This window comes from Pelmatolapia mariae, linkage group LG3_W (genome assembly GCF_036321145.2).
Source record: "Pelmatolapia mariae isolate MD_Pm_ZW linkage group LG3_W, Pm_UMD_F_2, whole genome shotgun sequence".
Taxonomy (NCBI): domain Eukaryota; kingdom Metazoa; phylum Chordata; class Actinopteri; order Cichliformes; family Cichlidae; genus Pelmatolapia; species Pelmatolapia mariae.
Genome location: NC_086229.1, coordinates 48,508,778 through 48,579,149, shown reverse-complemented (window position 1 = coordinate 48,579,149; position 70,372 = coordinate 48,508,778). Strand labels below are relative to the sequence as shown.

Here is a 70,372-nt window from a genome sequence, read left to right as displayed (position 1 = left end):
ACTTAAACACGATTACTTTTTCTACAGTGCTTGTATGCCTCTTGCAAAACTATGCACTTTTCACCATAAGACACAATAACTCACGAATATCTAAGACCAGCCATGAAATGTCCGTCGCTTCATTACAATCATTTGTCCCCGCTGCTGCCCTCAGATCCAGTCTTCTGTACTGGGGGGGGGATAAAAACTGCTTTTTTGGTGGTTCATAAAAATATCTCAAAAAGCGATGTTAGTGAGGGGACCAGAAACACTGGGTTGCAGAGCAGTTGGTAAGGACTTGTATATTTCTGGAGAGTCTGCAAAAGCTGTCTTGCTCGTGCTCCTGATTGGATATGTGGAGCCCGGCTCCGATATCTCACTGGTGGCAGCTAAAGGTAGGCACGCCTTGGAGGCGGAGTTGGTCTCGGGCGCGATCTTTCAAACGAGCCTCACGGCATTTCAGGCAACCTCAGGCTGGAAACAACATCCGGTCACTCGCGGTCAAAATCCACGCAGAGCTGGTGTTTCGCAGGGATCAGGTTAACACATCTGGCTTAAATCAGAGTCTAAAAATATAAAGAAAAACAAAAAGAGTTTTAAAACACGCAAACTAGCAAAATATCAAAGGAGCATAAAATGATACCTAATGAGGAAATGATAGGTGATGTAGAGATGTAATGTATAAGCTTTCACGGGAGTTAAACTTGAGCTTCTATATATTTTTAAAGTGTATTGTACGTGGGACAGGCTCCAGCAACCTGAAAAAGGATAAGTGGAAGCAAATGGATGGATGGTGTATTGTACGTGTTACAAACCATTGTTATATATTTTTTCTTAAATGAAAGGATTGAGAGAATGGTCAAAAGGAAAATGCAAAAATGTAGTTAGACAGGAAGATTAACACTTACCGATTGATATGCACATAGGGAAAGCAACGGCAGTTGTTGATGATCCCTGGTTCGCAGTTGTTGCGCGCTCGTTTCCCGCAGGCTCTTCTGCACTTCGGGCGTCGCGATGAGGCTCAAAACACCCCAGTCAGACGAAGTAAAGGTGATCCAAGGTGTTAGCGGGCCAAAACTTTCACCTGCTTTTAGTTGATAGAAATAGATTTCGCTCTCTGTGAGTTTGAAGGCATAACCCCAAAATCCGCCGGAGCTGTGACGAATTCTGTCTACATTGGGTTAGCGGGTGCTGGCTGAACCCTATTCGTGTGAGTTGCGCTGGAGCCGCGGAAGCGCTGTAGCTGGTTACAGGGGTCTGAGCGAGCAGGGTCAGGTTGGCAGGTCTGGCGTCCATGTTGTTTTAAGAAAAAGAGAGAAAAGTCTTTTTTCCTCTTTTTGCTTTTCTGGGAGAATAAGAAGAGTTACATTTAGGCCTAAATGTTAAATTATTTAACCTGAGTGAGAGCCAGCTGTCCATGCTTCCGAAGTCAGTTGGCTTGTGAGAGACCGAAGCAAGTCTTAACCTCTGCGGGAGATCATAAAAATCCAAGCCGAGCGCTATAGGCTAGCCAGGGTGCGAATGAGAGCGAGCAAGTTAACCTATCGCTGAACAGGTAAATCCAAGCCGAGCGCTATTGGCTAGCCGGGGTGCGAATGAGAGCCGCCCCTTTGTTATGTGATTGGCAGCGGGGCAGTAAGGTTTACCTGGGGAGGCGGAGTTGGTCTCAGGCGCAAATTTTGAACGAAGGGAAAGAATCATTTGGGGTACTGAGACAGAACGAGCAACAAGGGAAAAACTGTGCTCTGGCTGCAGTTCGGTGAGAGTAAGAGCGAGGTAGAACTTAGACTCTGCGCTGAATTTTAGAGGGAGCTAGTGAGAGGGCTGGTTTTTTGAAGAAAAAAGACTAAGGGTTTTTTTTTCAGGATTTTTCCCAGTTATCGAATATAAGGGTTAGGGTATACGAGGGGTTGCCTACAAGTTATTCTAGGGTTTTTTGCAGGGAACGAACAAGTAGGGAAAAAACTGAGCTCTGGCTGAAGTTCCGTGAGAGTAAGAGCGACAGGAGGACTTAGACTCTGCGTGGATTTTTAATGAGAGGGCAGGGGTTTTTTTTTTTTGAAGAAAAAGACTAAGGGTTTTTTCAGGATTTCCCCTGTTATCGAATATAAGGGTTAGGGTATATGAGGGGGTCCCTACAAGTTATTCTGGGGTTTTTTGGATAGAAATACGGAGGATTTTTTGAGGAGTTTCTCCCTGCTTATTTCCTAAGGATCGGGGATTGGGAGCGGGGAGAGAGTTTTAGCAAGTAATTGTACGGGGTTTTTTTGCGCTGCGTTTTTTGGAGAAAAAGAGTTTTTTAAGAAAGTTTTTTATGTTGGGAGCAGCGGTGCGTTTGGAGTGGGAGCAACGGGGAATACCAGAGTTTTTTGCGATTCTGAGTTTGATTCTAAATCTCCTTGTTCGGATTAAACAAATGCATATAAAATGAAATAAAGTGTTCCCCAAAGGCATGCACCCTGTATTTCTGGCCATACTGAACGTTACAAAAGCACAAGTTTAACTAAGCACATTTATACTGGTTTAACATGTTTTCACACACACACAAAAGCACGGTCCCAGAGACACAGGCCCGATGCAGAGTCAGGCGCGCGCACAAGCGCGCCTAGACACACAGGCGCGGGCGCGCGCCCTGTGCACTCATGCGCTGACCCACCACCAGAGGGCGTTTTTTAAGAATAAAAAAAGTAAAAAAACTTTTTTAATAGCTTAAAAATAAAAGAATGCTATTTGATATAAAAAAATCTTTCTAAATAATCAATTAGTTCTTATTGGGGGAAGAAAAAGCAAGGAGCTATGAAATAGCATATTTTTTATGAAAATCATATTTTTATGAATATCATATTTTTATGAATATCATATTTTTATGAATATCATATTTTTATGAATATCATATTTTTAATTACTTCCGTTATTACTTCCGGAGCTCATGAATAATTCATTAGAACCTATCACTCAAAAAGCTCATGAATAATTTTGACATAAGGGGTATAATATCCCTCTCTACGCTCTGTTGTTCCATGCGGCAGCGTTACGGTTGCCATGGTTACAGGGTGACGCTCTCTCTCTCTGCGTGTTTCCTGGGTGAGAGAGCGCTTTTTTGTTGTTGTTGTTGTGCTAAGCTAAAAGGCAGAATGCGACAGGCATGGCCCTAAAGAATGTAGCCTCATGGGCAGTGTAGTCCGTGCTGCAGGGAGAATGGACTGCCATACACGTTATGTGTCTGTGAGCGAGGGAGGGAGAGAAAGGAAAAGTCCGAGCTGTCACGGAGCAGAAACGGGAGCTGGAAGCATGTAAATATAATAATAACCACTGCAGCCAAGAAGAGTGCCTGACGAGCCCAGCTGTAAGTAAGCTATTAAGACTCTACTGTACACTGTTCCTGTTTTCCTCCGAAACAATAAGTTCCGTTGGAGCAGACTTTCAACGCCTCTCTCTGTCTCTCGCTAGCAAAGTTGACCCAGACAACAAAGTAAAGCTAGTTTTCAGCTACGAGCCCGACACGGAACCCGCCGTATTAGCCAGAGGTCCCTTTACTACGGTTCGGAGCCGCGGACCTTCAGTAACAGTAATAAATCACAGCAATAGTACATTCACGTAGTTGTAAACAGCATGATAATATATTAAGTAATCCAAAGTATTCAGAATACGTTACCCTCATTGAGTAACGTAACGGAATACGTTACAGAATACATTTTGGGGCATGTATTCGGTATTCTGTAATGGAATACATTTTAAAAGTAACCTTCCCAACACTGTATATACCATAATAATCTGACAATACATATAATATTGGCCATATTATATCTACATTACCACAGTGAGATTATTTTAGTCTCATGAACAACATTAGCTGATTGTTATTTACTAACTAATCTTGAAATGACTGTTCAGTACAGAAATGAAGCCCAACTATCATGTTTTACTGTCCTGTGGTCTCAGCCTCAGATACTCAACTAATCAAAGTGATGTCATGACAAAAATGAAGGACCAACAAAACATTTTTTCTCCTTCATTTCTGTCACACACTGCTGTATGAAACGTTTCTCGCGGTTAGTATCATGGTTGCTAGGCAACCTGAACAGCGCGACAAAGGCTAGACCGTCCCATTTCACAAGCCTCTCACTTCCGCACTTCTCGTACTTATAGTACGCACCGTACGTAGTACGCGTAGTGCGTGTAGTGCGCGTACAGACCCTGAATTGGGACACAGCCACAGACTTGACACTGAACTAAAAGAACATGGAGACAGGAATGCCATAAGACACAACTGACTGGTGAACAAGATAATAATAATAATAATAATAATAATAATAATAATGATAATAATAATAATAATAATACAAAAATCAAAACACTGCGTTACCAACCCAGGACCATGACAGTAGATTGTTAGTTTGTATTGAACTATTAGCAAAATGTTATTAGCCTCAAGAAATTCAAAGATGACATTTTCTTAGATAAAATAGTCTTGAATGTTCACATTTGGTTAGACTTGTTGGAACTGAAGGTATGAATTTAGATGTGTCATGCGCCTTTAACTTGGTTTGAACTGAAGTCCGGAAGCTAAACAGTCAGCAGCTGTTCTTTGTGTCCTTCACATTCAAAACAAAACAAAATAAAAGTAAATAAATAAAGTAATAATAATAATACTGATAATAATAATAATAATAATAATAATAATAATAATAATAATAATGGACTTTGTAGGCAAACATTCTTCGTATCACACTTCTTTAGACTTGAGTAACTGTCTGTATTTGTGTGTTTTTAAAAAACTGATGCCAGTAAAGTTTGTTTTATTCATTGGGCCTTTGATAAAAAGATTTAGACAAAGGAAATTAGAACCAATTGAAGCAACATGAAGCATCAGGATGTAAGAAAGAAGTTTAAATATTTACACTAGTGGTGTCAATAGATTAAAAAAAATAACTAATTAATCTCGCAATTTATTGTAATTAATTGTGATTAATCGCAATTACTTGATCAATAGCCTGGCTGCAATTACACTTTTTCAACTTTATATTTAAGCTTGTAACAGACATTTATGCAATATAATGAAGTAAATGCAGAATAAACACAAAGTAAGCTTAAATTCAAAGAGAATTTGAATAGTTTTCTTTAACCTTTTAACAGTTTCTCCTGTGAAATACAACTTTTTAAAAAAACCTATATACTAATAGGTAAGTATACACTATTATATAATATATAGACTACACACCATCAATTAAAGCTAGAAGCTGGCATAGTATTAGGTTTTATTTTTTATTTTATTTGAAATATGTATATAGTTAAATGTGAAATGACTAAAATTCAATCTATGAAACTTTGGGAGTGAAAACTGAATTATTTTCATGCTGATCAACAGCAAAAGACATATTTGGAGATGAAGTATCGGAATTTGGAGCAGAACCACGCCTTCAAACACACTCCTTCCGGTTCTCATCTATATAGGTTCATTCTCGTTTATGTGCCCCACCCTCCCCGTTTCAATTCCTTATCTTTTCACTTCTATTTAGTACATGAAGTACATCGCCTCTGTCAGTGCACCCCAGGGTGGCTGTGGCTACAATGTAGCTTGCCATCACCAGTGTGTGAATGTGTATGTGAATGGGTGGATGACTGGATGTGTAAAGCGCTTTGGGGTCCTTAGGGACTAGGAAAGCGCTATACAAGAACAGGCCAGTTATTTAGTACATGGGAATCTGCCAGGCTCGGGAGCTGTCGCCAGTCCCCTTTGAGGCCTCCCTCAAACCACAGCTCAATTCATCTCTAAGCATTCACCTTTACCTACAAAAACAACAACTCTACACTTCTCACAGTCTGTCAGCGCAGACCTTGACAGAATGGCCAAGTCAGTCACCTGATCTTAACCCAATTAAGATGACCAAGATCAGCTACTGGTTTCCTTAAATTTCTCTGTCAATTCAATATTGATGAACATGTGTTATTGATCCTCTCTGCTCCTCATGGAAACTAACGCTGCTATTGTTGTTCTTGACGATGTAAGCATGCCCAATGTCTCCATAAGGTATATGTCATAAATAGCAAAAAAGGACCCAGTAGTAATCAGGCTGACTTCTGCACAACACAACTGATGGTCCCAACCCAGTTATGAAAGCAAGAAATTCCAGAAATGACCCCTGACAAGGCACACCTGTGAAGTGAAAAAAACATTTCAGGTGACGTGTCTGTGAAGGTTCTCAGTCATCCAGGCCATCGTAGTCTAAGGAGCTTGGAAAGAAAAAGCGTCTGGACTTCTTTAAGTTGCTTGAAGACGTTTCACCTCTCATCCGAGAAGCTTCTTCAGTTCTAGGGTCAAATGGTGGAGAGTCTCAGATTTAAGCCCTGTGGGAGTATCCCCCTCAAAGAAGGACAAAAGGACCCCCTGAGGATCCTTTACCTAATCACAGGAGCCAAGGTGTGAAAACGGGTGTGGGTCACAATCAGCCAGGGTTTCGGGTGAGCTTATTGTGAAACCTAGCCCCACCCTATCATGTGATTTCCTGAGGTCAGATGGCCCTCCTCTGTTCAAAGATGTCTTTGAACGACACCAACTGTCTGCCATCTATAATCCAGTTTTGAGATCCCTTCCCAGACGCTTTAACACCCACTTACACCCTGGGCCATCTGACCCCAGGAAATCACATGATAGGGTTTCTTTTCAAGCTCCTTAGACCACTTCAGGTGACTACATCATAAAGAGAAGGTGTGTCCGGACCTTTGACTGGAAGTAAGATATAACACAGACACACACACACACACACACACACATTATGAAGATCTAGTCTGTAAACTTTCCTTCAGAATTTCTAAGCAGCATGAAAATAAAGCTGCAGACATAAAATCTGCTGTTGAGATTTACTAAACACAGTAAAAAACAAGTCCTCTTTATAGCGGTTGGATTATTTCTGTAAGTTGATGAAGCTGAAGTTGGAATTATGCAGTCCAGTCATTTATTTCATTGGTGCAGGTATTCACACAGCAAATGGGTTTTACACACTTTGTAAGCTGTGTGTAAAAAGAATAAACAATAATAAACAAAATTTACATTAACATTACAGATGAAACTGGTTCACTCATTTCTGTGTTAAACCAGCTAACTCAAATCTCTCCTGCTGTTACATCAACAATGTCATCTGGTGGTTACGAGTTTAGAGCAGAGTAAACTTGTGTCTGAAGCTTTATGTTTTGTGATGAATCTTTCTGATAGATGTGTGGACTGTAGGTTCCTGTTAGTAATGATGGGTTGTTACTATAAGAAGCTCAGCGTCTGTACTTCTGCTACAGGGTTCTGCGTCCTGGCTTTATTTCTGAAATAAATTAAAAGTATAACAAAAACAGCCAGCAGAGCTGCTGACACTCCCATTAAAATGAAGAAACCAATCATTCCCCCATTTTCTGCTGTTGAGTTTGTTGTTGGTCTCTGAGGTTGGAGCTGATCAGAAACTGCTGTAAATGACATGAAGATATTAACATTAAACATCAGAATTAAACTGATAACAGTTCAGTTCATAGTGTTAGTTAGAGATCATATAACAATAATCTCATAATAATAACTTTAATGTATAGAATACAACAGCTCTTAGTTTGTAAACTCTATTAAGGCTACTTCATGGACTATGTAAAAGACAGAGGTAGCCACGATGACATGACATCATCTATTGTTTAGTGAAGGCCTGAAGCATTGATCTGAGTGTTTTTACCGTCGCCATCCTGATTTTTCTCAGATTCGGACATGAGGAGCGAGAGGCAAATCTGACTGAGAAACTGTATAATTCTCCTTACCAGGTTTAGCCTGCTATGTTAAGACGAACAGGCAAAAAATTTTAGGAGATTAACTTGTGAAACAAAGTTTGAGGTTAGAGTAGCTGACTGATAATCTGCAGGTTTCACCTTTCAGATGATGACATTTCTTTGACTGAGATGTTTTCATACATCATCCTAGACATAAACATCATAAACAAATTGACTGTAAACCACTTAATAAAAAAGTTTAACTAAATCAGGTTACCAGTGACGTTGAGTCGACATCTTCCAACACTGAAGCCATAATCAGTGTTCACCTCACACAGGTACAGACCCGAGTCATCAGTCCTGAGTCTGGACAGTTGAAGTCTGATTCGTCCTTCTCTGAGGGCGTCTTTGTCACTCTGGACTCGTCCTGAAAACTTTTCATCCTGAGACTCTGACACCTCAACACCTTCATGAACATGATACAGGACTGAGGATTTATCACTGATGAAGAGTTCACAGAGTATAAAAAGAGTTTTGGTGGATCTGTCAGGTTTGGTGATGAACGTCCACTCCAGTGTGACGTTGTGGTTCTCCTCTGCCTGATAGGAGGTCTGTGTCACATTGACTACAAATGATCCTGTTGAGGAGACAGAGAGGGAAAGAGAGGAGCAGACACACTGAGAACGGGAACAAATCTGTTGTTGAGCTTTATTTGGAGTTCATAAAGTGAAGCTGTAAACTAACCAGAGACACATGAGGTGAGGATGATGAACAGCAGGATCCTGCAGATCATCTTCTCCCTGTGAGAGGAGACAGAGGTGAAGAGTCATCAACACCTGAGGTCAAAGGTCAAAAACATTCATAAAATATTTTATTGAACATAGATACTTCTGGAAAGGATTTCCACTTGATTAAATTGCTTTATTTTAGCACTTTCCAATTCTTTTATTACAACTAAATGTACTTGACTTGGACCAACTTAATTAGTTTCTGATGAATCAACTTATTTACTGCAATTGATTCCTACTTAATTTAATTAAGTTGAGCCAACACATGGAAATCACATTAGTCCAACAAAAATACTTAATGCTAACAGAAAGCCATTTATTAATGTGTGAATCATTGTGGGGTGGGCTACACCCTGGACAGGTCACCAGTCTATCGCAGAGAGACAGACAACGATTTGAACTCATATTCACACTTATGGGTAATTTAGAATGACTCCTGCATGTTTTTGGACTTTGCGAGGAAGCCAGAGTACCTGGAGAGAGCCCACACAGATTGGGGGAGAACATGCAAACTCCACACAGAAAAGGCCCGCTGATGGTGGATGTCAACTCAGGACCTTGCTTTCAGGCAACAGTGCTAACCACTAAGCCACCGAGCTGTCAAGCCATATTTTTTTTAAAAGTAGGAAAGCTATGACTAAAAGGGTTGATACAGAATTTAATTAATTTTTGTCCTTGACAGGTTAAACCCCAATAAATAGGAATAGCATACACATGGTGTTTGTATGCATTTCTGCCTCTTATAACCCCAGTGATTTTCCTGTTTTTGAAATCTCGTGTGAGCTTCTTCAGGCAACTAACCACTCTTGATAGAGTGTATTATCTCAACAAAAATAAATTAAGTTGTTGAATTTCATACCAATCCAACTTGATTTAATTACGTTCACCATAGAAACATGAAGCTGTTTAGTTCAAATCACAAGTTAAACTGTTGTAAATGTAACAACCACCCAATAAAAAATTTTTTCAATGCAAAACATCTGATCCTGTTCATGATCCTAATTATTATACTTATCGACCAAATCTACATGACTGTAACCTGTTTTTTTTTTGTTTTTTTAAAAAAATAGAAATAATAGGAATAAATGAAAAAACACTCACATGAAAGATGAAGATTCCATAGAGAAAGAGTCCATCTGTCAAGTTGGGATCAGCTTCTCATCTCTGCTGTGAGTTCTCACTTTCTTCTCTTACTAAAACTGACTATTACCCCTTCACGTTCACATTCAATCAAATATGAAATGTTCAGGGCGAACTATGGAAAAATGTTTGTGTTTAAATATTGCGCAATATTTTGTCAAAACAGAGTCATATGTTATTTTTTTTAAAGGACATGATCTTGGTGTAAGCAAAGGTTTGTTCTGTTTTCTTTCAACAAATTAGTCACTCTGTACTTTGACTTCAATATTAAAGTTTGAATAGATCACTCAAACTAAGGACTGCTACATAGGTAGTATATGTCAAAGTAACATCCACATGGATGGCATAACCCAAGGTTTCCTAGCAGAGCATTGCCCAAAGCATCCCACTGCTGCTGACTTTCTTTTCCATAGAGCATCCTGGTGCCAGGTGTTCCCTAGGTAAAAGATGCACATGCACCTGATCATTCACATCATGTGAAAGAAAACATGATTCATAAGACCAGGCTACCTTATTCCATTGTGCCATGGTTCAGTTCTGATGCTCATGTACCCACGCTTTTGGTGATGGACAGGGGTCAGCACAATCCCTTCGTTTCAGGGGCTCAAAAATAATTGGACTTCTGTCTGAAGTTTAGTCTTAGACAAGTGAAATTCATGCTTAAGCTGTTGTCTAAACATCAATTTGACAACAGCTTGTAGAAATCCAGAGTTACATTTTAGAAGTTCATTTATATTTTCTATATTTTTTTTCTCATTCCTACATCTAATGTTGTTTCCAGAAAAAAAAATTGTCTTTATGTTATTTACATTCCTGGTTTATAAAGATACCTTTCTGATATCTATCTGATATTTGTAGAGTTCACGTGAGATCTGTGGTCGCAGCAATGAACATGTTTCTGCTCTTTTGGTGTTTTAAAGTTGAATTCTGTAAGATGCTAACACATAAGTCCTTCTACCAATGACTGCAGGTGTGATCATGAAGGTGTGTGCAGAGCATAATCTTTAGTTTTTTTTAACCCTAATAATGTATGGACCTAGATTGGTTTCACAAACAGATGTAAATGTCTATTAATGGTTTACTAAAATGTTTATTACGTTTTACCAGCACGGAGCCTTTCTAACTCCCAGTCTCAAGGTGTGACGCAGTTGTGACTGAAACTAGACAAACACTGAATAATCTCTGTGAAGTGGTGTTTTCCAGGTCTAATATATTTATTTCCATAATTAGTTAATCCAAACTTTGGATTAAAACTGAAAATTTCTTGTAGAGTTTCATCTACTCAATAAAAACCAAAAACAAAATAAAAATGAAATTTCAGAGTACATGTGTCCATTTGCCATTTTCATAAGGTCAGACAGTCTGGAACACATGAAAAGATCCTGCCGATGTGACAAAAGGAGAAAGAGGTTTAGAAATGTTTTGAAGTGAAACAAACAGTGACATCTGCTGGAATAAAACGGGCTAAGAAACATAGTTACGTTTGTGATGTGACGTACGTGTTGTAACCTGTAGTGATGTTAACTGTTTGGTTGTGTTGAGAAAAGAGAGAATATGATTGCATCCTGCAAACCTCTGCTTTGCCACCTGATTGCATAGCTCGGTGCATTTCGAGGAAAATCTGGCGTTTCGGATTCCAGCTTGTTAGTCTGGTGACACAAACAGGCTGTCCTCCACACAGTCCTCATTTATAAAATGCTTTACAAACCCAAATATTATGATTAACAGGTGGATTTTCCCATTTCAGTGCAGCTAGAGCTAAACAATAAGAAACCACTTACTTCTTAACATAAAACTCATTGTTACAGTCAGGAACAGCACAAAGGTGACCCCCTTAGACTGATTTTTAGTTTTAGCGTCCTTATTTCCCCCCCCCCTGTTATTGGTCCTGTTACTAGTTAGCTAACATAAACTCATGTTAGTCTATTAGCCACAACTAGCCAAACTGGTGATGTCTCGTCCTTTACTGGCACAAGCTGGCACTAAACTTGGTTTTAAAACTTGAACTTCAGGCACTTATTTCTTAAATCTAGCTTCACAGACAGAGTTATATCTGTGTCAGTTATTTAAAGCATGGCTCAATGGTGTAAATTAGCCTGTGTAGCTTTTATGCCCCCTTTAAGACCCGTTTAAGAACCGTACTGTGTGTTTTTGGTGCGCAACCTGTACACTAGAACAGTAGCGGTTTTTGATACGGGCGACACGGGCGGTTGCCCGGGGCGGCATCGTGGTGGGGGGGCGGCATCACGGGCTTCGGCAAAAAAAAAATTAAAAAAGAAAAATGCTCGTACTCATGCTGCCAGCGCATATTGGGAATGTCGTAGCCACCGATCGGTTTTCTATCGCCCATTTGCTGGGAGTAAGGGCGCCCTCCGTTTGCGAGGTGCGCCTGCTGCTTGCAGCACAGGGAGGAGAGGGCGGGGCGGCGGGGGATTCTCTGGCTGGCTGGAGCGGCATCTAATAACCAACTCGCAAAATAAAAAAAATAAAAACAAAACAACAAACACGAAAACACCAGACATCATGATCCAGACTTATAATTTGCACCAATGTTTTTTCGAAATTCTATACGCGAAAAGTGAGCACGAGAGCCCTCAGTGCGCCTGCTCGCTGCTGAAGTCAAAGTAAACTTTATTGTCATCTCCGCTACATACAGTCCAGTATATAGAGAGACGAGACGACGAGGCTCCAGTTACAGCAGTGCAAGTAAACAAACAATAAATATAAGAAGAGTAAGAAAATAAACATACACTTTAGGACCAGGGGTAAAGGGATCAATAACAATTTTTAATTAATAATTTACAGTTTGATGATTTAAAGTCTCACACACAACCCGTCGAAAGGGGAGGGGGGCGGCTTCTTCCAAATAGAGCACATTTCATTCATAATATTGTAAATCCAAGCCCATTATGGATTCATGATTTGAATCCTGGGTTGTGTGAAATCCCAGAAATACACCTTAGACAAAGTGAATCTGTGAACTAAGGTGTAGGTCTATTAGGTTATGTTGTGGTGATCCTCGAGTTGGTGGATTTGTGTTTATACTGGAGTGCAAAATTAAAACCAATGTAAGATGGACAAGAAATGTTGAAAGCCATCAGGTCCTCAGTTTAGAAAAAATAGAAAAGAAGAGGAGGAGAAACGAGCAAAAGATACAGTTAAGCAGATGTGTCATTGGATAATGGCAGGTCATCCTGAAACAATCAGAATCACAATACTTTATTAATCCCTAAGGAAATAATGTGGATTACAGTTGCTCCAAGAAGAAATGGTAAAAATAGTAACAGTAACAGACTAAACTCCAAACAATACATTATGTTACAGATTTTAATATTAATTAGTCATTGTCAATTGTTGATTTGTCCTGTTCTCATTGTATGATGAATTATGATGGCTGTTTGGTAGCCGTTTGCATGTAATGCATACTCTCTCTCTCCATATGTGTGTGTGTTTCTCTGGTGAAATTCAGTATGGTTCGACAACTGTTTTATGTTAATGTACAATCCTTAATATGTTTTATGTGTGTGTGTGTGGGGGGGGGCGCGCGCCAGAGGGAGTGTTCACCCGGTGCGCCAAACAGGCTAGGACCGCCACTGCACTAGAGCAAGAGTAAGTCAATGCTCTCTGTAAAAAATGTACTTTATTTTACTTGGGGCAACAATACAATAATAGTAGGTGCTTTACTTCTTTAGAAATTAGCCACTAATGTTGTAAACTAAGGAAAAATATCACAATCTCGTTATGTTTACTTAATAGTAGGAGATACTAGGATTCATTTGCTGTTTATGCATCAGTATGACCATATGATACTCTTATACAGTGAAGTCCCACTTGGAAAAGGTCTTTCACAGCTCACACGCATGCTTCCTTTTGACTGCACTTGGTTTTTAAACTGTAATCATTATTAACAGTTAATGCTGCTTCCTGTCTTTGAGTTTATTCACTGAATAAAAAAATAAGGTGAGATAAAATATGCTTTATTTAACCCAAAAGCAGGGAAATTATTGTGTTATAACAGACAAATTATTAAAGCCCTTTATATTGAGAAACTGTAGAATTCCTCCAGCTTTCTTCTTGCCTCTCAGATTAATCTCTCTGTCCACTCAAAAAATTGGTCACACTATAGTCCAGGAAGTGTGAGTGCAGTGCCTTGTCCATGACTCACATCAAACCGCACTGCGGATTCTGTTCCCCACTTTTGTCCATATCATTGACCTCTGATAGCTGCTTAGCTCTCCAGTTAGCTTCAGCTCTGAAACCATGTTGTGTTCACTTCAAAGTAAACAGCATATGCACTGCCAGAGTGATCAGCTGGCAAAGAGTCTTGACTGCCAAGAGTGTGACAAAAAGAACCAGAAAAACAGGAAGCTTAAGAACACATGTGCCGGCAGCTGTTGCAGCAGTCTACCACAGAGCGCTGTGGGGACTTGACTGACAACTTTTTTTTTTACGTTTTTCATTTTGAGAATAAGACAACATTTCTAAAAGTCAAAATATTATTTCAAGAACAGAATCAAAATATCTACAGACAAGTTGTTTCAAATAAGGCTAGCATTAGTGCCGTTCATGGCTGCTGTACCCTCTACAATACGCCTTGTGCAATTTAACTGATGAAATCATACATCAAAGTCCCTTTTAATAACAAGTAAGTTATTTCTCTGTGCATATGAACACAATGTGGTAATAGATACAGAAAAGAAGGACTTTGAAGAGATGGTACAGAAAATTGCATCTGTTCTTTCTATCTTAAACCCCACAGCTGTTATCCCCATGATATACAATGATCTTCATTTGAGTATTTTTAAGTGAGAAAATACATCATACTGCATATGCGTTATATATGAGGAAATTAAACCCTAACTCACTACATCTAGAATTATTTGCTTCTGAAATATCATTTCTATCAACTCTTAGTTCAAAAGCTCAGTTAAGAAAATAAACAAATACTGAAAAAGATTTTTGAAAGCAAAGAATCAGCATTTTAACATCTGTGATTCTCTTTTTTTTGTCTTTTTTCATCTTCTAAGTGTAGTTTTCTCATAGTGAGCTTTTTTTTGCTGTTGTTTGTTTGTTAGTTTGTTTTTAACATTAGCACAACTGGAGCAGGTAAGAAAGTCGTTGTTGGTTTGACTCATTTGATCAGAGACAGAGTGGCAGTGTTTCATCATGTTGTTGATCTGTAATATACAACACACAACACCACAGTCAGACAAAATCAAATGCAGACAACTGTCAAAAATGTAGATGCAATAAAAGTTTGCCAACGTACCGTTTTAAACCATCATGAAGAAATGTTATTGAAAGTACAATGGTTCCTGCGTTTGCAATAATTAAAACTACAGCCAGAACAAACAGCACCGTTTCCTCCTGACTTGTCTTTCTTCCTGCCAGTTGTGGATCTAGAAAACAAAGGATTGTTTTTGAAAACAGTACATACAGTAACGAGTTCTCACCTTGCATGGTGTAACCTCTACTTTCTGTAACACATGCATGGCTTGTACTGTATGTGTCCCAAAACCCCCTGCATCATTTTCCTGAATTACCTTCAGCATCACCTGCACTCAAAAGCTTCATTTTGTCCACCTTTATTTTCCTCACGTTCATGTACAGAGACGCAAAACCTGAACAGAGAAACCTAAATTGTGTGACATATTGATTTATTCAGTGAAAAAATAAATTGTTATTGTTTTAAATGATGTGTTTTACAAAAAGAAAGAAATTATGAAGCATAACAAACTTGATTTGGTTTCTGACCATCTTCTTCATGGATGAGAAATTTTCCACACCAAAATAAATATTTGAATGTTACTTTAAGTTTTATCTTTATTACATTTCTATACTTTTTTCTATAACTTTTCCTGTCAGTGCAAATCAGTGTGGAGGTTATCACAACCGTAATGAAGTCTAGACATTTTTAACTTAAATAATTCCACAATTTACTATAAATTTATGACACTGAACTTTTTAGACAAATAAAAATAAAATTTATTGAAACACTCTCTGAATGCAGGTCCACAAATCTGATTTACCTTTTGGTGGTCCAAACATTGGAGGTTTAAGTGAGACATCACTGCTGTCTCCATCAGAGGTTTGACCCACACTCAAAACAAAATTTTCTAAGGAAAAAAATCTGAATTAATGTTGGTTCAACTGCATTGTAAATACAGCCCAGTCGTAAAGAGATAAAGGAGTCAACTTACCATTTGTCTCGAGCCTCCATCTCTTCAGACTGTCGTCGTAGTCGGCAGCCACGTCACACCTGTAGCTTCCAGAGTCTTCAGCTGTGACTCTGGACAGATGAAGTCTGACTCTTCCTCCTCTCAGAGCGTCTCTGTCAGTCTGAACTCGTCCTGCAAACTGCTCATCCTGAGACTCAGAGTCCTCCACTCCTCTGATCATTTTAAACAAAATCTTAGTGACGTCTGAGTGGAAAACACACATCATGTCAGCCAGAGACACGTCAGCTTGGAGCTGACTGTCCAATCTGATGGTGATGTTGTCGTCCTCCTTGGCCTCAAAGACAGTCGGAGTCCTTTTCAAAACAAACGTCCCTGTTGAGAAGACACCACCTCATTATTGTGTGTTCATTTATCATTTTTATTTATTTATTTATTTGAATTTACCAAAAGATAACTGTGTTTAAATGTGGACACTCACAGATAGAGGACGCCAGGCCGAGAAACAGAAGGATCCTGATCATCTTCTCTCTGTGAAAATGAATCACAGGAAGAACATTTTAATAAATATCTTTTTTTTAAAACAACAATAAAAATAAAAGTGAAATATTTCACATTTTTCACCAGCTTAAAAACCACTGAGTGATTTCTGTTAAGCTAAGCAGCACACGAATTAATGTACGTCTATGATCCAAACCATGATCATAATTCTGTGCATGTTTCAGCTACAAGATTTAAAATGGTCTGTTGACATCAGAGTGAAGTGTGTCTCCAATAACATATTCAGATGTTTTTAGGCTTAGTTTTCTACCTGTCTGTGTGTTTCTCCGTCTCTGGCAGCTGTCTCTACGAACCATGAGCTCCTCTCTACAAACATGGAAGAGCATGTAAAGTTTTCCTGTTGACTTTACTGGGTGCATTACACTTACTGACCTGTGAAATTTAAAAAGAAAAAAAATCAGTGTTATGGATTTTCATTTCATCAGACCTCACAGATAACAAAACTGAACATTAGGCAACGAAGATCGGTGCTCACCAGAAAATTAAATGAAGTAAATTCAGAAGGCCTCAAAGGGACATCAAGGTCACGTACTCACTGTCGGTTTAAATCTCCTTCCTGAAATTTCACAAAAATATTTTTAATCAACTTTTTAGACAGATTCAGATTTATTTTGATTTCTTTTCCTGATTTTTTTTTTTTAACAATTTGTTAAATGGTTAATATAGTTTTCTATATCCAGGGGTGCACATAAGTGGTCCGCAGGTGCGCATTCGCTGTCAAAATAAAAGGCACGCACCAGATAAGAAGTTGCAACGCGCACTCGCGTACATAAGATTTTCTGGAGGAGGACAGACATTTGTTTAGAACTCCTAAAGATGTCGAAGAAGCAAGCTCCTTTAAGCAATTACTCTGGTGTTCCTCCACCTCCAAAGTAATGTCAGAAGGAGTCCGAACCGCAAAAGAAGCGTGTATTCTCGGAAAAGTGGTTGCAGGAGGTGAGCTGGCTTCAAACAAATGATGAACGCACAGAGATGTGGTGCAGAATATGCCGTGAAAATCCCACTCTAGCGGACAAAAACAGTGCCTTTTATATGTACGCGAACGCGCGTTGCAACTTCCTATCTGGTGCGTGTCTTTTATTTTGACAGCTAATGCGCACCTGTGGACCACTTATATGCACCCCTGGATATACAAGCATGTTTACAAGCTATTTGTTTCAAAACATTCAGTTTTCTATTTTTTATGATAGAAAAAGCCACAAGCAACAGGTTTTTGACAACAACAACAACAAAATTATTATTATTATTATTATTATTATTATGAACTCTTATTGACACTGTAAACACCGCTATGCCGATGTTTACTTCATGTTGCGCACTTTCATAAAACTCGCTTTGGGTTTTCATGTTTTGTATCACATGAACCAACTAAAAGCTGTTTGTCTTTCTCTGTCCTTTTTCTATCAGATATTTATTTTGTTTTGTTTTTTATCCTGTTTCCAATCTGATGAAAATTAGCCCACGTAGCTGGTCACTTATTTAAACAGTGAGTGCAACAGAAAGTAAACAACAGGAGCACACACGTTCCCATGGGATGTTTTAACGTCTACTTACTTGTTTGTAAGAGAGCGATCGGCGATCTGTCCACAATTCTATGAACGCATCAATTCTATGAACTGATGATCAGCTGGAAGAACAAACAACACTCTGAATGTTCCGGATGAAGCAGAATACCACGAAGTGTTCAAACTGTTAATCCCAGTCACATCCTCTTTACACACTGTGATTAAACGTGTTCATTATCGGACATGTAACATTTTAGTCCTGCTACTTTACAAAGGCATTTTAAGAAAGAGATAAAAACGTAATAATAATAAATAAATATCAACTGCAGTACAAAACAAGGAAGAATGACACAGAAACACAGCAAAACATACTAAAAGATCAAGTTCATACTCCTGTTGTCTCTTCTTCTTCCCGTTGGTGGCTTTTTATTCACTTCAACGCCTCGATACTGCGTTTGGCTTCGGTTCTATAATAACACAACATAACATGTGTACAAGACTCCTCCTCCTATGACATCATGATATACTGGCCAGTCAGCATTCATCTGTTGGGGTTTTTTTCTTGTTGTTTATTGCCGTGTGTGTTTTAGTTTCATTTTCATTTTGACTTAAAGCACAATGACTCAGTGCCGTTGTCAGTAAAACTGGATCAGATCAGCTGACAAGCTGTTGCGCACTTTATTTAAGTGTCAGTGTCTCACTTGTTATTTAGTTTTAGGAGGTTTATTTGGATCATCACAGGCTAATAAAGTGTTTTTGGATCCAAAAACTGTTTAAAAACTTTGTAAGGAAATTATTTTCACATAAAGATTTATATTTATGTTATTTATAACTCCAACTGTCAGCAAAAACAAGAGTAAGGACATCGGGGGTTAAAGTGACAAAAGAAGCAAATGCGTAAACAATCTTTCTTTTCTTTCACTTGTTAACATGTGTCTGCAACACTGAGTTATTAAAGAAGAACCACATACTGCTCAAACATGTCCTGAAATGAACTCGACTCACTTTAAAAATGGCTTCTTTATTTATTTTAACTCTTAATACCAGAAGCCTGGAAACATCAGAATCAACTTTAAAAAAAAAAAAACAAAACAAAACATCAGGCAGAATTGGTGTCTAAATGTAATATGTTAGCTCTGAATTTCCAGAAATCAGCATGAGGATATGAGGTTGATGTTAATAAGGTTGAAAAAACATATTCTGAATCATTTCGACAAACACACAATCACATTGTATTTTAACCTGAACACTGTGACCATAAACTGCAGTGTTTCACCAACGTAAACATTAATAATACAGAGTTAAGTTTAGAAACAGATGTCGTCGTTAGACTACGATTAACTGAGTACCTACATAGGTAAACCCAGCATTTTGACTATGTATTGTGGTCTCATGACTTTTTCTTTTGTATCAGCTGCTGTACCACTTTATATTTAATGACATCACTTTGAAATAAATAAAATCTAATTTTGCTAAAAGACATTTTCCCTCCTCTCTATGTCTTTTGTCTTTTTCTTTTGTTCATCTTTAGAAGTATTGAGCACTCGCTGTTATACACTTATCGTCGAGGCTGTGTAGCAGGCAGAGTGGGATCCAAATGTGAGGCTCGGAAAGCAAGACAAAAAACCCAAATGCAGCGGTGTTAATGTAAACATAACATAAGGCAGGAGCAAAAAAAACAGACAACAAAAACCTGACTGGACCCACATGAGGAGGACCACACAGGTCCATCAAGACAATTTTCCCAAGAGCCAGACCATGCAATGAGAAACTGTGTGGATGGTTGGGAGGATTTCCAAGCGAAAGCCTCCCATCTCTTAAAAGAACACAGTCGCACAGCTAGGTTTGCAAAGCTGGACAAAACACATGACTTCTGGAACAATGCTTTTTGGACAAATAAGACCAAAGTGGGGATATTTGTCCGCAACTCATAGCCCCATGTTCAGAGAAAACCAAACCATCACAAACAAATCATACCAACTGCCTGTGCGGTGGTGAAAGGGAATGATTTGGGCTTGTTGTTCAGCCACTAGATCTGTGCACTCTGTAGTCACTGAGTCAGCCATGTACTCTGCTGCATAACAAAGTATTCTACAGTCAAATGTAAAGCCATCTGTCCGAAAGCTAAAACTTGGCTTAAACAGGGTGATGATCCCAAACACACCAGAAAAGAATCAAGAGGCTGCAGTGGCCCAATCAGACAAGACCTCGCCTGTATTTAACTGGTGTAGCGGGACCTCAAGCAAGCTGTACATACACAAATGTCTGCAAACCTCAATGAACTGAAGCAGCAGTGCAAAAAAGAGTAGGTTAAAAATCCAACAATGTGAGATACTGATAAAGTCATACAGAAATCAATCACTTAAAGTTAATTGAAAGGGGAAAAAATCCAGGAAGCAGTTTGGTGGAATAGAGACTTATATATGATTCATTTCCAACTACAGCATCAGTATTCTTGTCAAATAGATGGTCTTCTTTAATAAACAAGATAGATACATGTTCATTAAATTTTAATTATAGCTATTATGCCATTTTGTTCTCTTCCTATCTTGAGTTGTTCTTTGTTCCTTTATATGGATATTGAGCATTCTTTTATTCAATGTAATGATTGAATTTATTTTCCATTCAACTGGAAAATGGCCCAGTTTATTGATTTATTGTCTTAGGGCAGGAGGAAGATATTTTTATGTTGTTACATTTCATGTTTAAGAACTTCATTCTCTTCCACTTGTCCATACCAGGGTCATGAGGGTAGCTGGGTTAGGCCCTATTCAGTGTAATTCAATTTTATTTATATAGCACCAAATAACAGCAACAAGGTGCTTTATACTGTAAGGTAAAGAACCTACAAAAATACGAAGAAAAAACAAACAACCGCAAAATCAAATGACTCCCTATGGGTAAGCCTGTGGTGAGGCAAGATAAACCCTGGACAGGTTGCCAATCTTAGCAGGGCTGTTTAAAAGCTATGTTTAAGTTTCTTACATTTAAAATGATCATTTATGAAGAAAATTCAGTGTCTGTTATTGAGTAGTATTATGTTTTTTTAATTGTTCATTCAGAGAATAAAATCTAAATTTCAAGAATAACATGGACTTAGAGGAGCCCCATTGTTGACCTATTGTTATAATTCTCTGTAGGTTTATAATTGCACAGTCCACAAACAGAATCTTGCATAGAGCTCATAAAAAGTTGGACACAGCCCTGCACCACAGGCCTTGGAGTCCTGTCATACCGGTTTCTGATCATGTGTACTGTGGGTGCTGCTGCCACCTGTTTGTTATGTGACAGTGAATCCTGAAGCATTGGCAAGTTTCTTGGCATTGCCAGGCGTGACAAAATAAGAATGAACAATGAAGGTAGGGTTGGACCTCAAAGAGATACTTTGCGTTTTCTCGGGATCTCCAAAAATGGTTTCCTATCCCAGCATCCAACGGGTATCTGAGTGTCACATCTGATGTAGTGTTGTTGGATTTTAAACATATTGTTCAACAAACTGTGTCTGTTCAGAAGAAAAAAAAACACATGTAAAATAATATTTACATGTTATTCTTGAAATGTAGATTTTATTCTCAAAATCAACAATTAAAAAAAGATAATACTACTCAACAATCCAGCCCATCGCCTAAAATTATAGTGTAATTGCAGCGCTAGATGGGGGGGTTAAGATGAGTGTTTCTGTTCTGGGATCCTTTTAAAGTACTGCAAAGTCAGTGACAAAAGAGTGCATGCAGTATAATTTGAAACTTTCAATTGTTGACTTCATGATCTGCTTTACTTACATATATTTTAAAGAAAAAAAGTATGTAATGTATTTGGGAAATGGACACCATAACTCACTGGATCTATTATGATGTTTTGTTTTTTTTTTAATAATTTGTTTGACTTAGAGCTAAGAATCAGTGTTGTAACATCACATATGACTTTTCTATTTTTTCCTCGTTTGAAAGGAAATCTTACAGGTGCAAAGATTCCCTTTCTTTTACTTATATGTTTTATTTTTGTATTTATTTTTTAAGCACAGCAGTAGAATTAAAACTCAATTATTCACAACATTAACAGGCAGGGAAGTCACTGTTGATTTAAGTCGTTTTATTACAGTGTGGACATTTCCATGTGGTGTTGATCTGTAACAATAAACAGGACAGTCAGACTAAATCAAACGAGGACAAATGAGTCAAACATTTCGATCCAAAGTTTGCCAGTGTACCTTACCATCGTAACAGGTTACAAAGACCTCTTATGAAAAGTACTACAACTCCTGCAGTTGCCACATTTAAAAATGCCATCAGAACAAATAATGAGATTTTTTCATGACATGCCCTTTCTTCTGCTGGCTTTGGACCTGTGTGGAGAAAACAGACCATAAAATAAATAATTTTATCAAAGCCAACAAAAGGGAGGTAACAGTACAGGCACAGAAATCAGCCAATTGTCAAACACAAAAAGGAACAAATCTGGAAACTAAACATTGTATTTAGACTTTAAAGGTAAGAATTGGGCTTGTTGTGCAGCAAGAAAGCTCTGTGATGTCACAGTTGGCAAATCTTTTTTGCAGTTGATCAATGAGTAAACCCACCACCGTCTTTCAAAGGAAGTCCTGAATTAACTTCAGTATCACCTGCAATCAAAAGTTTTTTTTTGTCGTCCACCTTTATTTTCCTCGCAATCATGTGCAGAGACGCAAAACCTGTACAGATAAAACAAAGGTAGACACAGGAAAGCTTAAACAATAGAAACACAAATAATAATAATAATAAAAAAAACTAGGTTCAAAAGTAGGTGTAATAAAAAGACAAAACCAAATACAACAATCAAAATTACATGCATCTATTCACTGAAAAAAGTAAGTTGTTATTCTTTTTTTTGATTAATAAAGCATGAAAAACTTGATTATGAATAAGAAATTTTGCCCCAAACGATAAATGATTGCGTAATGTACATCATGTTATTTAAAATTATATATCTATAACATGTATTTCCCTTGAGATGTCGCCCTGTGTTCATTACATGCTTGTTTGATTGCGTGGCAGCTATCACAAATGTGATGAAGTTCAGACAATTTTAACTTAAATATGTCACGGCGGGGTACGCCGGTGTGGTGAAGCAGTGGACCCAAATCCAGACAGAGAAGAAGACGGAGCGGAGACTTGAACCAAAAGTGAGCTGTTTTATTTAGGCTGGTAAACATGAACAAAGGCAAAAACAGGAGCGACAACTAAACTGGAACCCATACTGGGAAAACTAAAAGACAACTGTGACGAAACATAGAGACAACTATAAAGACTATGACTGCTATGATTTCTATGACTCGGCATGGTAACACAGACGTTCTGACAAAAACAGGCTAAACACAAAGGCTAAATACACACAAGGGATGATCAGAGGAAGTGGAAACACATGGGGAAACAGCTGACACTAATGAACATAATGACACCACAGGGGAACTATAAAACTAACCACACTGAACAAGGGAACACTAGCCTTCCAAAATACAACAGGAAACACAGAGACGCTGGCATGACATCACAAACTAGACAACATGAAATACGCAGACAACAAATACATGACAAACTACCTAGAGAAGACCAGATCAGACTTACAGAGGAGGACATAGATGGACCTAAACTAGAATACACTCATCTAAAACCTAATAATCCAACACGAAAACTACACATATATTTATAATAAAACACACATTTACAAAAAGCACTCAATTTCCTGGGTCACAGATCCAGCCCCTGACAGAATAATTCCACAATTCACTGTAAATTTAGAACACCAAACCTTTTAGACGACTAAAGTGTGATGTGTTAAAAAGGGTACTCAGAACTGTGGATAAAGATTGTTGTTTACCTTTTGGTGGTCCAAATATCAGAGGTTTCAGTACGACATAAGTGCTGTTTCCATCAGAGGTTTGACCCACACTCAAAACAAAATTTTCTGAGGATGAAAATCTGATTTAGATGAAAATCTGAACATTGTAGCTACAGCCCAGTCGTAAAGAGATAAAGGAGTCAACTTACCATTTGTCTCGAGCCTCCATCTCTTCAGACTGTCGTCGTAGTCGGCAGCCACGTCACACCTGTAGCTTCCAGAGTCTTCAGCTGTGACTCTGGACAGATGAAGTCTGATTCGTCCTCCTCTCAGAGCGTCTCTGTCAGTCTGAACTCGTCCTGCAAACTGCTCATCCTGAGACTCAGAGTCCTCCACTCCTCTGATCATTTTAAACAAAATCTTAGTGACGTCTGAGTGGAAAACACACATCATGTCAGCCAGAGACACGTCAGCTTGGAGCTGACTGTCCAATCTGATGGTGATGTTGTCGTCCTCCTTGGCCTCAAAGACAGTCGGAGTCCTTTTCAAAACAAACGTCCCTGTTGAGAAGACACCACCTCATTATTGTGTGTTCATTTATCCTTTTTATTCATTTATTTATTTGATTTACCAAAAGATAACTGTGTTTAAATGTGGACACTCACAGATAGAGGACGCCAGGCCGAGAAACAGAAGGATCCTGATCATCTTCTCTCTGTGAAAATGAATCACAGGAAGAACATTTTAATAAATATCTTTTTTAAAAAAAAAACAATAAAAATAAAAGTGAAATATTTCACATTTTTCACCAGCTTAAAAACCACTGAGTGATTTCTGTTAAGCTAAGCAGCACACGAATTAATGTACGTCTATGATCCAAACCATGATCATAATTCTGTGCATGTTTCAGCTACAAGATTTAAAATGGTCTGTTGACATCAGAGTGAAGTGTGTTTTCAGTATTACTCCAATAACATATTCAGATGTTTTTAGGCTTAGTTTTCTACCTGTCTGTGTGTTTCTCCGTCTCTGGCAGCTGTCTCTGTGAACCATTAGCTCCTCTCTACAAACACGGAAGAACATGTAAAGTTTTCCTGTTGACTTTACTTTGTGCGCTAAAGTGACACTGTAATCCACCTGTATTACAATGACCTGTAAAAGGAAAAAAAAAGAAAAGAAAAACAAGTTTAGCTCATCAGACCGGACAGGATTAGGTCACCCCGAATCCTCTCTTAGTTATGCAGCAGTAGGCCTAGACTGCTGTGGGATTCCCATGATGCATTGCATGTTTCTTCTTCAGTCACCTCTGTTTCGCTCACTGTGTTTATACACCTCCTGCATTTAGTTATTATTAATCTCTTGGTGTCTTTTACAGCTTGTCAAATAGTCACGGAAGATGGCCGCCCCTCCCTGAGTCTGTTTCTGCTGGAGGTTTCTTCCTGTTAAAAGGGAGTTTTTCCTTCCCACTGTTGCCAAAACACTTGTTCATAGGAGGTCATATGATTGCTGTAGTTTTCTCTCTTATGTATATATATATATATATATATATATATATATATATATATATATATATATATATATATATATATATATCTCATTGTAGGGTCGTTACCTTATAATACAAAGCTTGTCTTGATTTGGTGCTATATTAATGAAACTGAATTAAACTGAAGCTGAACATTAGTCGATGGGGTCGATGGTCAGTAGCAAAATAAATGAGGTCAAATGAGATGGCCCCAAGATACATCAAGGTCAAGGGATCTGTGTATGTTTTAAGTTTCCTTATTTATGTTTTTACTGTGTCACGTATTTAATTCAGGTAAACAACAAAACAACAGCAACATAATAATAGCAATAATAGTAATAGAGATACTATTTTTATTGTTACTATTATTATTATTATAGCCTAAGCATTAGTAGCACTGTAGACACCACTGTGCCGCTGTTTTCTTCCTGTTGCGCACTTTCATAAAAACCCCTTGTGGGGTTTCTTGTTTTGCATCACATGAGCAAACTAAAAGCTGCTTTCCTGTCTCTGTCCTGCTTTTTCTGTCATGGTAGCTATTTGCTTTTCTGACGCTGCTTGAAACTGATCATGGTTTGTCCACATACCATACGGTCTTTTTTTTAAAAGGCACCTGCATCAAAAAGTAAACAACAAGAGCACACACGTTCACACAGGATGTTTTAAAGTCTACTTACTTGTTTGTAGGAGAGCGACCGGCGATCTGTTCACTTTGATTTAATAAGCTGAAAGAACAAACAACAGCCTGAATATTTCAGATAAAGAAGAAGCTTCAGCTCACTGTTAAACCTGTCTATTCAGACACGTGACAAACACAAAGTGTCCAAACTGCTCATTCCAGTCACACCCTCCTTTACAGACTGTGATTAAACATTTGCATTACAGTAAAACAGACATGTCATTTTTTTGGACCTGCTACTTTACTACCTACACTTAAAGACATTTTATAGATAAATAAATAAACCACGCACATAAAATAACAGGTACATTTGTTTAAATGAAAAAGGAACACAACAAAGCCTACTAGAGAATCAAATGCAAACTCTTGTTGTCGCTTCCCCTCTCTGTAGATTTGTATTCAGTTGGCTTTACTTTCAAGCCACGAGAACATAAGATAACATGTACTCAGCACTTCTCCTATCAGTGAGGTGAGGCATTAGTGGTAAGTGACCGCTCATGTCTTTGTTTATGTTTCATCTTTTCTTTCAGTTTTAGTTAAAGGTCAATACCTCCTCTGTACCAGTGAACACAGCAGTAAAACTGGATCCGAGCAGCTGACAAACTGTTACGCACTTTATCAGCCTCTTAAGCCACCAAAGAAAAACATAAAGCAGATTCAATGAAGGGTAGATATAAATAAAATCAGTGTGGTTTTATCAATGTAGAAACAAGAAAGCCTTCTTGTCACGGCTAGACGGTCCTCACCGGTCGCCTTGCCAATTTTTGTTGTGTTTGTGTGTACTTTGTGGTGTTCTCCTCTCCATCCTGTGCATGTGTGTTTGTATGCCGGAACATGTACTTCCGGAAGCCGTGGCACGGAACGGCAGCTGACCCGGGGGGAGTATCCTGAGCTGGAATCACCGCACCTGTGCGTAATCATTCCGCCGGCTGCTACTAATCCGAAGCAGACCTATTTAATGGTGCGGTCGGGTCACAACCAACGCTGGAACGTTGACCTAAACCGGGTAGCGTAGTCGCGATTAGCGTACCTAGTTTGTGAAGGAGAGAGAACGTTTTCGTTACCGTGTGTGTGTTTTTCTCATCTGCCTCCAGGATCCAGGGATCGGAGGAGGAGCGGGCACAAGAGGGAGTAGTTTTGGATTATCACTGCACTGTCACCACGGGGAGAAGTCACCGTATCACTGCACTGCCCTTTTGGATTACAGACTCGGACTGTTGCCTTATTTTTTCCACTGTGAATAAAATTCACTGTCACTCTGCAAGGAGTCTCGCACCTGAGTCCTTTAACCCAATTCTCCATGACACTTCTCAAACATGAGAGAGCTTCTTGTTTTCAGTTTGCTTTAAAATGAAGCTTTGAATCAATAACTGCTCCAGGATATTTATGACACTGAACACACTCCACAATCTGAATTTCAATAAAAGTGACTTTGGGTGTATGCTTGTTGTTTTTTTTTATTAATGATCATATCTTTAGTCTTAGACTTAGTCTTGCTCAACTGAATGCAGGACTAATCACAGCATTTGACAAACTCAGCAAGAACTGGGCCGTGGCTGGATCTATTTTCCTGGAGCAGCCTGAAAGTTGTCTTCATACTTTAAAATGGCCCTATTTTCAAACTTACTCTAACATATATTTGTATACATTTGTATGTAGGATAAATGATAAGGGTGAGTGCACAAATCCCTGTCGAGGAGCAGACCTGGTTGGACAGGACCCTATTTACCCGGACTCTTTGGGTCCTGTTAACTAAAAAGTCAAGAATCTAACTGACAAGATTTTTATTCATGTTCACAACATTTGACTACAACAAGTGGTTCACTAAGAAAACTCAGCTGACCTCCAGCTCAATACCTGATACCAGACCGTGACCCCACCATCGCAAATCTGCATCTAACCTGGCAGTAAAACTAAAACCAGTCCCTGACTCTTTGTCGTGTCTCTGGATTCCCCAGCAAATGACTGAAGGCACAGAGAGGAGGGTAAAAGGTGTTCCAACAAACTCAGAGTGATGACAATACATATCTCATCTTATATTTCATTTGGGTTTCTTAAATTCACAGCATGAAGCAATTTTTACACACACAGACAGTGAAGGTCACACACCTGAAACACACAACATACTAGATACTGCTGGATACTTGAGGAGTCCTCAGTCCCTTATTGCCTGAGGGGGCTGCAGTCATGTGTACTGTAAGCGCTGCTGTCACCAATTTGCTTTGAAGCTGTTATGTAATTGCTGAAGCAAAATTCCTGTTGGCATCTGTATGCATGACAAACTAGACCATGAATAGATGCTTTCTGTTTGTACTGATGGAAACTCTGAGACGGATACAACCTAAATTTCAGCTTCAAATAAACAATGTTTATTTAAACAATATCTATATTATATCTATATCTAGATAGATAGATAGATAGATAGATAGATAGACTACAGTCAGTGTAGCAGAGGCAGGATTTGATACAAGAAAGCATTACAAGAGCTTGTAATGAAGCACTAGCTTCACTATTGAGCTGAGTTTGGGTGGGGCGCTCAGTAATGACATTTCCACACTGTGTCGAGCTTTCTAAGCTCAGATGTTTGGAAACACTGCTCCAAGGTGTGGGTCGAAACACACATGTCATGTAACCATGGCTAATTGCGGTATTGGGACTTCACTCAAGTTTCAACAGATGGTGTACCTGCTGCTTTCAGGCAGGCGAGGCACGGGGAATAACCTTTTCTTTTATGAACCAGAGTTTTGTTTTGTTTTTTTTACAGTGCACACATGTAAGGAATAAAACAATATCTGATCTCATTATTGTCTTTGCTGTGGATTGTGAAGATCAATACAGACTGTTCAATCACTGAAACCCAGAGTGTCATTAAATAAATATTGGCACGGAGAGAGAGAGATGTGCTCGGTGCTGTAAATGTATTAAATGATCTGAAAAGTCACAATAAAAGAGGCAAACATTCCTCAGTTCTATTTTTCTCTATTGTTCCTACTTTCAATAGAAAATGCTCTATAAAGTGTGTTGGGAAACCCATCAGTGCCACCTGGTGGTGAAGAAGTTAATTACAGTCACAGGATCTGTTGCCTTTCCAGCTCCGATTTAATTGCTGACTCCGCGGCTTACCGTGCACTGGACATTTCCTTCTACCACACACACACACACCCCACGCATATACACCCCATGTCCAGCATCATTTCTATGAAGAATAAACTATTTAACCCTGACATCCCTTCTCCTGACCCTGATCCTCTAACAGGAAACTAAGTCCATGCTGTTTCCGCTTCAGCCAGCTGCACTTAATGTTTGAGTTTCCCCACATACGGCTCGGTCAGAAACTGAAGGACGATTCTTCCTGCAAAAAAGCAAGAAAAAAACCCATTAATTGCACATGGTCTACTTTGTACTAATTCTCAAGAAAATATTAATATTATTATATATTTTTTTATTATTCCAACTGTTGTAACGTGAAATCTCATACATGCAGGTTCAATCTGAATAAATCATGCCCATGTCACCAGATAAGGCTTCCAGAGCAGTAATATACTACTACTACTAATAATAACATTAATGAAGTCTCTTTATCCTCCTTGAACAACCTCTGAATGTGTTTGCTGAGGTTGAAAAGCTGTTGGTCAGTGTGAAATGGACTGTCGCGATTAAATCCGGGCGTATTGCCGCTTGTTATAAATAGAAGCATCAAAAACATCCATTCAGTAACAACAAGGCTCAGCCAAGATGTTAATCCTGCAGGCGCCTCACCTACATGGAAGCAGCAGGTAAGCGAGGCCACCTGGCGAATTTGTGGCGGAGTGCACCAAAACCGCAATTAACCACAATCACGTGACCTGGGTGTTTCCAACCATACTTTGGAGCCGTGTTTACAAACACGACACAGTCTCGTTGTTAGTATAGCTTAAGGGAATTTAACAGAGCAAAATCAAATCAAAACCTAAGAGTAAAGTAAACTAAAAACACAAACAAGAAATTCAAAACCGCAAAATTATCTAACACTAGAGACTAAATTAAAAAAAAAAAACCCGATAGTAAATAAAATCAAATAAAAACATCGAAGAATAAGTTTGATTAAAAACCCAAAGTACCTGAAAAATAAGGGGGAAAGGAATTGAAACCGGTTAAAGACAGTTTACTTCACATACTGTGTCCCAATTACGACGAAAACTGGCATTTGAACGGCCGGTTTGATCAGCAGGACCTGTTATTTGTCTCACGCACACTAGACAAACATTGTGGGTGTGGATGTTTTCCTAGTGCCCTCGAAAACAGCTGAATCGTAATAGATCACGTCGCAGACGCCACAGTCCGCATTCCAGTGATGCCCAAACAACACTGACAAAGGCAACCTGAACTCTTCCTCGCGTTAATAACAACAGTTAACCCTTTCACCTACACAGGAATACAAGCACGTGGATAAATCAGATGTACACGAGGGCACACGTTGTCTTGACCGATGTGTAAAAACTGTCTTAAAGTGGCATCTCCAGCGTCAGACCGAAAAAAGATCATAAAAAATAAACTTTTAGCTCATGTATCTGTAATACAAAATAAGCTTAACAGTGAGTTTGGACAAACATGAATTGAATTTGTGATATCTAAATAACCGTAATATCAAGAAAAGCGGAGGAAAAAAGAAATAAAAACTCAGTCGAATTAGTTAAGAATGACTTGATTGGTCGATGGATGGCAACGTTTATAGAGGGCGGGGCTTCACTGCCCCGGGCTCTGAAGACGAAAGCGGTATATCTGACAGAGGAAACCGTAGGAGCACGAAGTTCGTTTTGTGCTGCATTTGTGTTTCCTTTTTTCATGTGTGAGGATGTAGCTCCGTCCTTCACTCGCCCAGCAGCACCAGAGTTTTATTCCCACGGTGCCCTGTCCACAGTCATCGCAGGGTAAGCGGGTAAGCGCTGTTTCTCAGTGATTTCTTGGTCATTTTCACCTTCAGTGTCTTGTACTTCTGCTCTGAAGGATGCTGTCTTTTCATTCATTCATTAAACGGTTGGATCGTCTCAGTAAGGAGAGAAAAAAAGGACTTGCATCGATTGGCTTGGGGAGGAAAGGATGTGCAACAGGTTTGGATTAAGGATAGAGGTGGAAATGTGCCTGCGAGTGAAGGTGGTGTGTTGAAGAGGTTGGATGGGGTACTTTGGGGAGAATGAAGAAAAATGAGAGAGAGGTGGGGGAGGAGTGATGGATGACGGTTGGTGATCCAGGAAATGCAAAGTGTTAATAAAGAGGAAGTGAGGGCAGCTGTGAAGGGGATGGAGAGTGGAAGTGCATGTGGCCCAGATGGCAAACCTGTGCAGGTGTGGAGATATCTGGCAGAGAGAGAGAGAGAGCAGTGGAGTTTTTGAACTGACTGTTGAACTTTTTGAACTGACTGTTTTCCAAGAACAAGAGTGATGTACAGGTGGCTCAAGCTGATGAGCCACACCGTGAAGATATGGGAAAAAGTTGTTGATGATCAGTGAGCAGCAGGCTTCATGCCAAGAAAGAGCTTCTTGTGAGCAGTGATTATGAAGAGGCTGACAGATGAGGTCAGGCAAGAGTGTCCGTGGACTGTGATGTTTGCAGACCACATATAGTGATTTGTAGTGAGAGTAGAGAGCAGGTGGAAGAGAGCCTGGAGAGGTGGAGGGATGCTCTGGCTAGAAGTTGAATGAAGTAAGTCAGAGTACGTGTGTGTGAATGAGAAGAAGGCGGGTGTAACAGTGAAGGCAGATGAGTTTTAAATACCATCCAAAGCGAAAGACAAGAGAAGCGAGGAAGTGCGTGCAGGAAGGGTGGAGACGAGTGTCAGAGGTGATTTGTGGGAGAAGGACCGCAGCTAGAGTGAAAAGACATTTTTCTTTTCCCCAAATAAATATGCTGTTCTCCCAGCAGCTGTATTCAATAATCGGAGTCAACAAGACCAAAGAAGGAAATGTGCCTTCAGTACAGTAGATAAAACATTTCATTCACTTCCTGTTTCCTAAAACTGTACGCGTTGCATTAAAAAGCACACTGCCATTACCCTTTTGTGTCGACACCAAGATGTGAAGCAAGAACAAGAATAAACTTTAGTAATAATGTGGTTTACAAATTTGCAATAACAATCATGCAGTGAGAAAATAGTCTTTTGTTTATGTATATGCATCTGTTATCCTTTAATATTAGAGGAAAACAAATACTAATCTTTTTGAGAACTGAGAGGAATCCAGTGTGAGGTGAGGGGAGGAGGGGGCATGCAAACTCCACAGAGAAAGACCGAGCTGAGCAGATGTTTCTGTTTTTCAGTTGTTATGGTTTTAAAAATAATTTAGAAGCAGAAATAAAAGAAAAGTCTAAAGTTCTGCTGCAGGTTTCTGCTCCTGAAATATAACTTTGGATTTCTACAGAGTCAAACTAAAGCTCTGGCAGCAGGCTGCTGCTGCTGCTGCTTCTGCTGCTTACATTTCATTTGCCTGTCAAATCAACACAGAGAGGCCTGATGAACTCATGTCTGTGTTATTGATGAGAATTATTAGTTATTATTAATCTCTTGGTGTCTTTTACAGCTTGTCAAATAGTCACGGAAGATGGCCGCCCCTCCCTGAGCCTGTTTCTGCTGGAGGTTTCTTCCTGTTAAAAGGGAGTTTTTCCTTCCCACTGTTGCCAAAACACTTGCTCATAGGAGGTCATATGATTGTTGTGCTTATGCTCACTTTGTAGCATAAGGCAGGTGCCTTATGCTACAAAGTGAGTCTGTCTCACCCAGGGTGTCTTCCCCTTATCTGCACTAACACTGCCCGCTAGAATAAATGGGCCCTGATTTAGGGATAAGCTGTTTTCTAGTTTGGGTTACCCTCACCCCCTTCCTGATGTCATCCTCCCACTGTACCTGTTGGCGGATGTAACTCACTGTGTTACGGCCTAATGATGATTTTTGAATTGATTACCTCTGACACATAAGTCCCAGCTTTCCCAATCCTCATCACAGCTAAGTTTTGCTTATAATTTAAATATTTTTTTTAAGCATAAAAGTTATTCACTCATCACACAAGGGCCTCAGTGATGACCGATCACTTTGAAATGGGAGCGACACACTGAACGAAGAGAAGAGAAATGATAGTATCGATTGCACCACATTCATATCGATCTGACACCAATACCAGCGCCGACATGGATACTATTAATATTTCGATCTATCTGCCGATCCCTACTATGTACTGGGCGCTGACTGATGCCCTTAAAAGGCCATAGTAACTTTTTTTCTCCCAGAGGCTGACGGGAATGATGCTTAGTGTTGCACAGCTGTGGTGAGTGACATTATAATAGCTCTGTGGCTGTTTGAGTCTCTATGAACTTGAGAAGCCAAAGCTAGAAAGTGTTGATATATTTTTACTTTTCCAAACCTATCTCAAGTGCTTTGTTTTGTTTTGATGACTTTTTTGTAATAATCTTTGTCCTGGATTTTTTTTTTTTTTTTTTTAAAGTTGATGCTAACATGTTACTTTAACAAGAAGGACCCGAAGCACACACCGAAGTCAAAGTCGAGCTATATTTATTTGCAGCGTTTGCTACCTTTGTTGCTTCACACCACACACCAATCCTGTCAGGTCCTGTTAACCTACTGAAATATGGAATGAATGACCAAGTGATAATAAACAGCTATGTGGGTCAGCCTCCCCTGAACCTGCTGCTCCACCCCATCCCTGCAGCTGAGTCATAGGCCACACCCGTCGTGGTTGCATAAGCAGGATTCTGACTTCTACTGAAGTAAACAGACTAAATATTTTTTTCAGCACTTGGTGACCGAGTTAACATTACTTCTAACAAGATCATGAACAGGATCAGATGTTGTAATGAGTGAATGAAGTCAGACTGTAGATTTTCCTTCTTCTAGCTGTACTGACTGACCTTTGACCTCATGTGTTGATGACTCTTCACCTCTGTCTCCTCTCACAGGGAGAAGATGATCTGCAGGATCCTGCTGCTCATCATCCTCACCTCATGTGTCTCTGGTTAGTTTACAGCTTCACTTTATGAACTCCAAATAAAGCTCAACAACAGATTTGTTCCAGTTCTCAGTGTGTCTGCTCCTCTCTTTCCCTCTCTGTCTCCTCAACAGGATCATTTGTAGTCAATGTGACACAGACCTCCTATCAGGCAGAGGAGAACCACAACATCACACTGGAGTGGACGTTCACCACCAAACCTGACAACTCCACAAACTCTGTTTCCATCATCTGTCAACAGATGACTAATTATGAAACCTCGGGCTTCTATCATGTGTCCAAAGGTTCTGAGGTGTCAGAGTCTCAGGATGCAAAGTTTTCAGGACGAGTCCAGAGTGACAAAGACGCCCTCAGAGAAGGACGAATCAGACTTCAACTGTCCAGACTCAGGACTGATGACTCGGGTCTGTACCTGTGTGAGGTGAAAACCGAGTATGATTATGGCTTTGACTACTGTCGACTCAGCATACGTGGTAAGAAGGTTAAAGCAGTACGAATTACTCCATTCTGACATTCCGAAACCAACAAAGAATATTTGTTTTCCTAAAACAAATAATAGAATCTGTTTTTATTCTAAATATACATTCGAATAACACTTCTTTAAAAATAGCATAAATGTATAAAAGCAGTACAAATTGTTTTTATAAAGATTTAAAATTAGATGAAGTTCCTCCTGCCTGTGCTTTAAAGATCGAAGTAATGTAAATGTTGAAAGCATAAAGTCTGCAAATGGCTGTATTTTTTTCTGCCTGAAGGATACTGTGTCTGCATGTCAGAACCTTGAAAGGGTTTTTTTTTTTTGCCTTTTTAAAGCTGGACAAAAGAGTAGAAAAGACAATTTCCAGCACAGGTGTCAAACTCCAGGCCTCGAGGGCCGGTGTCCTGCAGGTTTTAGATGTGTCCTTGATCCAACACAGCTGATTTAAATGGCTAAATTACCTCCCCAACATGTCTTATAATTCTCCAGAGGCCTGGTAATGAACTAAGCATTTGATTCAGGTGTGTTAACCCAGGGTGTTATCTAAAACCTGCAGGACACCAGCCCTTGAGGCTTGGAGTTCGACACCCCAAGTTAAAGGGGTTATATGTCACTGTACTGATATACAGTTGACTTGTTGGTTCATTTTAACTTCATATTTATCAATTCATTCTCCTATATAAGAGAGCAGCAGGGCCTGTCAGTAATCTTATTGTTCATCGAGTTCTTTACGCTCCAATTGTTATCAAAGTTTTTTGTTGTTTCTTTCTTTATGATGTTTTCTGAACAGGAACTACTAACAGCTACCAATGATATTAAAATATTCTCTCTTCATTTTTCTCTCCTTTGCAGCAGCTGCTGTTCATTCCAAACCTCAGGGATCAACTTTGAGTCCATCAGCACACACCTGGATGCAAAGGACGGTCCTCTACACTCCACTGGGACTCAAACTGGCAGCTTTACTTGGCTTTGCAGTTTTACTGGTTAATCGCTTCTGTGCCTTAAGATGTCATACTCGGCTGAGAAGATACAAAAATTTAATATAAATGTTTAACAGGAGCTTTGTGGTGTCGTTTTGCACCAAGAAAAACTAAAAGCAGGGCTAAGAGGGAGCCATGGGAGCCATTTCTATACGGACGAGCCGTCAGAGCATCAGGCAGAAAACCTGAAGTTCAAGAATCCAAGACTGCGTAATGTCTGTTTGAAGTATCAGAAAGCCTCATTGTGATATGAAGTGCATATTATGTGCTTATGTATCACTGCAGAAAGGATGATGGGGTAGGTTATGCTCCCATGTGTGTCCTGTTTATTATTTCTAAGCTGGACGCTCATCCTGCTACCAAATGGGAACTTTAAAAAAAAACCAAAAACAAACTTTTGCTCTCTTCAGTTTGTACGACCTTTAATCCACCAGAGGATTTAGCCTATAAATGTGCTGTTTTCCCATCAGCTGTATTCAGTGGTTAAACTTTAACAAGTGCCTGGACTCAACAAGACCAAAGAAGGAAATGTGCTGTTATTTAATCCTGACAGTAGGGACTGGACTTTGTTACGGCAGATAACACACCTCGTTTGCTTCCTGTTTCCTCAAAGTGTATGTGTTCCTTTAAGGAGCACACTGTCACGACCCTTTTGTTTTCACAAACAACAGTAAACTTTATTAATAATGCAGTTTACAAGATTTGCAATAACAAACATGCAGTGAGAAAATAGTCCTTTCTTCATGCACATACAAGAGTTAGGCTTTGTTATTAGACTTTGGTACATGCATATTCCATAAAGAAGGGTCTCAGGTGAGCAGATGGTTCAGTGTTTCATTGTTTATGGTTTTAAAAATAATTTAGAAGCAGAAATAAAAGAAAAGTGTAAAATTCTGCTGCAGGTTTCTGTTCCTAAAATGTAACTTATGGTTTCAACAAACTCAAACTAAAGCTGTGGCAGCAGGCTGCTGCTGCTGCTTTTATTTCATTTCTCTCTCAAATCAACACACACAGGCTGATGAACTCGATTTCTTTGAGCTGGAGTTCGTGAACCGGAGGAATTTCATGTCTCATGCCCGATGCTTTCTTCTTGTTTTAAATCCAGTCTCAACTTTGAACTACACTCGGATTTCAAGACGCTGCCTGCAGGACACAACTCATGTTTGGAAACAGATTCTGAGGTCAATATGAGACGTTGTTCCTGCATGAAAGATACAGCATAGAGTTCTTTATGCATTATGGAGGAGGAACATAACAGTAACGAGAATTTCATCAAAATAATTTAGGCATGGATACAGATTTTTTTTTTATAGGGAAAGAAAAATATCAATGAAAATAAATATTTTCCTCCACTTGTGGAACTGTGAAATTCACCCTCTTGGCCAGATGATGGTGCTATACGCCCAAAGATTGGAAACCACCACTTCACTGTATCCAATCAAATGTATTATTATTATTATCAATAACATTATTATTATTTTATGGCACTTAGACAGAGAGGGAAAGAGAGGAGCAGACACACTGAGAACTGGAACAAATCTGTTGTTGAGCTTTATTTGGAGTTCATAAAGTGAAGCTGTAAACTAACCAGAGACACATGAGGTGAGGATGATGAGCAGCAGATTCCATTCTAGTGTTGAGCTGCAGGATTGAAAGAGACAGTATACAGTAAGTGGAGATAAAGCACTGATACATAATCTAAAACAAATTCCCATAAAACTTCAGCAAACTTCACACTTTCATGTAATGCAGTAAATCTTTCACAGTTGGACACAGAGTAATCAGTGTTAGTATAATGTTGTTTCCACAGACAGGAAACGGTCTGAGAAAGACTTCAACCCAGGCCCCTACACAGATGGGCGTTAGCCTGCAGTACACAGACTGCTGACTCAACCAGGTGGGCAGTCCTGGCACCTGCTGTGTAAATCATCTGTCCTGAATTCTCCTTCAGCGAAAATTAAAATGCAAAACAGCACTGAACTGCCATACCACTATCATGACATGGCTGTAATAGTCAAATGAAAATGATAAAAGCAGTAAAAAAGAGGGAGTTACAGAGGCTGGTCAGCTTCTCCGCTTTATAATCTTTAATCTTTTTCTTTTTTTAAAACATGTTGTTTAGCATTAACACCGCTGACTGAATGCAGACTACCTAAAGCAGTTATTTAAATTTCTGCTGTTTCTTTTTGAGACACAAGCAGTTATATTTGAGTTTCTTCACATATGTACAAATGTTAAAAAAATAAATAAATACATAAAAATACAGAGTTCTATTATAGCTCACAATGTCAATTTACACCACTTATCAAAATAATATCAAATATACCTTTATGCCTGTGGTGCTGCTGCAGGGGAGGTGGACGCACCTGCATGGCATCTGCAATCACGCCTTGCCGACATAAAATGTCTGCACTGGGTCCTGGTTATTGTTGTTGTTGGTGTTTGTGTGTTTGGCAGGCGGAAAAGCTCCAGCCGTGTGGAAACGACAACCGCTGATGAAAGCAAGTAATGGTGCTGAAAAGCAGGAAAATGTCATTGGGTCCGTCATGGTTTGTTTACAATGCCACAGTCTGAAGAGCTGTACAGAGACTAAAGAGAGTCAGAAGAACTGGATACTTTATGTTAACAAACAGCTTTGTCAGGGCTACACATGCAGGAAGTGGTCTAACTTTGCTGAAATTCAGGCAAACAGCTTGATGCCTTGAACTTGCTGGTTCATGTTTTGCGCCTGTTTTAAGACATTTCAGAACTTTTATTTGATATCAGATTAATCATACCAGGAAAGCAAAGTTTAAAATTGGTTTAAAAAAAAAAAAAAAGATAAAGAAAAAGAAAAAAAATCTAATACATTTGATAAACTGGTAACTTTAGTTCATGGTATTTAACTCTGTTGAATATTTTGACTTGTTGTGCTTCAGTAGTTAGCAGTGTTGCATTCCCGTGTAGCCTTTGCATGCTATTCCTATGTTTGTATGAGTGTCCTTTCAATTTTAGAGCGATTGCTAATCCTTAAATGGTTGTAGGTGTGGGTGTGAATGATTTTCTATCTCTCTGTAGCTAGTGAGCTGTCCAGGATGTACTCTGTCTTAGTTAGCCATCACAGATAATATAAAAAACAAAACTGAGATTGTGCAGCGCTAAAGTGAACAAATTGCGAGAGCTGTAAAGTATAATCTCAGGCTTAAGAACTGCACATTTGCACATAGTATTTTTTCCCTTCCGACTCATCTGTAGATAATGTCATAGACAGATGATTTTATTATGGTCCTCTCTCTGGTAAACCTTTGTTTATGAGTGCAGACAGTTAGCTTAACCCTTTAACTACCTCACCAAGAAAAAAGCAATGGAAAAAGTCTTCACCACTTAGCTGTTAATGGTTTAAGGAGTGGGTATTTTCCAGAGTCTTCAGCTTTGACTCTGGGGAGATGAAGTCTGACTCCTCCCAGAGTGTCTCTGTCACACTGAACCGGTCCTGCAGACTGTGTGTAGGGAGTCCTCAACACCTTTTATCATTTTATATAAAATTTTATCCAACTGGTAAAAACAAATCCCGTTAATGAGAGAGATATCCGTTTGGATCCGACTGTCCAAACTGATGTTAATGGTCTCCTCCTCCTCTGCCTCTTTGATGTTTGAAATCCTTTTGACAACAAACCTCCCTGTTAAGGAAATGAAGAAAGAACTGTCACAATTAAAACTGAGAGTCTGGAGAGTTCTCGGTTATGTGTAGCTTATCTGCACCATGTTTTCTTGCTGGTTACAATTAAGTTGTAGGTGTAAAGTTTTTATAATGTGTTATGAAGTCTCAGGAAAAGTAAGTGATGCTTCAGTTTACTGCATAGATAACATGAATATGGGTAATAATGACAGTTTAAACGTGAGTACAGATCGTTCTGTAGCAATTAAAGGTAGTTGAAACTAGAAGGAGTTTCTCGTCCTCCCACTTAATAAGTCATGACCAGAGGGTGGGCGTGTGGTGATAGCTGTGTATACTGAACACATTTCTGTACTTAGGGAGATAAGAATAATTTGATATCTCTAATTCACAGCCTTCTTACTGTCAGAAAATGGTGCAGATTTCCTTCACACATTTAATCTTCAGTGATATGTTTTTTTCTTTTCTTTTGTAATAGCAACTCAATTAAACATGAATATACTTTGGCTACAGATTATTTAAAGTGCTTCAGGATCTATAAACACTCAAATCATCTGTGTTGATCCAAATGTAATTTCTAAAGATAAGCAGATGGAGACTCTGGCTATGGTAAAATGTAAACTGCAGCTTCTTTGTAGAAGTATTTCTAGAAGCTCTGAAGACCTAAAGGAACCCAAATGAACAATGTTGCATTTCTTATTGTGCACTTAAACTATTACAGAATTGTTATTAACTGTACAAACATGAAACACAAACAGTTTAAACCTCATTTCACCTGAATTATTTAAACTATCTGAAAGGACTGTGAACAATACTTGACATTTTTTTCTGTAAGTTGAAGATGGAAAAATAAATGCTGACATTTGAAATCGAGATGTAGTGTGAGTTATAGATTATGAAAATATAATTGCTGTAAACTCACCTGTAAATCAATCCCTTTACAAAGGTGAACCAGAAGAGTTACTGTATTTCTAGTGAAATGCATTAACTTATCCTAACCTCATTAATTTTTTTTTTCAACATCCTTAGAGTTATCTGCTGGTAACCTGCTGACAGTGTGCAGAGATGATAACAGAGTGTTCACTCTATGTTAAAAATGAAACCACAGAGACTGATGCCAAAATGCCTATCTGTGAGCACACAGCTACTTTATACAGCATAAAAAGTAATACTGCATATCAACTTGGTGTCTTTGAGCAGTTTGGGCAGACTGAAGATACATAACAGAGCTGGAGGTTGTTTTTGGAAACAGATACCAACTCAAAGAAGAGGATGCAGCAGGAGTATGTATCTCTCCAGTTGTTTTATGTTAGTATTTATATTTTTAAGTGCAAAAAAAGAACAGATCTATAGTAGGGATTTTTTGGCATGGAACCTTACTTTGTTTCAGTGGAAAACTTTTGGTCAGATGTAACTGAATTTTCATGTGGTGTTCTGCAAGGATCTGTTTTAAGACCTTTCTTATTCTTATTATAGATCTTGCCATTACGCCTTATTAGTTTTAAAATCTTTTCCTATTATCTGTATGTAGACTATATCCAATTGTACCTCACTTTAAACCTTGTGACTTGGATAAACTATCCATTCTAATGGATTCTCTTAAGGCAATTAATGGTTGGATGGCAAACAATTTTCTGCAGCTTAACGCAGACAGCACTGTGTGTTTAATATTTGCAGCAGAGAGCAATAAGCCCTAAATGAGACAACACCTGGGTTCTTTCTCATTCACAGTAAAAGCTACTGCTCAGAATCTTGAGTTAATGTGTTTGTGACCTTATGATTATGAAAATTCCAGTAAAAACTCATCTAATTCCAATTTAATAAATGGGACTATTTATCTATTTATTCAGTTATTATTTGCCACAGGGCCCAAATTAAGTATCAGTCATTTAAAAAAAAAAAAAAAAAAAAAAAAAAAAAAACAACACACACCTTAGATATTCTTGCCGCTTTCATAATATTGATGGGAACGTCCCAGGCTGAAAGTTGTCAGAATATTGGAGACATTGCCAGATCTAGCTGAGAAATTTAGCAAGAATGATTTCTTAAGAAACTGTAACAGGAAGAACAGTCTGGGGGTACACTAACTTACACATTCATCCATGCGTCCACCCTTTACTGCTTATCTGTGTTCACGTTGTGGGCCCAAAACTCTATGCTGGGAAACCCAGACCTCCATCACCCCAACTATCTTTGTGCTCATCCATGGGGACACCGAGCTGTTCCTAAGCCTAATGTCAGCAATAAGCCATGGGTCTGCCCCGGGGCCTCCTACTGGTAGGAAATGCCGAAACACTTCACCTAGAAACCTTAGAATAATAAATGATAATAATAATAGATTCCATTTATATAGCGCTTTTCTAGGCACCCAAAGTGCTTTAAAATTCCACTATTCATTCACTCTCACATTCACACACTGGTGCAGGTGTGACCAAGTGGTCGGCGGGGTTCCAAAAGAAATAATAAAATGACAACGCCACCTGGGGGGAAATTCTAGCCCCCAGGAAATATGAACTATAAAAATAAAATGTAATTAAAACAACGCTCGCACAGGTTCAAGGATGCACACTGAGGCCAACTCAAATATGAACACAATTTTATTTATTAATGTAGAATGAAAAACAAAACAGCGCACTGAATATCTAAAACGGTGTCCCAAATTACAATAAAAATAAATACAACTGGGACTTACCAGCAGCGGTGGACCAAAAGAAAACCACACAAAAAAACCTACTATAGTCTATTCACCTGGTGCTGTACAACAAAAGAAGTGTGGAAAACGACCCGCCACCTAAGGTCCCACGGCCGCTGGTAGATCCTCAGTTCGCTGAAATAAAAGCACAAGATAACACATTAAAAAGGATAAAAACATGGGACATCAACAGGCTCTCAACCTACAAAACAAAAGAAAGAAACAATTAAAAGAAAACAAAAGTCGGTGATACAACACACCCAGTTATACACCACAGAGCACCGATTAAAAATACTTTCGCTCGGCGAACCAGCCCACAGCTGGTGCTGGGTCCGATTGTCCTTGGTCTGCTCGGTCTCACAACTTCCCACAGCTGGGAGAAAGGGGAAAGGCAGTACCAGTTCGTATAACCGGCCCAATATACGGCCGAGAATCGCCCCGGCCAGCCACGAAAGCTGGAGCGAACAATAGTCCAAGAGGGCGTGGCAAGGCAAGCTACAAGGGAAAACTGGGCCGCCGCAGATTAACCGTAATATAACAAAATCAACAAGACAGCAGCAGGGCAGGTGCCCGACTCTCTGCGTAACCAAAGCAGGCGGTTGGTCCCCGAGAGGGCACGGCAGCAATCAAACCCTACAAATAAGAAAAAGGCAAAACTAACCTTAGTCTTCTTTCATTTACAAAACTAGCAGCTATAAAATAAGCGGCTTACCCCAGAACTTGGAGGCGCTGTATTGCACGGCGGATGCACTCACGCGTCTCCTCACCACGGCTGGAGCAAAGGAAAGAAAAACAGCCGCGCCGTAGCGGGCCGCAGAAATATAACTACTAATTACCGACATTAGGGAGAAATCAGAAATCGAAGAGGAGACCTACCTGTAGCAATCGCACGACCCGATCGCCTCAGTAATTTAACCACAAGCCAGCGTCTACCGCTATAGCGTACCAGAAGCTCGGGAGGAAATAATCCAACAAAAGAACCCGGCTGCTCTTTATACAGGTAAACGCCGCCCTGTAATCAATATACAGGTGGGCTCCTAGTTGACGTAAGCGCGCAGCGGGAGCAAGCACAGGAGAGAGAGAGAGAGAAAGCAGTAGCGCCAGTGGGGGCGAGAGAGAAAGAAAAAGCAAGTAGCCCCTCCGGCTACACAGGCAAACCACAGTTGTAGCCACAGCTGCCCTGGGGCAGACTGACAGAAGCGAGGCTGCCATATCGCGCCATCGGCCCCTCTGGCCAACACCAGTAGGCGGTGTTGCGTCCAGGAGTCATCCTAATCAGATGCCCGAACCACCTCAACTGTCTCCTTTCGATGTGTAGGATTAGCAACTCTACTCTGAGTCCCTCTTGAATTACTGACCTCACCATATCTTTGAATGAACTCACTTCCCCTGCTTCACAAGAAATGGGATGCAGTAGCAATAGGTCTTATAGAGTTATTATACCAAATTTAAAACATTTAGTTCAATTCATGATCTGTATATAAAAAAGAGGTAAGGAGAGTGGTACAACAGCGAGTCTCTACAGTCATCTATAAATCATTTGTAAATGTCGAGTCCTAGTTTGGGGATGTATTTCAGCCAGTCAAAATTGATGCAATTATGAATGCCGATTCAGATACCTTCAGATTTTGTACACTATGAAATAAAATCTGGAAAAAAAAATCAGACTGGCAGCTTCTTTAGCATTAAAAGTACAGCTCAATAGAAGTGCATACATTGCACACAATCAGTCATGGATTGACCTCTCCAGAGGATCTCAAACTTGTTGAAGCAGTGTGGGGTCATCGGGACAGAAAACAGAAGGCAACCAGCATCAGAAGAAGAGCTTTCACTGTAATAATCAGGATCATGAACAGGATCAGATGTTGTAATGAATGAATGAAGTATGACTGTAGATTTTCCTTCTTCCTGCTGTACTGACTGACCTTTGACCTCATGTGTTGATGACTCCTCACCTCTGTCTCCTCTCACAGGGAGAAGATGATCTGCAGGATTCTGCTGCTCATCATCCTCACCTCATGTGTCTCTGGTTAGTTTACAGCTTCACTTTATGAACTCCAAATAAAGCTCAACAACAGATTTGTTCCAGTTCTCAGTGTGTCTGCTCCTCTCTTTCCCTCTCTGTCTCCTCAACAGGATCATTTGTAGTCAATGTGACACAGACCTGCTATCAGGCAGAGGAGAACCACAACATCACACTGGAGTGGACGTTCACCACCAAACCTGACAGATCAACCAAATCTCTTTCCATCATTTGTTGCCTTATAGCTCGCCATGAACACTTTGTCCTCTATCGTGTCATTCATGGTGTTGAGTGGTCAAAGTCTCAGGATAAAAAGTTTTCAGGACGAGTCCAGAGTTACAAAGACGCCCTCAGAGAAGGACGAATCAGACTTCAACTGTCCAGACTCAGGACTGATGACTCGGGTCTGTACCTGTGTGAGGTGAACACTGATTACAGGTTCAGTTCTGCCAGATGCAGAGTCAGTGTTTCTGGTAAGTTATTTATTTCACCTTTTTTATAGGATTATTATCAGTGTCACACTGAGCAGTATGTGGAGATTTCTATTATTTGTCTGATTTTTTAATTTGTTTATGTCCTGTAAAATTTACCCTACAGCTGTTTATGAGTCTAGTCATGGCTGAAAAATAGTTCCAAAATATAATTGTTGTGATCCGTGCCTGGACTGACAGTTTGTTGGGTTAACATTCTTGATTATTATTAAGGGTTTTCTATTTGCTTCTTAATTTTATTTGTTTGTAGTTTCTTTATTTTTAACTTTATTTTTAAACTTTAGTTATAGTTATATTTTAGTTACTCTTGGTATTTGTATTTATGGAGTTTAAGAAGCCACCTGAGTGTTTTCCTCCGTCTTATCCCCCTGTGTTATTCCCTCTGTTAAAGAGGACATGAAACACTACAAATATAAAGGCTAATTTACATCATTCAGCCATGCTCTCAAAAACTGAGATAGATGTAACACTGTCTGTTAAGCTGGATTTAAGAAATAAGTAATTAAAGTTTTGAAGACGTGTAGCACCATCTTCTGTCAGTACAGAGCATTACATTATGTGGTTGGTTGGTTATAGACTAGCTAACTAGTGACAGAATCAGTAACTCAGAGGGAAATAACAGCTATGTACCAATTCATAGGCTGCATCCTTCGGAGGACCCGGCCTTCGCAGTCTACGTGGGCCGGGTCCTCCGAAGACCAAGAAGGCCGGGAGTGCGAGGCTGTGAAATGGGAAGGCTTTGATCAAGAGGATTCTAAGTTCATCTGTTTTTTCTTCCTGCAGGGCCTGAAAGTCGAAATAAGAACTACTGGGATCAAGTTAAAATTGTTCTGGGAGTTTTAGAGAGTGCACTTTTAACAGTTGGTGGCATGATAGTTTTGATCATTATTGCTGTTCAGGGTCTTGTGTAGTCTTTTAGAAAACATAAGATAGGAAGTCCTCTTTTAAAATGAACTACTTCATCTGCTATGTTTTATGTTGCTGCTTTCAATCTGAATATGTTGTCTGACATCTCACAGAATCACACCAAATCAAAAAAAAAAAAACAACAACATACAATTAAAGCCAACTAAAGATGTCCTCTATAGTTAAGTATCATAGATTCTTTTCTTCATATTAGATTAAAACCAAAAATATCTTTGTTTAAATACAAGCTTTTGTATATTCAAAAATTCACTGTACTTCTTTCACTAATGTTCTCCTCTCTGTATGCTTATTGACTCCCGGATTTGTTCCAACTTCCAACTCAGCTTTCAGCATTAGCTTCTCAGTGAGCACGCACATTATTATTTAACTAAAATAAAGATGACTTGTTTACTGTGTCAATGCCAAATTCAGTCTCTGCCAATTTATTTCCATGTTCTTCTGCAACTGTCAAAGTTTTCAGGTTAGAGCTTCATAATGTAACAGGAGTTTTTAACCACTTAATTGCTTCATTCTTCAAAGCTTGGTCTTTCTGCTTATTTAACATATTTAGGCATGTTATTTATATTAGAGGGTTTACTTTTCTTTCAGACAGCTGGTGGACCAGAAGCGTTATGGAAATAACAATAAACAATCTTCTCAATAAAAAATAAAAATATATAAAGAAAGAGAAAGAAAAAAATACACAAAAATAGTATGCATCAATAAATGTACAAATTTTTAGGACAGTTCTGGCATCTAATGTTTCTATTTAACACTGACCTATGGATCATTCAAACATTAAACAGTCACCTAACTCAAGGGATGAACCACTGCTATGTCTATGGATAACAGACCGCTTACAAAAGAACTCATTTTAAATTATTTAGGAAATTTGTGTATGGCAGTCTGCTACAAGACAAAACACACCTGTCCCCATTACTTAAGTTGAATCTACAAAAATTTCCAAAGATAGCAGAGTTTGACAAACATAAAATAGATTTTTTTTTGCAGGAACAAGGCGATTCTCAAAGAGCTATTGGCTGAAACAAAAGACGAAACAAAAGAAGAGGCAACTTCACAGCCAAACCAGACAGATCCTGGATCTACAGCTTCATACTCTGTGGCCTCAAAACTGGTCCTAAAGACTAAGTCTTGTTTCATGTTTTGAAGGTGTTGAGGTGTCAGAGTCTCAGGATGAAAACTTTTTCAGGACGAGTCCAGAGTGACAAAGACGCCCTCAGAGAAGGACGAATCAGAATTCAACTGTCCAGTCTCAGGACTGATGACTCGGGTCTATATATTCGAAGTGGACACAGACCATGACTGATTTGATAGCTGCAGGCTCCATGTTCCTGGCAAGGTCTTTTTTTCCCTAATATTTGTACTATATATAAATCTATAATGTATTAAAACAAACATTATTAGCTGAAATCCAGATATTCTACAGCTTAATTTTCAGTGTAAACCAATTCCATATACATTTATGCTACACATGTTGATGCCCTTCACCAAACAGTGTCCTCTGATCAGCTAGAGGAAGAAGCTAAAGGGAGAACCATTTCTTTATGTTAGACTGCAGCTAGTAGCAGCCCTTACGGCTTTCTGTGTTTGTTGTATTATATGGAGAAAACAATAAATGAAACACAAACAGTCTGACTTCTTTTTACAAAATAAGTCATTAAACCTTTACTTCAAGAGATTTTGGTACAGACATTTTTGTACATTGGACTGAGAGCTACAGGAGCTCTACCAGCTGTGCTTAACTCTAAATTTAACACAGATATAAGTGAACCTGTAGAGATGTTTGTTGTGTACATTTACATAATATGTACATAATAGTAAGTATAATGTCCTTTGCTACACACAACTCCATGACAGTTTACAACACGTCAGATCGTCATCATTGTTAACATGATTAATCTGAATCCTTTCAACGTTACAACAGTAAAAACATTAAACACTGAATTTATATCTGCACGTGGTGCGTGAGGTAGAGGTGTTTCCCTGCATGATTACAGTAAAGTGAACACAGTGCACATTTCATCATCTGTCTGATGAGTGACAATATGATAATGTGTCTTAAACAAACAAACAAACAAAAAACAGAGGATAAAAAAACTTCCATTTGATGTCCATTATTGTGTATCATGACACTTATTCTCTGGCCAGCATGTATCCTAATGCACTCTCTCTTAAATAACAACTAAAATGCAGTTTTTATCAGCTTTGAACCTACATGAGTACATCCATCAGGATGTTAAACAGATTTCATTGAAACATTGCAGTTTTTTAGCTTATACGAGTCTTACCTTTATGATGTTCAACTCTAGGAAAAGGGATGTCTCACCATTGACAGTTTCATATCACCTGTGCAAAATACAACTTTGAAGGTTTGTATACTGAAATACATCAGAGCTTGTTTCTCATGGCCATGACATTTTAAATGTCATTTAAAAAAAAGATTGACTTGGAAAGTTTTCGATTTCTGGCCTTACATGTAACGCTTGCAAAGAGCACTTAAAGTAAAACATGTCTTATTAAACACTCATTCACATTATTGGTCAAACTGTTTCTACTGATCATCTGGAAACTGACTGACATGCATCACTGAGCTTTGAGTAAAAATTCTGTTTTCTATGCAGAGAGTAAATGAAAGAAAAGCAGCAGAAAAGTAGCACAACTGCTGACAGTCCACAGTAGACACCTGTGAATTGTTGAATTTCTGTGTTTGATGTCTCAGGTTTTCTCTCACATTCAGGACAATCCGGCACTGCTGCAGAGAGACCAAACAAATTTGATTTACGGGGTTTTTTTTTTTTTTTAAAGATCAAATATCAGAATTCATTTCACAACAAATGTGTAAAGCACAGACAGAGCATTTCTATTAATGCAAAGTACTGCTAAACTTGACATAAATGTTTTACTGAATAATCTTACCAGTGATGTTGAGTCGACATCTTCCAACACTGAAGCCATAATCAGTGTTCACCTCACACAGGTACAGACCCGAGTCATCACTCCTGAGTCTGGACAGGTGAAATCTGATTCGTCCTTCTCTGAGGGCGTCTTTGTCACTCTGGACTCGTCCTGAAAACTTTTCATCCTGAGACTCTGACACCTCAACACCTTCATGAACATGATACAGGACTGAGACTTTATCCTCAGTTATCAGGTTACAGAGGACGAAGATGTAGGTCCAGGATCTGTCAGGTTTGGTGGTGAACGTCCACTGCAGTGTGATGTTGTGGTTCTCCTCTGCCTGATAGCAGGTCTGTGTCACATTGACTACAAATGATCCTGTTGAGGAGACAGAGAGGGAAAGAGAGGAGCAGACACACTGAGAACTGGAACAAATCTGTTGTTGAGCTTTATTTGGAGTTCATAAAGTGAAGCTGTAAACTAACCAGAGACACATGAGGTGAGGATGATGAGCAGCAGGATCCTGCAGATCATCTTCTCCCTGTGAGAGGAGACAGAGGTGAAGAGTCATCAACACATGAGGTCAAAGGTCAGTCAGTACAGCTAGAAGAAGAAAAATCTACAGTCATAGTTCATTCACTCATTACAACATCTGATCCTGTTCATGATCCTGATTATTACACTGACTGACCAAAACTAAATGAACTACAACCACTGCAATGCAAGCAACCAGAAGAAAAATCTGCACTTTAATTCATTCTGAAAATATTTGACATTTTAAAGTTTTCAGGGCTGACAAAATGTTTTTCTGTCACATTAAGATACAAAAGGGGAATTGAACGCAAGTTAACATATAAATAGCTTTTCTATAAGTGATTACTACACTACAGTATACTATATTGGTTACTAGCTTACAGCACAATAAGCCACCAACCATTGTTTAAAAAAAGCAGCAGTTAATGTAGAACAAATGTTTTTGGATATTAGTTATTTTATAAGCAGTTTTTTGTCCCATTTTCTGGACTTTTTGAATTAATTAGTCAAACCTTACCGGTTAATGAGAATTTTGTTAACTTTTATTTGGATAGCTTGTGTCAAGCAGCCACATACTTTTCTTCTTAGGTGGATGAGGATATAATAAAGTTAACTGGCTCTGCCCTTTACCTTGCTATGTTTGTTTTTACTAATTACTTATGTTTTAGTTAAGCATTAGATCAGAACTGTTAAATAAGACCATCTAATGACAACAGAGATGCATATTTTATATTTTAATGTACTCCTCTTAGCAGGTTCACAATATCCACCTGAAATTTGAATAGAATAAGAATAATTTTCACACAGTGACGATATTTTATCTTTAAAGTTTACATTTGCAGCATGTTCAATCACTATGAAACTGACGATTTTTAGCAAACTTTTAGCCATTTCCAGAATTTGTACCCAGACAAACTTTAAGAATTTATTAAAAAGATTTTTCAAAATAAATCTTTGGTAGCTCAAATCTTCTCAATCACTGTAGGATCATTGGCTATGGCAGTGTTTGTAACATTTGACATATTTTGACACACACTGACTCCTGCAGCTTTCTGCAGTTTTTGTTCTGGGAGTTTGAAGTCTGCCTCTGTGTGTCTATATTAATTGTTCTGCTCTTTTAGTGGCTGTTTTTTTATCCTGTTGGAAAACCTCCAACAGTGAAAAAAATTGAAATAATATATTTCTTGGCTAGCCTACAACGTGGTAAGGTTTGCCAAGCTGCAAAAATCCCACGCCTTTCAATCCTCTTTTTTTACTCTTTCCTAGTCCTTCCTACACTTGGAAATTGAATTTAAAGTTTTTCAAAGTCTGACTGCCTAATTGTGTATGTTTTTGTATTCAAATCAAAGTGTTGATAAATTAACCTTTCATACCTCACTGCTTGAGAAAATGATTGTCTAATTATGTAAAACATCAACCATGAAATAATCGCTAGAAATTTCTGGTTCAAGATTTTAATGAACCATGGTGGAAAACAAAGAAAACAAAAAAGAAAAAAAAAAGAAAAAATAGAAATTTTAATTTTCATATATGGCTTTTAATTTGTATTATATATTGCTGCATCTGAATTTTTTTTAATTGCTTAAAAATATATTGTGCAAATATTTAGATTTCTCAGAGGGAGAAAAATTACACAGATGATGTAGAAGTCTCAAAAACTCACAAAACACTGTATGTTTCAAATATGACACACTGGCATTGCATGCATTCAGGTTCATGTTGTATGGATAATTGATACAAATAAACATAAAAACAGACCAAAAAGAGAAAAAAATACATTAAAATATATAATACATACAGCAGTGTTCTCCTCTTCTTTCATTTGCAAACTGTTTATTATCTTTAACAAGTCCTTCCAGTGTTGTAGTTTACTCTGACTCCTGCTTTTATATTGCCTCACAGTGGGCGGGGCGATCTGCCTCAGGTTTGCTGATCAGCCAATCATCGCCTCACTACTTGTTCAAACTTGACTTGGCTACAGCTCACAGGTTATGTGGTCTTTGCCAAAAGAAGAAAGAGAAGAAAGAGAAAAAAAAGTTCAGCAGGAAAAACCTGAATTAGCACTGGGCTGTAGGCCCAGATAAGATAACATGGGAAAAAAGCAGACTTTTCATCTGATCATCATTATAGTTTGAATTCAGACAGCTGTTGCATCAACATTTGAGAAGTGATAAAATCTGACATTATGATGACAGAAATGTTATAATAAAACAGATTTATTTCCCTGATTATACCTGCTTGATCTATTTGCAGTTAACAAGGTGACCAGAATGAGGTTTAAAAGTCACTGATTTATAGCTAAGATGATCATGTGGTAGATGACATCACTGCATCCCATGTATAATCTAAATCTTCTATATACATGCGCTGATATTTGCAAAGTTATATGTTATCGCTTAAATTTTATAATTTAGAAATTTAGCCTGCCTGTAATTAAAGTGGAATGTTACGGAGCCCCGCAAGGGACATGGGAGAAAAAAAAATTACGATGAACAAACTCGGGATCTCGCAAAACTTTTGCGAGATCCCGAGTTTGTTCATCGTAATTTTTTTTCTCCCATGTCCCTTGCGGGGCTCCGTAGAATGTAGCCTTAACAGAATTAAATTTATTGTTGACTATCTGAACATTTTTATGGTCAAGAACCACATTTTAGTTTCATTATGGAAACTGAAACACGAAAATGAAGCTCAGATGTCACTGTTGTGTAGTTTTCGATTATTGACATGTTCTCTTCAGTATCTCTAACATCTCTTTAACAACAGTCTCTGAGAGGCTTGGGTTGGGCCAGGATACTTGACTGACAGGTAAATATAATGATTATCTTAGCTTGGAGGAATCGGTATGAGATAAACCTCTGAATAATCTCTATGGTTACATAAACAAACCAAAACACATCACAAAAACACAGATACAATTACCTTGAAAATACATTTCACTACAAGCAACTTAACGGCTTTTAATCTCCATGGTCACATAAACAAACCAAAACACAAGTGCTCATCACATCACAAAAACAGATACAATTATCTTGAAAATACATTTCACTACAAATAAAGTGAAGACTTTTTGCTCAGAATGTGAAATTATTTATTAAAAAAATCGTAATGTATGATCTTAATAGCAAAACCAAATGAAATCTATATAAATCTGTGGTTTAGTATATTAAGCAGGGTTTTTTTTAAAATTTGTTTAAGCTGCCAGGTGAGTGATTTAAATGTGTTATGTTTAACTTTATTTAGGTTAATAAAAAAATGCTTCCAGTAACAAAGCTGTGTTGTTGTTGTTTCTTTCCCACTGGACTAAAATGATCTGAGTCCCTCTGCTTTTCTCAGTCAGTCAGTCATTATTCATTTTTTTATGTTAAAACAAGTAAAATGTCATCCATACCATCAGGAGCTAATGTGGGGTGAGATGACTCATATTGGAAAACAAATTGTGGCACTGGGCTGCATTAATGAGCACATTTTACACAGAGACATCACAAACAAGTTGAAGGCTTCTTTTTTACCATTTATGGACATCCTGGTAACGTGCCTGTGCACAGGGTGTGTCCATCTTAAACACAGGCAGCACAACACAATGGCATATTTCTCAGGGCATGCTTACTCCACAGATTCAAAGGTGTTAGATGTTTACATTTAACTCAAAAGGGACATGTTGAAGAAGGAAAGATTTTAGCTGCTCCTCAGAGTTTTAACCACAGTTCTAATCACAGTTAATCCTTTTCTAAAAGCAGAGTGAGCTTGCTTTTAAAAAAGCTAAATAAAATGTTTTAAATCCCAGCTATGTGTTTCAAAAATAACGAATTAACTGTGAAGGATTTTAATGTTTATAAATCATGTAAACATTATGAGATGTAAAACTGTAGGAACAGAGCGACATCACTTTGGTAATGGTCTGTCCGTCTGATCATCATTTGATATTTAAATAATCTAACCATGTTTAACTACTGACTTGTTGTGTGTGCACATTCAAGTACATGGTCTCTAAAAGATGCTGCATTCTTAAATAACTCAGGTAAACAGACAGCAGGTGTTCTTTGTGTCCCTTAGACTGAAAACAAACAGACTCTATAGACAGAGAAGCTTCACATCACACATTTTTACACTGGAAAAACTGTCAGTATTTATTTTTCCCTGTAAAGAATTGATCAAATAAAGCTTGTTCTATTTTTATTCTCCATTACAAGCTGGTGTGACCACAAATGTCTGAATGGGACAGTTTAGAAATACTTGTATAAAATATGATTTCAAAAAGATTTTGTTTCCAGAATAATTTTCACATTGATGACAATGTTTGCAGGTTAATAACTTAATAAAGTTAACAATTACAAAATATTTCTCAAAGGAGAGCTATTAAAATTATTTAACAAAGAAAAATGCTTTTAACATTTTGTATTGTGAGTTACTTTCTGACATGGAAAATCAGATGTTGAAAGAAAACAGTTTTTAATCCAGAGAGTTCATTCAGGCACAAGGGAAAGTAACACCTTGTCTTTGCAGATGTTTTCTTCTTTTTTCTTTCTTGCTTAACATTAAGATAATCATCTGTGTGATCAACCTTTCTACACTTCACTGTTTGTGTGGATGAAAAGGACATTTGTTTTATCGTGACAATTTTCGTTCCGTATTTACTGCTGTGAGGGCTTAACATGTGACCTAACATTGATCTGCCTTTTTCTCAGTGGAAGGTGACTGGTCTTTCACTATTTGGTCCTGACAAATAAAACCTAATACAAAAAAAGGCTCTTAAATCATTCTGTGTGATGAACTCCCTTCAACTCCTGACAAGTTTGTTCAGTCTTTGCATGTTGATCACACAGTGAAATATGAAGCTAGCGGCAGCTTTTAACATGTAAATCTGAATCCAAAAATCCCACAGTTCTAATCTGAGATTTCCTAAAAATTAAACCTAATAAAAAACTTTAGCTCCAAACAGGATTTAAAAGTCACCTTTAACCATATTTACAGAAATAATTCCAAAGTTTTTACATATAAATTTAAAGATTAAATCTAAAAAAAAAGGTGCTTTGTGGAGCTAAATATTATATTAAGCTAGTGTGCAAATTTACACATAGTAGTTTATTTCTTTTTTAACCGTTTATGTTGGACTGAGAGGACACTGAACGCTACACTGACCCACTGTTGCATTCTGACCTACAGAGTCATATTAAGGTGGTTAACATGCCAGAATTTCCCAATTAGCCACTGACAAAAACTGGGAAACTGTTTAATTATACATCATAACTGAAAATCTTTATATCCTCTTGGTAATTTAAGGTGGGTTTTTTTTTCAATTTTTTATGCAATTTTAAGTGGCTGTTTATTAGTATCTACAGTATATGAGAGACCTGTGCCTCTGATGCCTAAGCCTTGTGCCAGGAAAACTTTGATTTAAATGTGACAAACATAGGTTCACAACCTGTCTTTACAACACATTTGACACTATGGAAGAGAAAACATGTTTTATTTCCAGGGAAGTTGATAAATTAGAGTCGACATATACCATACATACACTTTCAGGTAAAAAAAAATATACCAATATATATACCAATAATATCAATTGTAATTAAAAAACAGCAGGTTTGCAATGGCCAGAGGAACAACCAGTGGCATTTTGGGTGCCAGCAATTGTTTATTTACTTGTCAATAATGATTTTTTTTTTTTTTAAAGCTATACCGTTTATAAGATTGGGGAAACCTGCAGTCAGCTGAGACTGAAGAAGTTACTTAAATGAGTGACGAAACGTTTCTCCCACTGAAATGCTACGTCCAGATGAACAAAATCAACTTTTGGAAATTTACTTACCTGGATATTTGAGCATGCATCAAGACGAAATTAAAAAAGCTGTTTTACCAATATCAGAATTCTCTCTACAGTAGCAGCAGAGGTTCAGTTTTCTGAGTCAGGACAGATATAGATATGGGAATCAAGAAACCTAACTCTAAACCCAGGGTAAATGGCTTCAGTGAATGTGGGGTTGAAAGTGTGGAGGTGGTACAGCATATCTGGAAAGACCTTGTAGAAGGACACAGTGCCAACATCACAGTCCACATATACTGCAACCTTGTGAGGTGCAGATGAGCAGGGAACACTGATGGCTGTTGATGTGTAATTGTGCATTGCAAAATAATCTGTATCATCACAGTACAGAGACCAGGATTCATCAGTCCTTCCAAACCTGTTGTCATCACTGTTTCCTTTCCTTTTTATTTCTTTGTAAGTCACGGCAATATGAACCTCTCCACTGTGTTCAACTTCCCAGTAAGAACGACCAGTCAGACTGTTAGTACACATCAGCTGAGGACTATCAAATCTGTCAGGATGATCAGGATACAGCTGGTCCTCTTTCATGTGCACCACCTTCCTGTTGTTGTCAGATAGTTTAAGATTATGGTGGACTGTGTTCAGATCCACTGTCAGCTCACAGAAATCTAAAAGAACAACAACACTGTTACTACTGCAATAAACAATGAAACTTCTAATCAAACTAAGACAACAATTGGCCTGTTGTCAACACACATTGTGGGATGTAATGTACTGGAGAAATAACTGGACATGAACAAATTTCTACATTACGTAACTGAAAAGTCGCCTAAAACAAACAAAATATGAAGATATAAAACTACACACCTGAACACTACTGAATCCACATCAAAGGATCCACTATGAAACTCATAACACATGGGATCACATTGTGCTCTATTATATCTGGCATATATGATTTTTTAATTGCTATAATAACTATAACTTATTTTATATGCACTTTTCACTTTTTTTTCGTCTCATGTCGAAATTTGTGGTCCAAATTTGCAACCTAAAAGTTGCCTTTTAGGTGGTGTAAACATGAAAATCAATTGAACTGTAATATCCTTCATCTTATGTTCTGCATAGATGGATGCATCACAGAGCAATTTGTGGTTCAGTATTATCCCTAAGAATACTTTGACACGCAGATTGTAGTAGCCAGAGATCAAACCACCAACTTTCTGATTCGTGGGTAATGTGCCACAGCCATGTGAAAGTGGATATTTAATATGTTGCTGTACTTTTATTGTCATAGTATTATGTATTTTTTTATTGTTTTAGCACAATAACTCTACCTTCCAGGACACAAAGTAACGAGATGCATGTAATCTACAAGCTGGAATGGAGCAAATTGGATTTAATTATAACGGGATTTGTTACATGACAGTAGGAACTAACATAAAACACACTTACATTTCTTTAGACCTGTTTTCATCCACTGGTCTCCATGAGGATCCATTCTGAAATCAGTAAAGACAAAGAAAAGCACAAACGCTTTTAGCTTGAAAAACCAGACGTTTTCAACTTTTTTCCTTCACAAAAGAAAAATGTATTTTCATTATTAAGGTATTTTTCCTGCACAAACTTGACTCTTTACCTAAGGGTGTCCAGTCTCCAGCAGGGATCCTCCCGTAGAGGAGACAGCAGCTTTATTCCTGAGTCTCCTGGATGATTGTAGCTCAGGTCCAGCTCTCTCAGGTGTGAGGGATTTGACCTCAGAGCCGAAGCCAGTGAATCACAGCCCTTCTCTGTGATCTGACAGCCCGACAGCCTGCAAACACAAAACAGCACATGTCACACTGGCAGAGAAAACTACTCTTTTTTTAAATATATTTTACTGTAATTTGTTGTTTCTGATTTCACCTGAGAGTTTGAAGTGCACATTGTGGACTCCCGAGTCCTGCACACAGTAGCTTCACTCCTGAATCCTGCAAATTGTTGTTACTCATGTCCAGCTCTATCAGTCTAGAGGACGTAGCACTGAGAACTGAGGACAGAGCTTCACAACTTCTCTGTGTGAGGTTACAGCCACTCAGCCTGGAAATGTATTAATGAGAGAATAGAAGATATCATTTTAATATTTAAGTTGACTAAACTCTTGAAAGTAGCACTGATTGAAAACTCCCACTAACTTGCTTAGTGGTAGTTGCATACTCACAAAGCTTTCTTGGAGGCTTTGACCACTGGCAGCAGTCCCAGAAGAGCTTCTGCTGAAGCTGAGTATGTTTTCAGGTCAATAACATTGAGATTTTTTTCTGATGACAGTAAGATGAAGACCAGAGCTGACCATTGAACATGGGAAAGATTAACCATAAAAGGGTTTCCGGAATTAAGGCGACCTTGGATTTCCTTCACTATGGAGTCATCATTCAGTTCATTTAAACAGTGGAAGAGATTGATGCTTATCTCTGGAGAGGGATTCTGGTTGATCTGATTCTTGGTGTACTGAATTATTTCCTGATTCGTTTGTGAACTGCTTCCTGTCGGTGTCAGTAGGCCTTGTAGGAGTTCCTGGTTGGATGGCATTGAAAGACCAAGGAGGAAGCGAAGAAACAAATCCAAGTGTCCATTTGGACTCTGTAAAGCCTTGTTCACTGCACTCTGGTAGAAGTGGCTTTCAGAAACATGCACTGAGACTGTTTGTTCCTCTTCCAGCAGGTTGACACCAGAGTTGGTAAATGTCAGATGGGCATGAAGCGCAGCCAGAAACTCCTGAATGCTCAGATGGATGAAGCAGAACACCCTATCCTGGTAGAGCCCTTTCTCCTCTTTAGAAATCTGTGTGAACACTCCTGAGTACACTGAGGCCTCTCTGACATTAATCCCACACTCTGTCAGTTCTGATTCATAGAAGATCAGGTTTCCTTTCTGCAGCTGCTCAAAAGCCAGTTTCCCCAGTGCTTCAATCATCTTCCTGCTCTCTGGACTCCAGAGAGGATCTGTCTCAGCTCCTCCATCATACTTGATGTTCTTCACTTTGGTCTGAACCACCAGGAAGTGAATGTACATCTCAGTCAGTGTCTTGGGCAGCTTTCCTCCATCCCGTTTGGTTTTTAACAAACTCTCTAAAACTGTAGCAGTGATCCAGCAGAAGATTGGGATGTGACACATGATGTGGAGGCTTCGTGATGTCTTGATGTGAGAGATTATGCTGTTGGCCTCTTTTTTGTCTCTGAGTCTCTTCCTGAAGTACTCTTCCTTCTTTGGGTTAGTGAACCCTCTGACCTCTGTAACCATGTCTATATACTCAGCAGGGATCTGATTGGCTGCTGCAGGTCGTGTGGTTATCCAGATGTGAGCAGAAGGAAGCAACTTTCCCCTGATGAGGTTTGTCAGCAGCACATCCACTGATGTGGACTCTGTAACATCAGTGAGGATCTCAGTGATGTGGAAGTTCAGAGGAAGTCGACACTCATCCAGACCATCAAAGATGAACACAACTTTGAACTTTTTAAAGTTACAGATTCCTGCTTCTTTGATTTCAGTGAAGAAGTGATGAATAAGTCCCACTAAGCTGAACTTTGTATCCTTCAGTATATTCAGCTCTCTGAATGGGAATGGAAAAATGAACTGGATGTCCTGGTTGGTCTTGTCTTCAGCCCAGTCCAGAGTGAACTTTTGTGTCAGGAATGTTTTCCCGATGCCAGCCACTCCTTTGGTCAGAACTGTTCTGATTGATTTGTCTCTTCCAGTCGAAGCTTTAAAGATGTCTTCACACCTGATTGTTGTTTCTGGTCTGTTTGGTTTCCAGGAAAACATTTCAGTCTGTCTGACCTCATGTTCAGTGTTGACCTCTCCGGTCCCTCCCTCTGTGATGCAGAGCTCTGTGTAGATCTCATTTAGAGTGATTCGGGTTCCTGGTTTAGCAATCCCCTCAGAGACACACTGGAACTTCTTCTTTAGATTACATTTAAATGTATTCTCAGGAAGTGGATCAGGATTTTCTACAGAAAAGCACCAGAAACATGAGTGTTATGATTATAGAAAATGTGACAATTTCATTCCTGTAAAGACTGAATTTATGAAGAGAAATCCTCTCACTGCTCTGCAGACAGTCAGCCAGCTCCTCCTGTTTCATTATTCTCAGGAAGTTAACTGCAAGTTTCAGAAATGCCTCTCTGCTGCTCCTTCTCTGCTTCTCTTCCTCACTGTCCAACACCTCCTCTTCATCCCTCTGACACTCTGAATAATCTGGATTCAGATCATTCTGCATCTTCTTTAGCTCGTTCTTCACAAAAGTGATAATGTTTTCCTCTAGCATCTGGAAATTAATGACACAATGTAAACTCATGAGCACTTTAAAGCTTTGATTTGAAAAGTTCTTTATAAATAAAAATATAGTGAAACATGAAAGGACTGCTTTTGCCAGCAGACATTTAAATATTTTTGATACTGTAAAAAGTGCAACATGAAAATAATTACAAACAGAGTTTGGTGTACATGTACAAACCTTAAATACTGAGTCCAGATCAGTTTGATGCTGAAGACCTGAAACATCTGAACTCTCCTGATCAGCTCTGTGGAGACATCATGAAGAAACTGTAACCATTTTGTACATAAATACAAGATGTTTTTTTTCTTTGAATATTTTATTACTAAATTGATTTAGATTGATTCCTTTAAATTCATTACACTGATTACTAAATTAAGAGCCTTGGTGTACGAGACCATGGCAGTATTATTAAATATAAAGAAAGATTAAAGAAAGACTGTAAATTACTCTTGAGGAGTAAATAAAAAAAAAACAGTTTCCAGAGTAATTTTAACTAATTTATTTTGGACTTTCATGCTGAAGGAGTCGTAATACCAAAGCAGTTGCTGCAGAAAGTAAAACGTACTGGTTCCATGAATGAACAAAATGTCCAGTGTTTGTCCAACTTTGTCCAAGAATCAAATATCTGGACTCAACATCCAACTACATATTGAGTAGCTCATTAAGCCAATGGTGTGCAGCAGTCAAAGAGCCCAAAAAGATTATCTACTACCTGCTTTTTTTTAAATGTTTTTTGATACTTTCAGGTCACTTCAGCTTCCTAAGCAAACCTGACACCCACAGCATCGGACTCTCATTTATCAGGGCAAAGGGAACTAATGGTCAAACTGACTGCATTCTTGTTGATTACTGCGTAAATTATCATTAGTGTGACACCCAGTGCAGGAGAGGGATGAGCTGTTATGATAGATCTACCTCATGGAACTCTTAAACTTCAGGACTATAAGGAACATTTGAAATGTCTTACTCCTTAGCAGCAGCAGACTTTGGTCCTTTAAAGTTGATGCTGAAATCCTTTGACCGATCACTCTGCAAAGGCACACAGCTGGTTCCAGGTCTAGGTTCAGAAGCATCTGGTGTCTCTCTGATCCTGGTGAACAGAGAAAAAGATCACGAGAGAGAAAAACTGAATTTTTAGCAATCAGATACAAAAACTGCTGGATAGACTAAGGAATAAAGAATAACATCACAGTAAGTCTAAATGTTGAAACTCTTCTCTCATTAGGATGTTTATTCAGCTGCCTTTTGTTTGTTTTTATTCCCACATGAATTGAAATAATAATAATAATAATATAAGGGCAATGCATGCAGTAAATCATATCTTCTCACTGATTACTCATGAAAGGAACATTTAACATTTTGTTAACTCTTACTTCTCATCAGGAGACAGTTTCCTGTTTTTAAAGTCAGGGCGGACTCCCTGTGGACTGGATCTCCTTCTCATAGTCACAGAGCTGAGTCCAGGCTCAGGTTTGGGAGAGTCTGGTCTGGGGAATGAGGAAAAACACCAGGTAGGCCAATATATATATATATATATATATATACATATATATGTGTATATATATATATATATATATATATATCTATATATATATATATATATATATATATATATATATATATATATATATATATATATATTAAGCTAGACAAAACGGAGCGAGACACTGAGAGCAATTAACAATTAACAGTAAGGCTTTCAATATAAAATAAGTGTTAAAATGTACTTTTAACAATCTCTAACTTAAAGTTAGGTACTTTTCAGAGCATTTTATGTGTTTTGCTCTCGACCAACCTGATGGAGTGCATGTTTGTTTCTTGGAAACTCCGGTGAGTTACTAAAATTGATAAGTTAGCAGGAAAACTTATGCTAATTTTACACGTGGTAACTACTGCAACAGTGTGAACTCTGTATTGTCTAAAAAAAGCTAAAACCAGTTTGAGTACTTGAACTGTGTGTGAAATGGAGTGTTATATTTTTATTTCATTGTCTATTTGATTAAGCACTTTAACAAATACACCAAAATAATGCAAGATGCACTTTTCCTTTAGTTGTACATATTATTCAGTGCCTTTTATGCACTTTTATGTGAGCCAGACCCTGTGAAAACTCTTGGCGAATCCAAAAGCAGTGTGGCCAGCTGTTCTGGATGCAGGAGTAGATCTAGACTGAATTACTTCAAATCGCAGGATTTCAGGCAAGCCAGAGCAAAACCACTTACTCCCATACGGATTCTTCTTTGGAGAAACTATTGAACTCACAATATCCTGTTTATCAGGTTTCAGGTCTAAAGAGACTACTCATTTTATTGTACAGTGGAAGCTTATGAAGACCCCATTTAACAAAAAATTCAAGTCACGAAGGCACTTAAAGGCAATATTTCTGCCCGTGGTACGGCAAAATGCCCACGTAACAAAATAGATAAAATAGAAAATTTTAAAAAATTACATTAAATTCCATAATGTTATGTACATGTACACCTACGTATGTATGCATGTATACGTATGCTTTCTTCAACCTCCGCCACCTCCTCCTCCAACAAGAACTTCGTCTTCAGCCAGCATCGCCTCACTCAAAAGGCAATGGAAAAAGGTGCGTCGACTTACGAAAATTTTGACTTACGAATGACCTGTTCCTGTTTTCTGTTGTTTTTTCTTTAATGGCTGACACTTCCACTCAAGGCTTGAAGAGTTTGATACTATATTTAAAACATTTTTCTTTTATTCATTTATTATTCATTATTTCACTTCAGGATTAATATAGTATTCTGATTCTGATCACACTAACATTAGAAATCATGCTCTGTTTTAACTATTTCAGCTTTTCTGTTAAATGTTTAACTAACCAAAGAGAAACTGTTGACTGTGTGTAACCACAGCAGGATTTAAAGAAACATCCTAAAATAGTAATTTAATGAAAAAGTTGTCATACCTAAAGAAATAAGAAATCAGTTTCATTAGCACCTTCTTAACAGAAACATAAAATAAATTAAAGCTCACCAAATGTCCAGATTCAATGTGTTTTATTCTGCAGCTCACTTCCTTGTTTTTCTCTTTGATGTTAATAATTTGAATACAGGTGCTCACTCTACTCATGATTTGACTTTCACTGACACGTCTACACTGCCCGACTCGTTAAAAAAGTTTATAGTCTCACTGCTTTGTTCTAATATTTTACTGAATTTCAAGTGAAATGTTTGAACTCCAAAATATTAAAAGCTCAGTTACATAAATGATGTGCAGCATTTTAATCCATCTCTAATAACAGTTATTTTAAGAACTGTACGAGTCTGCAGCCCTAAAAAGTTTTGAATATCCCGTCCTGTTTCACTACCATGACTGATCCAACTCTCTGAATCAGAAACATGATAAATTACCAAAAGAGATTATCACCAGAAGCCATGGCATTAACAGGTTATGTCAAAGTACTTAAAGTCATCATATGCATAAGTAACTCATGTCTCAATATACAAAAGACCAAATTCATGGTTCAGTCCAACCAACAGACACAGAGACAGTGCACAGGGTGTGGTCTCCCTCAGTCTTCTCCGTCCAGGGCAAAAGTTTTTAATGTTCTGTGTCAGGGCCCCGTTACAGAGGTGAACATTATCCTGTATAATCAATTGCTTTGGTCTTAGCTCAGCTTAATAATATGTACTAACTCAAATATTGAACTAATTTCAACAGGAAGCAAACTGACCCATCATCCATGTTGCAGCAGGAAAGAAGACACAGAATTACAGTGAAATCAATAAAAAGAGTAAATACATACGTCTGCTGTGTCTTCTTCTTTCACTCAATACCTGTCTGTTTCATCAGTACCGACAGTACACTGGTAGAAGTGTAGTTTCACTCTATATGCAAACACAGCTGCCACACCTGACTTCCTGGGATCATGTCACATTAGTTTGTTTCTCTTTCTGTGTTCACTTCAGCTTCAGTTCATTTCTCCTTTTGGTTATGCTTTCAGTATGTTTGTAGAAATGTTGTAGTTATTCGTTTGGACCATTTTTATGAGTGAAGGCAGATGTTAAGATTAAATAGTGGAGCCTGCTGATAAGATAAAAGCTTCTCAACATGAAAAATATGATATGTATATGTATATATTTGAAAATGACCTTTCCCTCACAGATCTTTATTAATATGTTAAAATCCTTTCAGTCCATGTGTACACCATACTATAATTCTATTGTTATAGTTGTTTAATCGTCTAACAACGATCAAACAATCCAAATGAACCAAATGCCACCAACTCTATAAACTAAAAACATGTTGTTTAGTGGTAATTAAATGAGACTATAATGTATAATGATAGTATGAAGATTAAAAAATCAACTAAAAGAAAAAGTATTGAGACTCTTTCTATATAAAAGATGACAAATCACGCAAATAAATGAACTTGGGAGAGAGGCAGGACAATTTATCAGTCTGTCACAGGGCTAACAGAGAGACAAACAACCATTCACACTTACATTCACACCTTTGGACAATTTAGAATCACCAATTAATCTAACTCCACATGTAAAGCTGCAGACTGTGGGAGAAAGGCAGAGAGAATCTAACCATTATTTAGCTAGTCATTAATTTATCAATTTATTATTATTATCTTGGGGTTACAGTACTTAATAAATTCATTTCAGGCTGAAAATAAACAACCAAATTAAACACACGGTTTGTCACCTTCCTTTGGAAAATAAAGGAAGCAGAGTAATGACTTTATGGGCTCAGCTGCTAGTTTCAGGTCTAAAGCATAACATTATCATTTTTTGTAAAGGCATGGTAGAGACAGTCATTTCATAAAGCTGGGATGCTCAGTGTGTGCTATATATTATGTATGGCTTAGTTCAATATACACAAAACCTTATTCATAGGTTCTTCGAGTGGAGGTTTCTTGATTTCAAAATGTAGGTATTAGTCTTAGCCTATTAGCTATTATAACCTATTAGCCTTAAAAGTGTGATGCAGAATCAACATATGAGGTTGTTTTGTAAATCAGGACAGTCTGCCTTTAACACTTTATTTTTTAAGTGCAATTAAAAATACCTTCAAAAACCTTGGTACACTTTATAAAAAGTCACATAATAGAAAGTGACTTTTAAAAACAATAAAAAAAACATAGAAACACACAATGGGTGAAAAACTGCGTGGCTTCCTCCAGGCTCTAAGTCCTTTTACCTGTCTGCTTCCTTTGAGCGGCTATGTTACATTACCCAGTTAAAGCTACATCAACATTTATAACCTTTACCCCAGAACAACAACTTAATAGTACAAAACTACGGAAGAGGATTGGGGCCACTGGGGAAAAAAAAAGTGGGCACATCTTCTTTTTTTTTCTGAGATTAAAGTCAGAATTCTGAGATTAAAGTCAGAATTCTGAGAAAAAAGTCAGAATTCTGACTTTAATCTCAGAATTCTGACTACAGAATTCGGAGAAAAAATTAGTCAGAATTCTGACTTTTAATCTCAGAATTCTGACTTTTTTCTTAGAATTCTGACTTTTTTCTCAGAATTCTGACTTTAATCTCAGAATTCGGAGGAAACATTAAAGTCAGAATTCTGACTTTTTTCTCAGAATTCTGACTTTAATCTCAGAATTCTGACTTTTTTCTCAGAATTCTGACTTTAATCTCAGAATTCTGATTTTTTTCTCAGAATTCAGGAAAAAAAAGAAAAAAAAGACTTGCCCACTTTTTTTTTCCAGTGGCCCTAATCCTCTTCCGTACAAAACAGATCAAAATCAAACACAACAAATATCACACAGCAATCTCACTTATATATTAAACCCTTTTATAGTTTCCGAAAGATTTTTTCTGTGCATACAAACATTTTTTTATTGATGTCTAAACTGATGTCTTTTTAAACAGAAAGTCAGAAAGTTTTAACATAAAACTTACTGGCTGCAACAATAAGTTTTATGGTAAAGCCGAGGGTGTACTGTCCACTTTCACTCTCTTTAGCAGTAAGTGGTTCCTTGTTGTGTGGCTAGCTGCACTGAAACAAGAAAATCGACCTTTTAACTATAAAGTTCAGGCTTATATTCACTTTATAAAAAGGACTGTGTGGAGGTACACACACACATAAACACACACAGATCCAAATGAATACACCATTTAAGTACACTAAAATACTGTGAAAATAAAACTGAAATACAGACAATTGAAGACCTCAGTTAAAGTAATTGTATTATTGTGATATAGCATCATGTGGATTATGTGCGGTCTAATTGATTAATTTGTCAAAAGAAAAGACAAAACACTTAAAGTTAAAGACTATTGTTTCAATTAAGACTGAATGAGCACAGCAAGCACCAACCAAAATTGTAACATTGCTTTAAATTGAACTTTGCTGCTTTGTTGTTATTCTTCCATTTTCTAGAACAGGGTCTGTTATGGGAAATTTGGAATAACCCAAATCAAGGTGTGTAAATTGTTTTGTTCTTTGTGGCATAAAAACTGCTGGACATCACACGTTGAAAGGGAGGAGACATCCACACCCACACATGCAGGGCCTTGGGGTAAAGGTGTGTCACCAGGGTGCAGGGGAGGCATCCCCCCTCTGTCCCCTTCTGACTGCCGGTGCCTCAATTTTATCCCACAACTTAGACATTCACATTACTCACACTCTCATAACACTTACATATAGGATCTTGGGGGTGGGCACACTACACGGAATCCAAAAGACCATCAGGGTGTACACCACACCCCTGGCATCGTTGCCCACCTCTCAATTTTAAATACATGTAGACATCGAGGGCTATCAGGAGGGGCTATGCGCTTACCTGCTGCTCTCTGGCAGGTAGCTCCATGCCCTCCTGGGTTTTAAATGCACTTTAGAACACACATGCATCAACACTACATATGAGCGGGCGGAGGGAGGCTTGGAGTCTTCACACACCCCCGTTCTCTGCGGCCTGTTGGAGCGGGGGATCTGGGAGGAGGAGTTGGCCATCCGACTGGGGTCTGGAATGTGGGGCCTCCCTGCTGCTGCCGAGCCGGGGCAGTCTGCTTCTCTCCACCGCAGGGAAAAGGGTAACACTACCTGGGTCTGGGTGCAGTTTTCCCCTCCAGGGGCAAGGGTACCTAGACCTGGGGCTTAGAGTACGCTTGGGGAGTGTGATTGTGTGTACAGTGTCTCTTTATGTCTGTCTCCACGTTGGCTGAGTGTTGAGTAATTGCATATGAGAGCACGAGGGTGGGAATGGATGTTTGTATCTGTGTGTGCCTGTATGTCTGTGTCTATATGTCAGGTCGGGTATCAGACGTCACCTCTCTAGGGACATCTCAGGCCCTCCAAGGTATGGAGGCCTATCTCCCCCCACCACTTCCCCTGCCAGTGGCAGACGCCCTCAGACATCGGTGCGTTGGTGGTTCTTTGTGTCTGGGGATGGGCGTCCGGGTACCCACCGGCTCACTCCTTGGTGGCTGCTTGTCGGGGCCTGGAGCCTGGGGCTCGCTCGGGCCACTTCGGGGGTGGGGTGCCCTCGGCCTCTCGGCCTGGGGCTCGGTCACTCTGGCACAGCTGGCTGCCGGTGGAGCTCACGGGCACGTCACTGCAACCCCCCCTGGCTTCTGCTCCGCAGCTGCTGAGTGACCCCTCATCTGGGACTCTCCTCAGCTCTTTCTGGGATAGTGGCGCGGCTGCCCCTCTGTTGGTCTTCCTTGGTCTCTTGTGTTCTGAGGGCCTCTGGATGTCTGGAGTTTTGATCTCCTCCATACCTGCTTCATGCCCTGGAGGACAGGGCTATGGCTCCCCACACCCTCTAGCAGATCATTACATGAAGGAACCTTCATGTAATGATCTGCTAGAAGCGCGCTCATGCTCACAGGTGTACACACGGGTGCTCACATACACAAACTACACCCTTTTTGGCTCCTACCTCAAAGCACACTGTGCGCTGTTGATCTTACGTGCTGCACAATAATGTTTAATATTTAGTATTTACTGTCATATTCACATAGATCATCGTGATGTTGTTTATTATGTTGCTCTTTTTTTTTCTTCTGCTTTTTTTCTCTTTTTTCTTTCTCAACAGGTGATCAAGGTGATTGATATATGTATTTTTTGTCTGCTTATTTTGTTGGTTTTTGTTTTTTGCCCTTTATCCCCGTCCCTCTTCCCGGCTGTTTTTCTTTCCCTTTCTTTCTCCCCTTTCTTTTCCCCAGTCAAGTCTGTCCCGTATTTAACAAGTGAAAATAAAATAAAATAAACAACAAAAGGTGAATCAAATAGACTATTACGGCAAGGCTGGGATGGTCCATTTGGTAAAGTAAATCCGTTGGGCATCTTTCTTCGCTTTTAGACAATAATTCTGATGGCAAAAGAGCCAAACAGGACAGGAAAAAAAAAAAGAAAGGGAGGAGACATAAAAGTTGATAAGGAAAGGAAATCAGTAGCAGCATCATATGAATAATGACTTCACAACTTACAGACGTGGTCAGTAAATATATTTACGTCTTTCATATACATTTAATGCTCAAACACACACTTGTGATAAATCTAAATTTCAACACAAATTTACCTTTGATTGTCAATTCAATTCAATTCAATTCAATTTTATTTATATAGTGCCAAATCACAACAAAAGTCGCCTCAAGGCGCTTTATATTGTACAGTAGATCGCACAATAATAGATACAGAGAAAAACCCAACAATCATATGACCCCCTATGAGCAAGCACTTTGGTGACAGTGGGAAGGAAAAACTCCCTTTTAACAGGAAGAAACCTCCGGCAGAACCAGGCTCAGAGAGGGTCGTCCATCTGCTGCAACCGATTGGGGTGAGATAAGGAACACAGGATAAAAGACATGCTGTGGAAGAGAGACAGAGATTAATAACAAGTACGATTCAATGCAGAGAGGTCTATTAACACATAGCGAGTGAGAAAGGTGACTGGAAAGGAAAAACTCAATGCATCATGGGAATGCCCGGCAGTCTACACCTATTGCAGCATAACAAAGGGAGGATTCAGGGTCACCTGGTCCAGCCGTAACTATATGCTTTAGCAAAAAGGAAAGTTTTAAGCCTAATCTTAAAAGTAGAGATAGTGTCTGTCTCCCGAATCCAAACTGGAAGTTGGTCCCACAGAAGAAGGGCCTGAAAACTGAAGGCTCTCCCTCCCATTCTACTTTTAAATACTGTAGGAACAACAAGTAGGCCTGCAGTGCGAGAGCGAAGTAATAGGGTGATATGGTACTACAAGGTCATTAAGATAAGATGGGGCCTGATTATTTAAGACCTTGTATGTGAAGAGTGTCACTCTGAGACAGGATATTTCTAATTTTAGAGATGTTGCGCAAATGGAAGAAAGCAGTCTTACATATTTGTTTAATATGTGCGTTGAAGGACAAATCCTGGTCAAAAATGACTCCAAGGTTCCTCACAGTGTTACTGGGGGCCAAGGCAATGCCATCCAGTGTAAGAATCTGGTTAGATACCATATTTCTAAGACTTTCAGGGCCGAGTAAAAAAACCTCAGTTTTATCTGAATTAAGAAGCAGAAAGTTAGCGGCCATCCAGGTTTTTATGTCTTTAAAACATTCCTGCAGTTTAACTAATTGGTGTGTGTTACCTGGTTTCGTGGATAGATAAAGTTGGGTGTCATCTGCATAGCAGTGAAAATGTATACTGTCTTCTAATGATACTGCCTAAGCGAAAGCATGTATAATTTAAACAGAATTGGTCCTAGCACTGAACCCTGTGGAACACCATAATTGACCTTAGTGCATGAAGAGGACTCTCCATTTACATGAACAAATTGGAGTCTATTAGATAGATATGATACAAACCACTGCAGCGCAATACCTGTAATACCTGCAGCACGTTCTAATCGCTCTAATAGGATATTATGGTCAACAGTATTGAACGCAGCACTAAGGTCTAGCAGGACAAGCACAGAGATGAGTCCACTGTCAGAGGCCATACGAAGATCATTTGTAACCTTCACTAAAGTTGTTTCTGTGCTGTGATGAGCTCTGAAGCCTGACTGAAACTCTTCAAATAAGTCATTCCTCTGCAGATGATCTGTTAGCTGTTTGACAACTACTCTTTCAAGGATTTTTGATATGAAAGGAAGGTTGGAGATTGGCCTATATTTAGCTAAGACAGCTGGGTCTAGAGATTGCTTTTTAAGTAAGGGTTTAACTACAGCCACCTTGAAGGCCTGTGGTACATAGATGATTATTAGAGATAGGTTGATCATATTTAGGATCGAAGCATTAATTAATGGCAGGACTTCTTTGAGCAGTTTTGTGGGAATGGGGTCTAAAAGACACGTTGATGGTTTGGAGGAAGTAATTATTGAAGTTAACTCAGAAAGATCAATTGGAGAAAAAGAGTCTAAATGAATATCAATGGTACTAAGAGTAGCTGTAGATAATATTACATCTGTGGGATGATTATTGGTAATTTTTTCTCTAATTATTAGAATTTTATTTGTGAAGAAGTTCCTGAAGTCATTACTAGTTAACACTAAAGGAATGGTTTGCTAAACAATGCTCTGACATTTTGTCAGCCTGGCTACAGTGCTGAAGAGAAACCTGGGGTTGTTCTTATTTTCTTCAATCAGTGATGAATAGTAAGATGTTCTGGCTTTATGGAGGTCTTTCTTATAAAGCAACAAACTATTTCTCCAGGCTAAATAATGATCTTCTGGACTTCCGGTAATGGCGGCATATTGAGTAGAAGCACTGCTCACGATAATTATTCTATCTGTGTTGAGCACTAAATCAGATTAAAGCAATCTGGACTTCAGATTGGGTAAAGGTTTATCTTCCAACAGGACAGCCACCTCCACAGGACAAGACTCAGCAGTCCATCTGCATCTTAAGGATAAAGGACACTCTTTCGAGGATGCCAATGTTCACATTTTGGACAGAGAGGACAGATGGTTTGAAAGAGGAGTGAAAGAGGCCATCTATGTCCACTGTGAGCGACCATCTTTGAACAGAGGCGGTGGTTTACGACACCAACTGTCTGCCATCTATAATCCAGTTTTGAGTTCCCTCCCCAGACGCCTTAAAGCCCACTCACATCCTGGGCCATCTGACCTCAGGAATTCACATGACAAGGTGGGGCCAGGTTTCACAATGAGCATACCCGAAACCCTGGCTGATTAGGTCCCACACCCGCTTTCACACCTTGGCTCATGTGATTAGAGGATCACCAGGGGGTCCTTTGTCCCTCTTTGGGGGGATTCTCCCACTGGGTTTAAATCTGGGACTCTCGGCCATTTGACCTTAGAACTGAAGAAGCTTCTCGGATGAGAGGTGAAACGTCTTCAAGCAACTTAAAGAAGTCCAGACGCTTTTCTTTGCAAACTCCTTTGACTACGATGACCTGGATGACTGAGAACCTTCACAGACATACTTCCAACAGGACAGTGAGCTCAGCAAACTAACAAGATAACAAAGGAATTATCTTGCCTTCGTGCTGGCACACCCTATGAATATCTTCAATTGGCCCAACCAGAGCCAAAACTTGAACCTGATTGAACGTCTCTTACAGATCTAAAAATGGCTGTGTACCAGTGCTCCACATCCAACCTGATGGAGCTTGAGAGGTTCTGCAAAGAAGAATGAGAGAAACTGCCCAAAAGTAGATGAGCCAGATAGATAGATAGATAGATAGATAGATAGATAGATAGATAGATAGAAAGATAGATAGAAAGATAGATAGATAGATAGATAGATAGATAGATAGATAGATAGATAGAT

General features: G+C 38.7%; 5 protein-coding genes and 2 long non-coding RNA genes across 14 annotated transcripts; 2 read left to right on the top strand and 5 right to left on the bottom strand.

Moving 5' to 3' along the window:
- Positions 1-13,674: 13,674 nt before the first annotated feature.
- On the bottom strand, positions 13,675-18,352 carry LOC134616723 (uncharacterized). 4 transcript variants are annotated; one of them, XM_063461701.1, is made up of 10 exons: positions 18,278-18,352; positions 17,936-18,008; positions 16,857-16,937; positions 16,632-16,753; positions 16,302-16,351; positions 15,845-16,195; positions 15,674-15,760; positions 15,188-15,265; positions 14,914-15,043; positions 13,675-14,821 (listed from the first exon to the last, which is right to left on the bottom strand). In XM_063461701.1, exons 5-10 carry the CDS (start codon positions 16,342-16,344, stop codon positions 14,809-14,811), a joined length of 702 nt encoding a protein of 233 aa, XP_063317771.1. In that variant the 5' UTR covers positions 16,345-16,351; positions 16,632-16,753; positions 16,857-16,937; positions 17,936-18,008; positions 18,278-18,352; the 3' UTR covers positions 13,675-14,808. The 4 variants fall into 4 exon arrangements, with proteins under 4 accessions (XP_063317771.1, XP_063317762.1, XP_063317780.1 ...); XM_063461692.1 differs by having other exon boundaries at positions 18,259-18,345; XM_063461710.1 differs by lacking the exon at positions 15,188-15,265 and having other exon boundaries at positions 18,259-18,345.
- A 3,745-nt stretch (positions 18,353-22,097) lies between these two features.
- Positions 22,098-25,965, bottom strand: LOC134623260 (uncharacterized). Its single transcript, XM_063468421.1, has 7 exons — positions 25,906-25,965; positions 24,711-24,855; positions 24,369-24,418; positions 23,913-24,263; positions 23,743-23,829; positions 22,466-22,576; positions 22,098-22,231 (listed from the first exon to the last, which is right to left on the bottom strand). The coding sequence occupies exons 3-7, from the start codon at positions 24,409-24,411 to the stop codon at positions 22,098-22,100; spliced, it is 726 nt and encodes a 241-aa protein (XP_063324491.1). The 5' UTR covers positions 24,412-24,418; positions 24,711-24,855; positions 25,906-25,965.
- Positions 25,966-30,695: 4,730 nt separating this feature from the next.
- LOC134624540 (uncharacterized) lies at positions 30,696-35,437 on the top strand. Its single transcript, XM_063469541.1, has 4 exons — positions 30,696-30,817; positions 33,852-33,907; positions 34,015-34,374; positions 35,232-35,437. Exons 1-4 carry the CDS (start codon positions 30,732-30,734, stop codon positions 35,423-35,425), a joined length of 696 nt encoding a protein of 231 aa, XP_063325611.1. The 5' UTR covers positions 30,696-30,731; the 3' UTR covers positions 35,426-35,437.
- A 1,019-nt stretch (positions 35,438-36,456) lies between these two features.
- LOC134624542 (uncharacterized) lies at positions 36,457-38,711 on the bottom strand. The gene is made up of 3 exons (XR_010093580.1): positions 37,686-38,711; positions 36,948-37,000; positions 36,457-36,560 (listed from the first exon to the last, which is right to left on the bottom strand). It is a non-coding gene; the product is annotated as an uncharacterized LOC134624542 (long non-coding RNA).
- A 1,463-nt stretch (positions 38,712-40,174) lies between these two features.
- On the top strand, positions 40,175-46,782 carry LOC134624537 (CD276 antigen-like). Of its 5 annotated transcripts, XM_063469540.1 has the most exons (5): positions 40,175-40,297; positions 43,680-43,735; positions 43,843-44,202; positions 45,240-45,307; positions 46,138-46,782. In XM_063469540.1, the coding sequence occupies exons 1-4, from the start codon at positions 40,287-40,289 to the stop codon at positions 45,281-45,283; spliced, it is 471 nt and encodes a 156-aa protein (XP_063325610.1). In that variant the 5' UTR covers positions 40,175-40,286; the 3' UTR covers positions 45,284-45,307; positions 46,138-46,782. The 5 variants fall into 5 exon arrangements, with proteins under 5 accessions (XP_063325610.1, XP_063325608.1, XP_063325606.1 ...); XM_063469538.1 differs by lacking the exon at positions 45,240-45,307 and having other exon boundaries at positions 46,297-46,782; XM_063469536.1 differs by lacking the exon at positions 45,240-45,307.
- On the bottom strand, positions 41,663-43,671 carry LOC134624539 (uncharacterized). The gene is made up of 3 exons (XR_010093579.1): positions 42,583-43,671; positions 42,419-42,478; positions 41,663-41,841 (listed from the first exon to the last, which is right to left on the bottom strand). It is a non-coding gene; the product is annotated as an uncharacterized LOC134624539 (long non-coding RNA).
- Positions 46,783-48,046: 1,264 nt separating the features above from the next.
- On the bottom strand, positions 48,047-58,655 carry LOC134623248 (NLR family CARD domain-containing protein 3-like). The gene is made up of 8 exons (XM_063468417.1): positions 58,408-58,655; positions 56,547-58,304; positions 56,252-56,425; positions 55,986-56,159; positions 55,802-55,848; positions 54,531-55,014; positions 48,531-48,586; positions 48,047-48,423 (listed from the first exon to the last, which is right to left on the bottom strand). Exons 1-8 carry the CDS (start codon positions 58,647-58,649, stop codon positions 48,047-48,049), a joined length of 3,312 nt encoding a protein of 1,103 aa, XP_063324487.1. The 5' UTR covers positions 58,650-58,655.
- Positions 58,656-70,372: the final 11,717 nt, after the last annotated feature.

Bases quoted from the DNA above. Each gene is read 5' to 3' on its own strand.
- LOC134616723 (XM_063461701.1), bottom strand. From the start codon at position 16,344: ATGATCAGGATCCTTCTGTTTCTCGGCCTGGCGTCCTCTATCT. The intron at 15,761-15,844 runs GTAAGTTGACTC...TTTTTTCCTTAG, and splicing joins ATGGAGGCTCGAGACAAATG to AAAATTTTGTTTTGAGTGTG. The intron at 15,044-15,187 runs GTAATTCAGGAA...TTTGTTTTCTAG, and splicing joins GAGTGCAGGTGATGCTGAAG to ATCCACAACTGGCAGGAAGA.
- LOC134623260 (XM_063468421.1), bottom strand. From the start codon at position 24,411: ATGATCAGGATCCTTCTGTTTCTCGGCCTGGCGTCCTCTATCT. The intron at 23,830-23,912 runs GTAAGTTGACTC...TTTCATCCTCAG, and splicing joins ATGGAGGCTCGAGACAAATG to AAAATTTTGTTTTGAGTGTG. The intron at 22,577-23,742 runs GTAAACAACAAT...TTATCTGTACAG, and splicing joins GATATTTGGACCACCAAAAG to GTTTTGCGTCTCTGCACATG.
- LOC134624540 (XM_063469541.1), top strand. From the start codon at position 30,732: ATGTGTGAGGATGTAGCTCCGTCCTTCACTCGCCCAGCAGCACCAGAG. The intron at 30,818-33,851 runs GTAAGCGGGTAA...CTCCTCTCACAG, and splicing joins CTGTCCACAGTCATCGCAGG to GGAGAAGATGATCTGCAGGA. The intron at 34,375-35,231 runs GTAAGAAGGTTA...TCTCCTTTGCAG, and splicing joins CTGTCGACTCAGCATACGTG to CAGCTGCTGTTCATTCCAAA.
- LOC134624537 (XM_063469536.1), top strand. The intron at 43,736-43,842 runs GTTAGTTTACAG...TCTCCTCAACAG, and splicing joins CCTCACCTCATGTGTCTCTG to GATCATTTGTAGTCAATGTG. The intron at 44,203-46,137 runs GTAAGTTATTTA...TTTTTTTTGCAG, and splicing joins ATGCAGAGTCAGTGTTTCTG to GAACAAGGCGATTCTCAAAG.
- LOC134623248 (XM_063468417.1), bottom strand. From the start codon at position 58,649: ATGCTAGAGGAAAACATTATCACTTTTGTGAAGAACGAGCTAAAGAAG. The intron at 58,305-58,407 runs ATTCAGTCTTTA...TCCTGAGAATAC, and splicing joins GAGAGGATTTCTCTTCATAA to ATTTAAATGTAATCTAAAGA. The intron at 48,424-48,530 runs GTTAGTTTACAG...TCTCCTCAACAG, and splicing joins CCTCACCTCATGTGTCTCTG to GATCATTTGTAGTCAATGTG.